A 72089-nucleotide genomic window follows, 5' to 3' on the forward strand; every position below is an offset into this window, starting at 1 on the left:
AAAGAAAAGAAAAAGCGCCTGATTTTTTAGTAGAGAAGATGAATATTGCACCATAACGGAAACTGGTGATCTTCGTCCTTCGCTGAAAGTCACTGGAATTTTCTACAGAAGAGGAAAGGGGGAAAGAAAACAAAAGGGTAGGGTAAACCACGTGCTTGGATCGACAAAACTGAATTTTAAGGCTGCAAAGCATATTGTATAATATTGGGTTGAAAATTTGGAGTAGATTTGGGCTGGGTTTTTGGACTAAATGGGCTGCAACGTTTTAGTTTGATTTTAGAGGGTTTGGGCCGATTTTGGATCTATTTTCAGATGGATTTTATGTAACAAGATGGGCTGAGATGTGGCTTGAATTATGAGCCTTTTCCTTCTTCTTTTAGATCATATTTTGGCTTCTAACTCGATAACTAATACAATATATATTATGATATGATGACAAAAAAAATTTACATAATAAAATATCGCTAATATAAAATATGTATACAAAATATTGACTTATAATTAATTTAATAAAATAGGAAATTAGAAATAAGATGACGACAATTGATTATTTAAGAAAAGAGGTGTAGTCATTTCGATAATAAAATATATAATTTTAGTAGATAAATAGTCGTAGTAGTAAAAATAGTTGCGAAAAAGGATAATTTGATGAGTTATTAAATTAGAAGCTCGAAAACAATGAATTGGAAGAAAGGAGGGTCAAAATTGGATGTCAACAATCTCCATGTTCATTATTTATTTCCTTTCCTTCTTCATTTTTATTTTTATCTTCCTCCTCTACAATTTCCATATTTTCATTCTGTTTTTGTACAACAAGTTCTTCTAATGGTGGTTGTACTTTAGCTACTTTACTTGATTTAGCAGAGACTGATTCACTTATTTTTCTTTTGGAAACCATTTTATCTACAAATAGAAAAAATGAAAAAACTTACAATCAATTGTGCATCATTAAAAAAAAGATAGCAATAAATTTAATAAATTCAACATAATACAATATTCTACAGATACTCCACTTGTTACAACAAATATCCCATTTGTTGTAACAAATAGGGCATCTATTGCAACAGGGGAGGCCCTAATGTAGTTAATTTCAAAAGATAAATATAAGATCAACTTTTTACTAGAACTAGGACATTTCATATACTTATATTGTCTAGGCATTACAAGGTTCAACAAAAAAGTGCATGTTGAATTCTTTACCTACTTCAGCCATAAAAGCAAACTAGCACCTCTTCAATTAAAGCAAGAAGACTAACTCCCAAAACTTGCCCTTTTTTTCTTTTTTTCTAATAGTGATGTTTAGATCAGCTTGCATGCATCTCAACAAAGTATCCATTACTAAGTTTAATTACTTTGCATAGTTTGTCTATACAAATGAAGCATGACATCAAGCTTGCTAATTTATCCAACAAGGAGAAGACACAAAGTAGTAGCCCTTAGTTACACAACCAGGTAAATAGTTATGGGAAGCAAAGTTATGACTTTGTATCATATTAGTACAGATTAAGTCAAAAATAACAGTTGCAATGGAAGATCAGAAATGAATAGAACAAAAAGAATCAATCTTTATCATTCTAAAAGCAAAATACAACAAAAACAAAAACAAATGTAAGATTAAGAAAAGAGGAATGAACAAGAAAGCAGGGACACCTTTTCTTTCTTTCCTTTCTTGAGTGTTCTAACCTCCACCTCCACCTTCCACCCTTCAGGAACCCAACTGGGCAAACCCTTTTTCTTCCCTATCTCACCTAAATTATCAACTAACCCCACTAATCCTCTCCAAGTACCCCAAAAAACAAAAAACCAAATAAAAATCAAATCTTGCCAAAAACTGTCTTAAAACATAGGGTAAGGTTAGTCGATTAGTTCTTTTTAGAACAATTAGTTCGTCCACTTCCTAAAGCATAAACAAGCAAAAGCTTCATTGTCTCAAAATGAATCGCACAAAACTAAAATCAAAACAACCACAAAAATTTAACCAAAACTACATCAAGACAGCAAAAAATGCACAAATTAGCAGCAAAAACTGCACTAAATCAGCTATCAAAACTGGAAAAAAAATTACAGCAATATCTACACTAAACCAACAACCAAAACTTACCAAAACTACAACAATATCTAGACTAAACCAACAACCTAAACTGACCAAAATTGCACTAAAGCATCTGCTAAAACTACAGCAAGCAGCAAATACTATACAAAAATGATAATAGAAAGGCCCAAGATAACATTTTGATAAACTAAAAAGAATGAAATCAATAAATAAAACTTAAACTAAAAAGCTCTAATTTTTTAATGGAAAACATTTACAACGATTTGTTCATTCCAGTATTTCTTTAAAAAAAATGAACTAAAAACCCATACTTTTTTTCAAAAAAATAAAGCCTTACCCGCAAATCGATGTTCCCTTGGCTGGTTAGAATAGATGAATCGGAAGCTGAAATGTTAGGCGTCAGAAGTTGAAAGTTGTCGGAGAAACTGGTTGGAAGAACGAAGCAATTTCAATTTTCTAAGAAGATCGTCGTCTCTCCAGCCGAGAGAGAGGAGAACGTGTTTAAGTGAGAGGGAGTGAAAAGTTTATTTATTTAGTGTGTGGATTGTTTTGTATTTATAAAAAGAGTATAAGTTTTTGAAAATATTAATTGAGTCCCCAATTAATTTAATCAACTATTTAAGTGTCTTTGACCTTTTTTTTGGTCAACATTGTCACCAATAGTTAATTCAAGACTTGAAGGATACCTTTCCTTCAATTTTCTCAAGAAAGAAGGAGGAGGAATAAAAGAAGAAGGAGAAGAAGGTGGGGGGTAGGATGGTGGTAAAAAGAACAACAACAACAACATACCCAGTGAAATCCCACTGAGTGGGGTTTGGGGAGGGTAGAGTGTACGCAGACCTTACCACTACCTCGTGGAGGTAGAGAGGCTGTTTCCGGAGGACTTGGTGGTAAAAAGAGGATTTTAATTTATTTGTTTTTACTCTTTTTTTTTTTACCAAACACACTTTTTTTTTACCACGTCAATTTTATGGAGGTAGAGAGGTTGTTTCCAGAGGACTTGGTGGTAAAAAGAGGATTTTAATTTATTTGTTTTTACTCTTTTTTTTTTTACCAAACACACTTTTTTTTCTTTTTAAATTTTTTTTACCACGTCAATTTTATGGAGTAAAATAATTCATTTTGAATAGTAAAGGTGTGTAATAGGTCCTCATGATAGTTTAAGTGTGTCACTGACCTTTCGAGAGAAGTTCAGGGGTAAATTTATGTTTTTTCTCTTAAAATAATTTCTCACACAACTATGACATGCTATGCCTTAACCATCATAACTTTTTTGGCTTAAGTCATCGATAGCCCCTTAAAGTTGTCCGCATAATTCACTTTGAGACCTCGACTAAGACTAGTACCTTTAAACACTTTTAACTATTTTGAATTTCTTCACACGCTCCAAGGAAGTGTAAAATACATTTTTTGTTACATCAGCGCTTTGTGTTTAATAGGTACATATTTTGAACAATTTAGATATTCAATAGGTATAAGATGTAATTAAGGTATCTAAATGAATTATACGAACAGTTTTAAGAAATTGTCTATGAGTTAGGCCAAAAAATATATTGTACAACACTTGTTATTTAGAGTAGCGTGAGAGATCTACACAGTGGCATAGTGTATGCAATTCATAGAGCCATAGGCATGTTCTTGAGTTGGAAAAAAAAGAGAAATATTTCAAAAAACTGTTGAGCAAAATGTGAATAAATATTTTTCGAATTGAAGATGAGATGTTGTCCTACATAACACCATCAACTTAAGAAACATCAAGTTGTTATCTCTTACTCCATTTTAGGGATGTTCAGACTTTAGCATGTTCACAAGGTTAAGCAATTTTTCACTAGGTTTTGCTTTTATTTTTGGATGGATTTAAATATCGAAAAAACTAAAAAATCAAACTAATTTAGTTCTTCAGTTTCAATTTTTTAAGTTCGAATTTGGATTTTTTTTTTTTCTGAAATTTTGATTCGGCGTTCAATTTAAGGGTCACCGTTCTTCGGCAAACCCAAATTTATTAATCAGATTTTTAAAAAATATTTTAAAATCTAAATTAAATTTAACTTTGACCCAAAACTTTTTGGCCCATTTTTTATATAGTATATTTATGCAAGTAATTTCCTTTTTGATGCTCTTTAGTTGCCATAAATTGATTCATAATTTTCGAAGAAAGAATTGAAATTGCATATAATATGAGAATCGCTACATCTAATTAATGTATGTTTGGTCTGTAAACCTTCTTTTTTGATAGTGAAGCATCCTATAAAGAATCGAAATTGCATCTAATTATTGTGTTTTTGGTCTATAAAAATGTATGTCTCCATGAAAAATGTTTAATTTTTGTTTGGTCTAAAGTAAAGAATAATTGGTCTTATACTTCAATAATTTGATGTTCATTTTATTTCTCATTTAAAATTTGATAAAACCTAATTGAAGAACCAAACTCATTAGACTTTGTCACTGTATAAAAATTAAATATTTAATGTTGCCTAATTTATAGTAATTACACTTGTTTTATATGTTCATTGGCAGACTGGGAAAGGATTTGAGATTCAGCTATATTTTTATCAGATAAGCAAGGCTTTTGTTCCCAAGTTTACAGAAAAAATTATTTTGATATAAGCTGATTATTTTTTCTAATTCAAGAAAAAAACTTAGTATTATTGAGATATATTTATGAATGAGTCTCTGGCATGAAATAGATACACTATTGTCAGATCGTTGTTTTGCATGTCTCTACTATTTGAGATTCCCTTTTAGTTACGATTATTTTTCGATTTTTCCTGAACACCTGTACTTATAATTAATTGATTTCCTTGTACTATTTGATTTTGTATTTGTTTTCTACTTTGTAAATAGAATATATAGTATCCTTAGTTCATTTTCTGTATAAGAATATAAGTATTTAGTATAATCTCACAATTGAGATCTGGGAAGGAAAAAGTGTATGCAAACCTTAGCCTACCCGGAAAAGTGTATGCAAACCTTAGCCCTACCTCATAGAGATAAAAATGTTGTTTCTAAAAGACCCTCAGCTTGAATAAAACATTTTCTTAATAATTTAAAAAGGGAAAACATAAATTAGGCAGTTACAACAATGAAATAATACGAAATGGAGAATAGTTTACAATAAGTTAAAGAAAGAACAATAACAACAAAAATAATTTGATAACGAAGCACAAGAAAAAGTGATAAACCGAAATCGAAGAACAAGAAACTACAAGAATAGTGTTAAACTACTGGAAGAAAGAAGGTTCAAGTGCGACCGCAAGCCTTTCTCGCATAAAAGCGAGAGAACGCTCAACTACTAACTAACCTTCTACCTCAATTCATCACATCTAAATCCTCTTATGTAATGTCATGCTCAATAACCTAAAGATGCATTATATCTTGTCTAATCACCTCCCCCTATACTTCTTCGACATGCTTCTAACTCTCCTAACACCCCCCCCCCCCCCCCCCCCCCCCCCCCCCCCCCNCCCCCCCTCCCCATTGCCAAACTCTTACATCTTTCATTGGCTTCTACACTTTTCTTTGTCACATGTCCAAACCATCTCAGTCCACTTTGTTTATCTTGTCCACTATGGAGGTCACTCATACCTTGTCCTAAATATCTCCATTCCTAATCTTATATCTTCTAGTACATCCACACATGCACCTCAACATCCTCATCTTAGCAACTTTCATTTTCTGATCATGAGAGTTCTTGACTGGCTTACACACCAGTACATAAAACATTGTCTTTCTAACCATCATTCTATAAAACTTACTTTTAAAATTTGGCGGTACCTTCTTATCACACAAAACTCTGGAGACAAGCCTTCATTTTGTCCATTCTACACCAATATAATGTGTGGTATCATTTCAATCTACCATTACCTTGAATTAGGAACTCCATATATTTGGAACATCCTCTCTTTGGGATGACCTGAGCATCAAACTTCACTTCCACGCCGACCTCATGCGTAAGGCCACTGAACTTACACAGTTCACTCTTAAGTATTCAATCTTCGATCATGCCGTAAGCATTGTCAATCAGTACTATATTATCTGTGAATTACACACACCATGAAACTTCACCTTATACGTGCTACGTCCATTCATCTATAACTAGTGTGGGAAAAAAAGGGGCTAAGAGCTCACCCCTAGTGCAATCCCATAAGTATTGGGGAAGTGCTTCGAGTATCCCCCACTGTCCTCATCCTAATCTTAACTCCATGGTACATGTCCTCCATCCCACTAGTGTAAGAAAAATATTGTCTCCAAATTGAAAAAGAAAAATAACCAAATTATTTCTTGAATTATCATTATTTGACAAGAGTATGACTTCCCTATTTTCCTAAATGAAGATAAAATTCTGAAGGAAAAAAAAAAATCATGTAAGATCCTCAACAGTTTGAGCAAAGCAATTGCTTCATATGGCTTTAGCATAAAAGAAGAACAGCCATGAAGATACCAAAGAGTTCTTTCCCCTTTGCCCGGATGAGACAACCATGAAGGCGTTGCTACGAACAAGCTGATGATTTTCCAATGCTCATTAGAACTTCTTCTGATCTCTATACATAATTAAACCACCTTATAGCATCGATCAACTGATTTTGAGAGTGCAACCCAGCAAAGTAGTTCATTTGTTGGCAATATAAGTCGCAATATTAGAGTATATGGCAACTGAACTAGTCCCAATGGCAAAGATGATCACCAGTACAGCCAATATCTTTTCCCGAGTTGTAGATATGTTGTGAGCATCCCTGAGAAAAAACATTATAGCAGCAGTGAGTGGGAAGTTTGATAAAAATAACTTGGCAACTTATATGGAGATTTCTGTCATTTCAAAGAGAACAATTCTCTCTGTTTTCTGTTGAAGAATAGGCAGATATCGTAATAAGGATAAAGTTTCTTTATATAAAATCAAGATTGAAGTAGCTCATACCTAAGAACTATTGAGCTCGGGAATATGAACATGATGCACATGACTGTTGTCGTTCCCATGAACTGAAAGAAGTACCAAATATTTGGAAAGGCTACAGCACCTCCGTAAATGAATGCAAGTAAAATACAGGTAAGGGAAAAGAATCGTAATGTTTCTGTGGCCAACAAAGGTCTTTTAGGAAAGAATAGTTCATCAACGTTTACCCTCAGAGAATAATTCATCACAGGAAACACCAGCATGAGATGAATGGCATAACTCAATCGAACAATATCGTTAAGTGCTGTACCAATTAAAGAGTCAGAGGCTTGATCAAAGTTGACCAGCATGTCAGCCATGATGGAGTCCCCAAACAATAGGTACCCAAAGAATCCAACAGCAAAGTAAATGACAACACATAATATCAAGGAAATGCGAACAGCGGATGTCATGTCAGATGGCCTTCCCAGCTCAGCTCTGATTGGATGAACTGCAAACGAATATAACCTCTGAGAGTGAATTAACTCATCAAAAGTAAATAAATAGAAGAGGATAGAACAAAAGTAACAAAGAAGCAAAGATGTCACCCAAAATAAAAAGAGAATGACATACTTGTATTCACGAAAGTACGTCTTACCATTAACATGACATCCAAAGGCAGTAGCAAAAACTGGAATGGTTGTGAACAGTTCAGAAAAGGAAACTCCATGTGAGAAATCTGGTACCAGTCGTAACTTTTGTGTTTTCCCCTCCCACATTGCATGTATTGCCATCATCGAGCATATGACAACAAACAGCACAGCTAGGAGGATTGATATTGCCGATGCATGTCTCAGTGAATCTGGATGTAAAGAATATAATCCATTATATGCAGTGCTTTACATATACTAAATGAAATATATTCTATTCCACTTTGACAAATATCCTCAATCTATTTTTAACATGCAGGTTATTTGTTTATGCATCCAGTGATTAGGGATGGCAACTGGGGCGAGGCGGGGCGGGGTAAACTCCTAACGGGGCAGGGCAGGGAAGCACTTAAATGAAGTGGGCGGGGAAGAAATTATTTTCTGAAAATTTTTAGCAGGGTAGGGAAGGGAAGGATAATTTACATGTTAAAGCACATCATGCGTGACTATTAAGTACTTTATCATATAACACCATATGTGTTAAAAGAAACTCATCTGCTAACTGTTAATTCATTTTTTAATTTACTGATGTAAAATGAATACCAAACAATATGCAAACTATTTTCAAGACAACACATTATTAAGATCTGATATTCACTCTGAACATTTCAAAAGCAAAACAATTTGGTTAGTTGACATCTCACTTTTGCAGTGAAATAACCAGAAATAATAATTTATTCCAAAGAGGTTGCTTTTGACTTTCTAAGGATAAAACAGAGCTTGAATTCATCTAAATTATTGAATTAGGATTAGAAAATATATATCAAAAGCAGTTTTAAACAGGGCGGGGCAGGGCTTAGCAGGTCAAGACTTGCCCCTCTCTAACACGCCCTATTGCCATCCCTACCAGTGATAAGAAAAATGCTCTATATATCATTCTAATGAAGTAGAATGTCGATACCTACTTTGAGTTTTGGTCCTTCTAAGGTACAAAAACAAGCTGAATAATACTTACAAGTGTACTTTATGAAGCTTATGGGAAAAAGAGAGATAGAAGTTCTGAGATTATGACTGAACCAACCTATGCGCTTTAAAGAGAGCAATGGAAGCATGACAAAAACCACAACAACGAGAACTGAAAATGCCCGGGAGGTCCACCAGTGGATGCCAAACCATTCCTGTAGAGTACCCAAGTGCACTGATCCATCAGAATTATTTCCTGAGAGGACATCCCCTGTCAAATAAACATACCGCAAATCAATTAGTGACACTCCTATGTTGTATCCAAAGCAAGATTGCCAACTAAAAAGTTATGTTTGCTTTCTTTGGAAAGACAAATTAGCAATCTATACCCAGATTTTGACTCTACTGAGTGACAGTTTAGTTTAAAAAAAAAAAAAAAAAAAAAACAAGGAACCAAATGGCAAACCAATCAAACTCAATTCAACAAATCCATCCAATATGTAGCTAAAACACTCAAGGATCTCTATTTGAGTTTACAGATGGACTAAAAGGTGGCATATTGCTTCATCAACCAAATAGGAACATTAGAAGGTTAAAACCTTGTTTAACAAAGAGGAAGGAGTTTAATAAATGTTAAACAAGTTACTTACCAATAATAATCAAGTAGATAATCAAGGCACCAAGATTAGTGATCATAACACAAATCTGTAGAGCAACAGAACCAAACTTTCCAAAAGACTCAGCCATAAGGCCACCATAAGAATCCGACTCTCCTGAATGTGTATATTTCAACAGGAAATCAACCGTCACCTCAACAAAGTATCCCACAAGTAGGATAACAAAGAAGCTAGGAATCACCCCAAGAACCTTAAAAGTAGCAGGGATAGACATAATCCCAGCACCAACCATTCCCGTTGAGATATTAAATATAGCACCAGAAATTGATCCTCCTCCCCCTGACCTTTCATCCTGTTCCACAGGTAAAAGAGGAGCAAGAGACCCACAATCTTGCTTCTCCGTTGTCATTCTAAGCAAAGGTGATGGAAAAGACAAGAATTCTAGAATATTTTGCAAGAACCCAAACGCCAACTGAACCTTTGGATCAAAAATCAAAACTTGTTATTGAGATTAGTCAGATAATTGTTGACAGACATAGACAAAACAGATGTTGGGGGACAATAATGGTGGGGTGGGGTGTAGATTCGTTATCTCTTACTCTAATAATAATAAGGGAAAACCAAACCCCTAAAATGTGAAGAACGGTTTAAACGACAAAAGTGGAAATGTGCGCATGTGACTAACATCCATCTTATTGTTGAAAGTTGACAGCGCCACCATTTTCCTTCCAGGGCCGGCCCTTGCCTATAAAATTTTAGGCATCGGCCTTAGGCCCCCAATTTTTGGGGGCCTCAAATTTTTATAAATAAAAAATTATGTATCTTAACCCCATTCAAATAGAAGAAATTAAGAAAACATTGTTTTGGATTCTTATATTTTCTTCGTTAACACTCACATTATTTATCTTTTGTAACTCTTTTTGCAGTCCATTTCTTCAAATCTTTGATAGTTAGAGTAATATACTCTCAAAAATATGAATCAATAGTCGAAAAGTGTTGAACAGAGTGCATTACAAATTCTTTTTTTTAATTTATTTGTTAATTTTCATATTAAAGTAGGTATACCAAGTTATCAACTTTTTTAATCAAATTCTATGATTCTAACTCTTATCTTTAAAGTTTATCAACTTATTACTTATAAAATTGTGTTAATAATTCATATAATAATTGTCTCAATAAAAGGATGTTTTTCAATGTTGAATTGATAAAATCTTACTTAAAACTAATAATTAAAAAAAAATGTTTGAAAAATCATTTATATAAAAGATATTAAGTAGTAATTTACATATAGAAATTTAGAAAAATAAATAGATATAGATAAAATTTATATAGATTTAAGACCTCTAATAAAAATTTCGCTTTAGGCCACAAATTATGTTGAGCCGCCCCTGTTTCCTTCCTGTCAAAATTTTGACAAAGATGTTGAAAATCAGATCTTGCTTTATCCACGTAGGAATAGTATCACTACGAAAATTTTTTATTATTTAAAATAATAGAATAATAGAGGGAGTATTAACTTTTATCCATTTTTCAACACATTACGTATGTGGTTCTACTATTACTTTCCCAGAATGGATATCTCTCAAACACTCCCTCAAGTATGGGTTCAAAGATGGGCCTTAAATACGTACTGGTCCCAAAATGACCTGTTCCATATATGAAACACCCGGAGCCCGGAGGGGTAGGTAGCGAGGAGAGAGAACATTTTTTCCTATCAAATTACTTTCAAAAATTTTAAAACAATTCAAATTAAAATTTATGGTCAAAATAATTTTAATTTTTCAATGTTATTTTTTATTTTAAAAATAAAAACTATTTTTTTTTTCATATACCCACTATTTCATGATCAAGTATTCCCTTATGCTCCTTTTGGAAAAGAGCCATCAATGTACGCGTTCGGTACAAAGAAAACTGTTTTTTTTTTTGTGTTCGTTAGCTAAGCAAAATATTGTTATAATAATAAGGAAAAAAAATTATAAATATTCTTAAATTATGCGAAATGAAAAAATGTCACTGCAGTCAATCTTTTGGTCCAAAAATGCCCTCATTGTTATTTAATAGCAAAAATGTTCATTTTCCAAATAAATATATTTTTTATTTTCTTTTTAACACATTATTTTTCTAGCAACATCTTTTTAAATTAGTAAATGTTTATCCTACTTCAATTAAAAAAAAAAATCTTATTTTATTATAATTATTATTTATCATGATATAAATAAAAATTAATGATGGATATTCTATGATTTTATATGTATGACATATATTATCCGTCGAAAGCGTGCATGAAGTTATTGTATTTTAATTGATAAAATGAGATTAAGAAGAAAAAAATTATTTCCTATATTTTTATTTGTTAAAGTGATTTTAAAAGAAAGAAAAAAAGAGGGTTCTTTAATAATATTTTATAACTTACATAAATCTCATAGTGTAAAATCTAAATTACCTTATATCCCTATTCTTTTTCTAATTACACAAATCCCATGTTATTTAGACATTTTGAATACATAATTAAGGATCCGGATATATTATTGTTTGTACATTATGTATCAATTTGTTGCACTTATTAAGGAAAGAAAAGCTAAAAAATCAAATTAAGATCTCATAGTATCCATCTGTTGCACTAATTAAGCAAAAAAAAACTGAAAATCAAATTAAGATCTCATAAATTGCTCTATTCCATTCCAAATTATTGTCAAGAATTTAATCATATAGTGTAATAAACCAAAAAATTCAAAAAATAAATTTCTTCTTCTTGTTCATCGTTCTCTCTGTTTCATCCATTAGCCGAAAATTTCATACGATATATAATGAATATTTCGATCTTCTTACGTTTCTTCTTATACTTTCAATCATACAGAGATAAATCATAACAGAATGAAGAAATTCAAATTTTCAAATTGCTTGGCCCCCTATTCAGCGAAGAAACCTTTAAGATTTGATTCAAAAACTTTTGTCGAAATTTGGGTAAGCGAGGTGAGTTATGAAGAATACAAAAGTGATGGAATTGTTGTTGGACAAACTATTTCTTTTGTGAATCTTCAAATTCATCAAAGATCCTTTCAATTTTGATTCAAGATTGTCGAAAATTTTGAGATTTAAAATTCTTCTCCCGGTTCATTGAAGATCCTTTCCGTTTTGATTCAAAATTGTTGAAAATTTTGAGTTTCAAAATTATTCTCCTAGTTCATTGAAGATCCTTTCAATATTGAATCAAAATTATCAAAATTTTTTAGAAGATACATCATGAAGATCCTTTCAATTTAAATTGATAAGTATTGTATTTCTACTAGATACATTAAATAAGAAAGTGTTGCCCATAAGATTTTAGGTTTAAGATCGCTACATTATTGTTTGGTAATTATGTATCAGATACATTTAGTATGAATTCGAATTTACATATCATGCCTAAAAAATGTGTGAATGATACATTATTATTTATGTATCTTATTTTTTATTTTTTTGGTTTCCCACCCGGTGTTCGGTACCCACATTGGAGCCCGACTAAATTCGGATTCGCGCCGGAAAATCCCATATTGGGGGTAAAGCACTCCCCAACAAAGGTGACTATATACCCAAGGGGGCTCGAACCCGAGATCTCTTGGTTAAGGATGGAGGAGTATTTATCACTCCACCACAACCCTTGTTGGTATGTATCTTATTTTGTTTGAGAAACACTATATTTTATATTATTTTTAAAAACATTATACATAAAATTGTTCCAAATAGCATATTTTTTGGTGTGTGATACATAACACAAAGTTTATGTATCAAGTACATTTATATTGAACATGATAAACACTAATCGAAGATTCAACATTAGAGTTATGTATCAATACCTTGAATATGAATATGATACATTGAATTAAAACAAACACTATTGTAACAGTGATGTATCAGATCAGTGATAACACTAAAAAAAAAAAGACTAATTTAAGAATCAAAATAAGCGAAATACATTGAAAGTTAGCCCAAAAAACTGAAAGATCGAACCAACAGAATGAAGTGTATCAAGACCGCCATGGAACCATTCCAAATGCACTCCAAGATGAACTTTGTGCATTAGCAAGGTTTTTCCACCTCTCTTCCATAAAGAGATCGGGAGTAAAATATTCAGTAATTTTTTAAGATGATTTTTTTAAAATTAAATAAAAGAAATCGAATACTGAAGTAATTGAAAGAAAATTGTCTCTTGAATAACTTGAAATCATTAATTGAAAAGAGAAAAGATTTTAAATTCAAAAATAGATTAATGAAAGTAACTATGGAGAGATTTGTGGAGTGAAAAAAAGTAAGGAAAATCATGGGTAGGAGAACTCAAATTAATGTATCAGGAAAAAGGAATGATGAGCAAAAAAAGGGATTTTTGATATATTTTGAAATGGTAGGGAAAATAAGAAAATATGATAATAAATAATGTGTAGTTAAGTAATTTTTTCATATTTTAATTAGAAAGAAGATGTGTTTAAAAAGAAAAGAAATAATATATTCATTCGGAAAAGGGTATTTTTGACCAATTTAGCAACTATAGGGGCATTTCTGGACCAAAGTATTGATTGCAAGGGTATTTTTGAACCAAAGTATTGACAAGGACATTTTTTAGCCAAACTATAAACGGATGACATTTTTATTTATTTCACATAGTTTAAGGGCATTTTTGGCCATTTTCCCTTATAACATTTTTTGTGTATAAGACAATATTGTTATTACAGGTGGGACTGGAGAGGTAGGGGTGTGGAATGATTGGAATTAGGGGTATACATGACTGAGTTGGGTCAGGTTTTCCAAATATCCAACCAAATCATTATTGTCAAATTTTAAAATCTATAAACCAAATCAAACTAATAAAACTCGAATTTTTCAACATTGAGTTTTTTCATTATTTTTTTAATTTTTTTGAATTTTTTCGATAAAGTATCAATACAAACATATAATTAACTTGTACTTTAGATATATCTGTAGTTCTATCAAAATACAATCATTTAAAGGTTTTTTTAAAAGAAAATAACACAAAATATGAGATGAGTGATGACACAAAAAAATTAACAAAAATAATAATGAAATCGTGTAAAACAAAAATATATGAAATTAATAGGTCATGAAAAATTATCGTAATTTAAAAGTACTGAATCATGCAAAAATAAGTCTAATAAGTAGTAATTACATGACTTAACATTGAAAAAAATCTAAAATTAGGTTATGTGTTTTAATTATCTAAACCAATGCAAAATTAAATAATAAATATCGAATATCATTGTCATTCTTAGTATTGAATTGATTATTTTTGTTAGCATTAATATTGATTTGATTTTGATTGAGCTTTATTAGAGTTACTAATATCTATGTATTGTAATTTTTATTGGACCATTCAAAATTCTAAGTCTCAAACATGAAATATATGTTAAAAGATAAAAATTATGAAAATCATAACGAATATTTATAAATTATATCAAAATAAATATTTTATATGTAAAATAAATTTTAAAAAGTATATATATAATGTTGGGTTGGTTTGCCCTCGGGTTGACTTTTTTTAGTTAAACCAAATCAATCCAAATATAGTAAAAAAAAAAAGTTCATTACCAAATCACTAGTCAGATTTTTTGTTCGATTTGACTAAATTTTCGGTTTGATTTTGTTCACCCCTAATGGGAAATGAAGGCTATGGGGATGGAGATGAAGGTTGAGATATGTTAGATGGTGAGGAGGACACAATCAATGTAAACTGTCATGTCACTAGTACAACTTGTTTTCTTTACCTTCTCATTTTTAAAGAGTTTGTTTTCCTAATAAAATCATTTTTAAAAAAATGTTTTATGAGAAAATTAATAAAAATATTTGATGAACGTCTCATAAAAGGAAAAACTTAGGAATTTAAGACCGTTCGCCTTTATTATGAAAATTAAAATACCAGAATTCAAATTTGATTAAATAAAAATACTGTATATAGATCAGAATACAAATTAAAGATGACAATTTGTTTTATTAAAATTTGGATTTATATTATTTTGTTCTTAAAAGCAAAATAACCAACAAATTTATATTTATATTATAATAATAGAAAAAAATTATTATGATATAATTAATTATGTTTTGATGAATCATATTTTAAAATCTGGTCAAAGAAATGGTGATAATTGACTATAATGATAATTGACTTCAAAACATTTCAATATCAACTCAAAAAAATCCAATTCACAATCTAATAAAAAAAACAATTTAAATTAAAGCTCTAAAATCAAATTAGAAATTCATTCACTAACTAAAAATCAAACATATAAACTAATAATCAAATAACATAAATTCAACAAACTAAATACAATAAACTAACTAACCAAAAAAAAATTACTCAAATTGAAAAAAAGAAGACTAAAATTGAAATCCTAACCTTAAAAAGGAGATAGAGAGAGACTGTTCGGAGGGAGACTGTTGGGAGGTGGGGCGGCAGGTCGACTGTTGTAGAGAGGCGGGCGGCGGAGGTTGGCGGCAGATAAGTAAGGGTTTAAGAGAGAAGGGAGAGAGTAGAAGAGAGAGATTGAAAAAAATATAGAAAATTCTCATCCGGCACAAACATAATTTAACTAGGTGACTGATATCGTCTTTTTATCTGTCGCTTTTAAAAAAATATTTGATCAACATTTTGACCAAAAAGCAATAGACTAAGCGACACTGTTCGTCGCTTTCTTAAAATTTTTGACCAGACATTTTGATTAAAAAAACGATGAACTAAAAGATGCCGTCTATCGATTTTTGTAAAAAAAATAATTAAAAATGACAAACAACATGATAAATGACGGCGTTTTTTGGAGCGATGTCGTCTATAGCTTTTTTGTCCGTCGTTTCTTAGCACTTTTTTAGTAATGAAGAAAAACAAATAGGTTATGGCAAAAATGACGTCTTCAAATTATTTTCGGCTAACAATGGAAAATCACGTATAACAAGACTAACTTTCAAATCCATTAATTCAAAACCGCGAACAAAACCTCGAACTCTAACTTAATTATAAAAAAAACTCATTTTTTATTGTTTCTCTCGTCTCATCCTCTCTTTAGTTCTTCTTCTGCTTCACTTTTTTTCCATCTTTCCTTTTCTATTTCTGATTCTGATTGAGTATATATAATATTGGATGTATGAATTTGTTGCGAGGGATAAGGGACGTCAGGGAGTGGAAGATCTTTTTGGTTGAGGTTTTACATGTTGAAAGCATGAGAAGAAACGTGAAGAAGTGGAAGTTTAGTTTAGGTTGACTCTTTCTTTTCTTTTCCCATTTTTCAGCTTTTTGAATATTATAATATACCAATATAATATTTAAACTAACTAATTCTAAGTCAATTAATATATAAAGTGTTAAATAATCAAATTTAAAAAATGTATAGTAATAAAATAATAATAATAAAGTTACTATCTTATTTTATTAAATTCTAAAAATAAAAATATATTGTTATTTTCTTTTCTCTTTTTTTTTGAAGAATTAATAAAATTTATCCTAAATTGTGACTCTTTTATAGTTTTTTTTAAAGATTTTAAATAGATCACGATAAATATTTAAATATATTAAAATGTGTAAAACTTAGATTCAGTCAAAATTATGTGTTCACAACAAAGACCATTATAAGTTGGTAGACAGAGTGATTGATGTTGGTAGAAGAGACTGGCCATAGTGATGGTGTAGTGATGACCCGTGAAATTATATTATATTTTTTTCGTTTAAAAAGAATGGTCTAATTTAACTTGGCATAGAATTTAAGAAAATAAAGAAGATTTTTCAATTTTGTGGTTCTAAATTAAAGTTAAATCAAATACCCCGAAAAAGTAAGGTCGTGCCATCGTGCCATTTTTTGTCCTGCCAAATATATTTTCCTAAATAATATTAACACTTGTGGAAGATTCTAGAGAAATGTGAGGATCTCATGATAGATTCCTAGATTTACATTGAAGATCTTTGAAATATTTTAGACTTGTAGAGTATTCAAGAAATAAGACTTATTTGTAAATATATAGAAATTTGTGTGCAATAATTATTATTTGCATACTAACCCTATGAGTAGTATAAATAAAGAGACATTCATATGTAAAGACATCAAACAAAAATCAATCAAGTTCTCTATAATACAATTTATTTTTTGTAAATCTCTTGTGTTCTTCTATCATTTTCTTAGAAATTTCTAGTGTCTTAAAATGATATGACATCGCAAGATCATAGAAAGTGGTGTAAGAACGTAAACGAATTGTCAAGTGTCACATGTGTGCTTAGTTAAAAATTAAGGACGTGACAACATGGTATTAGAGCCAAAATTGTAACTAAGGAAATGAAAAATGATGGAGAAATAAATGTTGTTAATTCTGATGCCCCATACTTTTACTACAAGAAAAATCTCAATTTATGAGGGTTATTTTTTCAATTTATGATAGTTTAGGGACCTCACAAATTTAATTGTGGTGATTAAAAATATGCTACAATTACCCTTGCCACAAGCATATTTGTGGCGATTTTAATAAACCTCCACGACGTCCTCCACAAAATGATTGTTTTGTTTGTGGAAGTTTTTTAGTTTCAATTTGTGATGGTCTCATACCTTCACAAATGATCTCAATCTCTTAAAAAATAATATATATCGTGATATGAAATTAATATTTTACATAATTTAATTTGTAAAGTCTTATAACATTATTATCATTTTAATAATAAATATGGATTACATCAAGCCTTCAAAGTAATATGAATAAATTATTCTACTAAATAACATATTTAAGACAAATCAAATTTCATTAAATAAATTTATATTAATTAGTTTCGTTTAAATTTATGTCAAATCAAAATAATACAAACTTGTGTAGAATAAATTCAACATTACAAATTTAAATCCTTTAAAATCCACATCAAATAAACATAAAAAAAGAATTCTATAGCATTTGTTTGATTATTTGAGTTGTTGTCATCTAATCTTTCATTCAAGGGTGAAGCAAGCTCAATCTCCGTATCAGGTTGAAACAATGAAAACCATGAAAACCTCATACATTATTAGATAAATATATATTTATATACACCTTGATTAAAATAAATTAAGACTTACCAAAAATCAATTAAAGATAAAATATGACGGACTTAATGATGTAGTGATAATACAAATAGATCTTGGACTATATAAGAATAAAAAAACCAGAAATTTAATCTATTTTGTAGGGTAGAAAGTATATAGAAAAAATAAAAGAGAAGAAGTTAGAATGATTTACTATAAACTTATACGAACAAGCTCGAAACAACAACTTGGTAAGCAAGAAGATGAAATCTTTGTGAGAGAAAACGTGAAACCTAAAAGTTTATTTAAAGCATTAGTAGAAATTTCTAGAGAGAGATATTTTGATATTTGTGCTAAATATAAGGTCACGTAAACTGTGAACAAGTACAAAAATATCTATAATAAAATATGAGAATTGATTATTATTATTATTATGTAAAAGGATAATTATACCCTCAAAGATCTTTTCAAATACTATTATTGTAGATATAAGAATTAATTATTATGTAAAATAACAAGTATACCCTCAAAGATCTTTCTAGACACTATCACTTTAAACATGTTTCTGTTATATCCTTTGTAGCTCTCTTTCTCTTAATAATTCACAAAATCCTTCATCTTCGTATACTTCTCATTCTTACCCTATATTTCTAATTATATTATAATCAGATGCACCATCTACTGATAATTGGTTACAAAATTATAAAATAATCGGAGGGAAAAACCCTATATTAGATTTGACAATTTTAAAAGATTTTTAATTATCAATACAGTTCGTATCGAGGGAAAACATGAAAAAGAAGAGTTAATTGAATATTTGCAGATATTTAGGCTACAAAACTACAAAAGAATTGAGAAAAACACTATATTCGGAAGAAATTGGTCAATTTTTATGGGTATTGATTATCAATACAATACAAAATGAAGAAAAAATGAAATTAAAGAGTGAATTGAAGATTTGTATGTCAATTTTAAAAAATCAAAGAAAAATTTTGGAATGCTGAAAACTTAAAAGGAAAAGTACTTCATACCTTCTCTATGTTTGTTGGGATGAAGCTCTAGATGGAGTGATTATTTTTAGGAGATAATAGCTGAAACTAAAAGAGAATGACCTTTTCAAGGAAAAGAAAAAGAGAAGACTCTGGAGGACCTAACCTAGACTTGAATGCGTGACCTATGGATTAATCGTTTAAGCTTTAACCATTCGCGCTGCAATAACATTCTTATAATCAGGAAATATAATTTATTTATTCTATTTAAATTACTTATTATTCTAAATTAGTAAATAAAAGTACTTATGTTGACAAGCCCAATCCAAAATATCAGGACAAATTCAAAAAATAAGGCCCAATCCCAATACACAAACAATCTTATATTAAAATAACACCACAAAATTGCCATAACAAATTAATCTTTCATTGATTTTCCAATAACAACTCCAACAAAAAACATTGCTAACATAAGTACATATTGTTCATTAGCTAACAATTACTTTTTATCCACATACACAAAATTACAACATGATTCCCTAGTAGTTTCGTAACTTAATTTAACTCCATCTGTTCAAATATTTCAATCTTCTAAAGCTTTCACAACATCATCATAATTCTTGTATTTTCGGTATAAACTACCGCTAACTCCAATGGTCAAATTTGCACATTCTTGTGAACTTGAATATATACCTTGTTTTTTACCCTTAAAAACAATATAGACGTACTTACCCGTGAAATGAAAATTATCAACGAAAATAGAGAGTTGTTGCAAAATGAAGAAAAATGGAGAAAGACCAAAAATTTGGAACAAATATAGTGCTCTTAATAGAGTATTGCAGTTGATTTAATTTTTCAAATGAAAATTATGAACGAAAATAAAGGCCTTTTAAAATGAAGAAGAATGGAGAAAGAAAAAAAATTGGTACAAATATAATGCTCTCAAATCTCAATACAGTATTGGAAAAATAAGACTTTTTCGGGCAGTGTGATTTGAAAAGAAAAGAATATAGGTTTAGACTTTTCAAAAGTGATTTTAATTTCAAAAAGTAGTGGTTTAATAGATTTCAAAGTGGTCTTACTTTAGAGGGTACTTTGGGTACAACAAAAAAAATGAATTTACCTTAATACCCTTCCCATCCCTCTGAAATTACGACCTTACCTCGAAAAAGTAAGGTCATGCCAATTGTGCCATTATTTTTATCCTGCCAAGTATATTTTCTGAAATAATATTAACACTTGTGGAAGATTATAGAGAAATGTGACGATCTCATTATAGATTCTAAAATATCATAGATTTACATGAAAGATATTTGAAATATTTTAGACTTGTAGAGTATTCAAGAAATAAGACTTATTTGTAAATATATAGAAATTTGTGTACAATAACTATTATTTGCATACTAACCCTATATGAGTAGTATAAATAAAGGTACATTCATATGTAAAGACATCAAATAAAAATCAATCAAGTTCTCTACAATATAATTTTTTTTGTAAATCTCTTGTGTTCTTCTATCATTTTCTTAGAAATTTCAGGTGTCTTAAAATGCTATAACATCGCAAGATCATGAGAAAGTGGTGTAAGAACGTTAACGAATTGTCAAGTGTCACATGTGCACTTAGTTAAAAATTAAGGGCGTGACAACAAGGTATTAGAGCCAAAATTGTAACTAAAGAAATGAAAAATGATGGAGAAATAAATGTTGTTAATTGTGATGCCCCATATTTTTACTACAAGAAAAAACTCAATTTATGAGGGTTATTTTTTTCAATTTATGGTCGTTTAGGGACTCCACAAATTTAATTGTGGTGATTTAAAAATACGCTACAATTACCCTTGTCACTAGCATATTTGTGACGGTTTTAATAAACCTCCATGACGTCCTCCACAAAATGAGTCTTTTGTTTGTGAAAGTTTTTTAGTTTTGATTTGTGATGGTCTCATACCTTCACAAATTATCTCAATCTCTTAAAAAATAATTATTTGTGGATTCAAAATATCAGGATATGAAATTAATATTTTACATAATTTAATTTGTAGAGTCTTACAATATTATTATCATTTTATTAATAAATATGGATTACATCAAGCCTTCAAAGTAATATGAATAAATAATTCTACTAAATAACATATTTAAGACAAATCAAATTTCATTAAATAAATTTATATTAATTAGCTTCGTTTAAATTAATGTTAAATTAAAGTAATAAAAACTTGTGTAGAATAAATTCAACATTACAAATTTAAATCCTTTAAAATCCACATCAAATAAACATAAAAAAAGAATTCTATAGCATTTGTTTGATTATTTGAGTTGTTGTCATCCAATCTTTCATTCCAGGGTGAAGCTAGTTCAATCTCCTTATCATGTTGAAACAATGAAAACCATGAAAACATCATAGATTATTAGATAAATAGATATTTATATACACCTTGATTAAAATAAATTAAGACTTACCAAAAATCAATTAAAGATAAAATAGATCTTGGACGATATAATAATTAAAAAAATCAAAAATTTAATCTATTTTGTAGGGTAGAAAGTATTTAGAAAAAATGAAAAAGAAGAAGTTAGAATGATTTACTAAAAACTTACACGAACAACCTCGAAACAACAACTTGGTAAGCAAGAAGATGAAATCTTTGTGAGAGAAAATATGAAATGTAAAAGTTTATTTAAAGCATTATTAGAAATATCTAGAGAGAGATATTTTGATATTTGTGTTAAATATAAGGCCACGTATACTGTGAACAAGTACAAAGTGTCTTTAATAAAATATGAGAATTAATTATTATTATTATGTAAAAGGATAATTATACCCTCAAAGATCTTTTCAAATAATATTATTGTAGATATAACAATTTATTATTACGTAAAAGGACAATTATACCCTCAAAGATCTTTTCAAATACTATTATTGTAGATATAACAATTTATTATTACGTAAAATGACAATTATACCCTCAAAGATCTTTCCAGATACTATCACCTTAAACATTATTCTGCTATCTCCTCTGTAGCTTTCTCTTTCTCTTAATACTTCACAAACTCGTTCATCTTCGTATACTTCTCATTCTCACCACATATCTCGAATTATGTTATAATCAGATGCACCCTCTACTGATAATTGGTTACACAATTATATAATAATTGGATGGAAAACCCCTATATTAGATTTGACAATTTTTAAAGATTTATAATTATCAATACAGTTCGTATCGAGGGAAAACATGAAAAAGAAGAGTTAATTAATATTTGCAGATATTAGTTAGGCTACAAAACTACAAAAGAATTGAGAAAAACACTATATTCAGAAGAAATTGATCAATTTTTATTGGTATTGATTATCAATACAATAAAAAATGAAGAAAAAATGAAATTGAAAAGTGAATTGAAGATTTGCATGTCAATTTTAAAAAATCAAAGAAAATTTTTGGGATGCTGAAAACTTAAAAGGAAAAGTACTTCATACCTTCTTTGTGTGTGTATCAATGAATACAATTGTATCAATGTTGTATCACACTCAAGTGTATTAACGAAATATGTATCAACGAATACAATTGTATCAATGCTATATTTCATAAAAAAATGCATTTGTATTCATGTGCATTTGTATGTATCTATTGTCATTTGTATTTGTATTTATATTTATTGCCTTGTGTTTATATTTTGTATCACTGAAGAAATTTGTATCCGAATATGATTTGTGTCCATCAATGCAATGAATATAATTGTATTAGTGTATACAATTTGTATTTGAATACGATATGTATCAATTAATACAACGAATACAATTGTATCAATGAATACCACTTTGATTTGTATTATATTTGCTACCATTTGTTGCTTTGACAAAGTTACATTTTGACTGTTAACATTTTATATCTGTGTTATTAACATTTGTTATTTGTTTTTGTATTGAGAGAAAGTAGGAGGTAAAAAATGAAAAGACAGAGAGAGATGAGAAAGAGAGAGAGGGGCAAAGAAATGAGAGAGTTAACATTTATATTTGTATATTGATGGTTAACATTTGTATAAGTGAATACCATTTTGATCTATATATTTATATATTGTTACTATTTGTTGCCTTGAGAAAGTTACCATTTGTATTTGAATATTGCCTATTAACATTTGTATCTGTATCATTGAAGGTTACTAATTGTATTGAAAGAGAAAAAAGAAGGTGAGTGAAAAAGGGGGCAAAGAGAGGAGCGAGTAAATTGAGGAGGATGTGACAAAAAAAAGTGTTGAAATTAAAATTGGTGACAAAAAAGTGTTGAAATTAAAATTGGTGACAACAAAGGATTGACCAAGTTAATTTTTCTTTAATTAGTGATTAAGATAATTAGGGTCTAAAATGTAATATTTAAAACTTCTAAACTTTTAAAAATATTCAAAATAAACCCAATTTCTAATTTCAAAATGTTTGAAAAGTTTTCCCTCTCTTCTTAAATTCAAAATTTAAAATCTCTTTCAAGATTTATTTCTCCCTCTTCTTCCTTCTTTCTTTCTCTTTACAAATTTCTTCTTCTTCTTCATTTCTTTTTCTCTTCTTCCATTCACTTGTTCTTCTTTGTTGTTGCTATTATTATCGTTGTCGTTCATTATTTTTATCACGTTTTTTTTTTCTCTTGTTGGTCCTATTTCACAAATTAATTTGCTTTAATTTTAAAATTTTTGAAGTTGAGTCATTGAATTGTTTTTTTTGTAGAAAATCAAGCAACAGCTGAAGTTGTCACAATAACTGCTGAAGTTATTGTAGCAATTATTGAAGTTTTTTCAGCAACTGCTAAAGTTTGCTCAGCAACTGTTGAAGTTATTGTAGTAACTGTTGAAGTTTTTTCAACAACTGCTCAAGTTTGCTCAACAATTGTTGAAGTTATTGTAATAACTGTTGAAGTTTTTTCAGCAACTGCTCAAGTTTGCTCAACAACTGCTGAAGTTGCTGCAACAACTACAATAATTGTTATAGCAAGTGAGGTAAAAGAGAGGGTGGTAGCGTGTCAAATGAGATGTTGGTGATAACAACGAAGATGGAGGTGATGGTTGTTGTGGAGGCAAAGGTAGAGAATAAGGAGGTGGCAACAATGGTGGTAAAAGAGGAAGAATAAGAGAGTGGTGGTAATGGAGGAAGAACTGATGGTTGTGGTAGAGGAGAAAGTGGTGACGGCGACGGTTATGATGACAGAAGGGGAGGGGATGGCAGAGGCAGAAGGGTGGAGAGAAGGGAGGATGTGGAATGGGGGAAAATAGGGCTTTTATGTAAATAATAAAACTTGTGGATTTTAAAATTAGTGTCATTAGCACTAATCTTAAAATTGTCACCTCTATTCAATAATTAAAACTTGTCACATTTTTTTATTTTGAAACTCTTTTGTCACCCTTAATTCATTAGCCCGAGAGGTGCGATAGAAAGGAGGCAGATAGAGGAGAGATGTGAGTAAGAGAGAGGAGAGAGGCGATGGAGAGATGAAGAGATGAAGAGAAGAGAGAGAATAACTATAATTGCAAATTATAATTTTTTTAAATTATATGGTGTATATTAAATACATATCAGATATTTGCTTAATTGTGTAATTTTCCTTAAAATGAACACTCTATAGTCTATATATGTCTAAAGTTAGAGAGCACCTCAGCCCCAACTGAAATTTGGTGGGGCTAAGTGAAAAAGTGTATTGGGAGTTTGGACGGTGAATACTTTTCTACGCTGGTCCCAAAGCCCAACAGAAAAGGTGCAGGCCGAGAAAAATTAAAGCCCATCAGGCGAAATCCCCACCCCACCCACCCACCCCACTCCACCGAATTCTCTTCTTCCTTTCTTTGTTTTTCAGATTACTTCAAACGAAAGATATCGCTCTTTGTGCTGACCAAAAATGGGGGATCACATAGCAAGAGGTGAAGATTTCGAGAACAAGGCTGAGAAGAAACTCGGCGGATGGGCCCTTTTCGGTTCCAAATACGAAGACGCAGCTGATCTGTTCGATAAAGCTGGCAATTGCTTTAAACTCGCCAAATCATGTTAGTTCTTTTTTTTTCCATTTTTCTACACGGTTGTTTATCATTTTACGAAGATCTAGCGGTATGATTTTGAATCCCTAAATTCATTTTCTGGTGATCCCACTCAGGTTCTGTTTTTAGATTTCATTTCTCATTTCACTAAACATCATTGTATGATATGCTGGTTCCAAATTATTGCGTGAGAATCTGTAAATTTTTGTATGCATTTTCTCATTAGATGATCTTCCATATAAATATTAATTTTGTTTGGTCCAAGTAATTAGCACAGTCCGCAAACTTGGGTAAAATTTTGCTGGATTTGATTAATTAAATTAATTGTTGGAGCGTTTGAGGAGATTGTTATTTCTATTATTTTTTAATCTTCTAATCAACTGCAGCGTTAATCATCTAAGAAGAGTTATTTATCGAGTAGTCCTTACTTTGGACATGCAGTGAGGATTGGATGGGTTATAACTTGCTTATTCCTCTTGCTTATAGCTTGGTATATAGGCCAATTTTGTAGACATAATTGATTCAATTTGTAGACAGAAATATACCATTTTCTCCAATTTAGACTTTAAATTGTATAAGATGAACATAATTTTTTAATGGTGTAAAAGTGAATAAATTTCTTAAATAAAGCTCAATGTTTCATAAATTCAATCACCCTAGTTGCATGCTAAGAAATTGCAGAATATTTTTTTGTTTCCTGGTTCTTTCAGGGGATAAAGCTGGAGCAGTATATGTTAAATTGGCTAATTGTCATCTTAAAGTAAGTGTTAATTCATCTGTAGTAAGTTATGGTCTCTCATTGATGCTCTTTACTTTCATTCTTACTCATAGATATTTTCAGTTCTTGAAAGTCAATTTACTTTATGTTCACAGTTGGATAGCAAACATGAGGCTGCAAATGCTTATGCAGATGCTGCTCATTGCTACAAGAAGTCAAATATTAAAGGTTTGTAAGTCAAGGAATAATTATTTGCTTCAAACCAGCATTTTTATTTTGCATGCTTCCGAAAAACATAGAAGCAACTTCTTTGGATGTAAGTCCGTTCGGATCTCCATATAAGCCTCTTTTAGGAGCTTCTTAGAGGTTTTGTATTTAGTAATATTATCTTGTCCCAGGACCAATTATTTGATTGTTTGCTGGCGTCATACTTGATTAGACCTTGTCCCAAAGTAGTTTCTCTACCATCATAAGCTGCTAAATGCACTCCTTTATGGGTGAGATTGGTTTTCTTTCTATTAGAATGACAGTTGCAATTTGTTAATTTATAATAAGGATGGTAGAAGGACTGAAGTGTTGTACTGCCAACTATTCTGGGATATAGGAATGATTTAAACTTTCTTTCAGAGATAAGTTTCAGATTAATTAAAAACAGAGAGAGTGCTGAAACATTTGGAAATTATTGAGTTAATGTTAAATATTTTAAACACGTAACTTTACTAGATTAGTATGTAAGATGCGCAATGATTTACATGGTTACAAAGAAGGCGAAGTTATTGCACTTATGCAGCAAGAAACTTCATGCATTAATACATAACATCAAAAGTATCTATAAAATACTGTACACAGAAATTTATGCATAGCCTCATTTATAATATAACTCCCATTTATTTGAGACTTTATGTTAATGTTCTAACTTTTGTTATTTCGTAAGATAAATATGATGAGTTATATACAAGTGGTTACTGAAGCATTGAAAGATAGTATTATTGCTTTGATTGTTACTACTTCAAAAAAAAATCTTTTGATAAATTCCAAGAGTGTTGCTTGTAACAAGTAATTTGAAGTACAGTTTAATTTCATTCTTCTCGTCTAAATATGTACTTTTATTTTTGTAGCTGTAATTTTATTTTTGGAACTGAACAAATTTATTGGAGGTTTGATGGTAATATTTGGAAATTTAAACAATAGATATTGCTAAGAACCAAAAATCAAAGTGCTGATAAGTGGGAGAGAGAGTAGGGGGGAAGGAGGGAGGGAGATTAAGTAGACCTCTTGGTGCCTGCTTGGCTATCATTCACACAGACACGCACTACATACACACACTTGTTTAACTGATGTAGAATCACAAGTATATTGCCTCTAGGGCTTTGGTTCAATGGTATAGGTAGTACAGTGTGGGATGTGTGATCACACACATAATGACTGGGGCACCAGGTTTGGTATTCAAGTGGAGAAGGGTAGAAGTGGAGGGCTCATTATCTGCCAAGTTTCTAAGGTGGAAATAGCAAATGTAATTGTTAAGGAAAATGTGTTATTTGGGCTCAGTTGTATGCATCCAGCCTATCCATTCTACTCTATTCATGCCCATTTTGCTCCTAAAATCATATAAAATACAATTCTAATGCGATATCATTTCTGAGAATATTTTCTGAAAATCACCACATTGTAATTATCTTTCTATTTAGTTATCTTTAGCATTGGCTTACAAACTGAATTTTGTATTGTGTGTCCTGCAGAGGCAGTATCATGTTTAGAGCAGGCAGTGAACTTTTTTCTGGACATTGGGAGGCTAAATATGTCTGCAAGATATTACAAGGTATAACTATGTTATCTGCTAGAATCTGGATGTGGTCTTTGATGTTCTCAGTGTTCAATGAGTCTCTTCATGTAAGCACATGGTCTAATTCTTGGTTCTAGTTAGCTCAATGCTTACTTTCGTTTATGTACTTAACTGATTGGACATTTTATATTACCAAGAAAGGTGATAAGTGACTGGTCTTGTGTTGTATCAGTTTGTTACCCTCGCGCCAGTGATTGTAGAATGTAGCTATTTTAGTTGAAGTATCCTAGTAAGTTTGGTTTCACTGCCTGAAAGAGATGTAATGTGTACTGTGTGCAGGAAATTGCTGAATTATATGAGCAAGAGCAAAATTTGGATCAGGCTATTAATTACTATGAGAAGGCAGCTGATCTTTTCCAGAGTGAAGATGTAACAACAACTGCAAATCAATGCAAACAGAAAGTTGCACAATTCTCTGCTCAAATCGAGAAGTAAGATTCATTGTATTTAGGTAGTGATATAGTTTCCAAAAAAAGAAAGAATGTCGATTCATGTCATGAAAAAGTTCTTGCTTAGAACTGGAAGATATTGCACATTTCTCTGTCAACATCATTGTGGTTGATCTGGTCTTCGTATACGCTGGTGTAATCAGTCTCTTGTTATGGATGAAACAAGAAAGATAAGAAAGAGGTCAATATAAGTAGTTAGGAAAAGGTTATCACTTCCAAATTAAGAGGAGAACAGTGAATAAATGCCTTTTGAACTATTAATAAAGTTGTAAGCTTTTGTTTTACCTTCTTATTGTTCTCATGTTTTTTTAAGAAATGGAATATTTTCTTACAAATTCTGACATTACTCTCAGATATCCGAGAGCGATCGAGATCTTTGAGGAGATTGCACGTCACTCAGTCAATAACAACTTGTTGAAGTATGGAGTTAGAGGGCATCTTCTTAACGCTGGTATTTGCCAACTTTGTAAAGGTGATGTTGTTGCAATCAACAATGCGTTGGAGCGATATCAGGTACCAGGGTTACGTTTTCAGCCACCAAATTCTTTCCATAAATATGATATCAGTAGTTAAATATTACATCTTTATCTGCAGGAGCTGGATCCAACATTTTCAGGGACACGCGAATGCAAACTGCTAGTGGTATGTCATAGCTTGTGTATTCCTATTTGTGAATGTTGTTTTCTCTCCTGCTTCCTGGCCCTTTTCTTTTAGACAGTTACTGAGTCTGGTCTTTGTGAAAATGGTTTCATCTTATCGAATCTACAAATTGCAATGATATTTCACACGATCCAATGCATCTATGGGTAAGTATCTCCTAGTATTCCAAATGATCATATAGAGATGCATTCACCCAAGGACCAAAGCCAATATAAGATTTCACTCAAGTGCTTATTCTTGCTGAGTCACAGTTATCATACATGTGTTTTCTGACATGACATTAAAACTAATTTGGGAGGATATTTCCTAATGACAGGATTTGGCAGCTGCAATTGATGAGGAAGATGTTGCAAAGTTCACTGATGCTGTCAAAGAGTACGATAGCATGACACAACTGGTAATGTTGAACTCGAACACTTTTTTACCAATTAAAAGAAATACATGTATTGCAGTGACATGGCCTACAATAGATTTTACACTTTGGAGTAATATCTTTCTTGTATTGGATACACACACATACCACACGCCTGTGCTGCGGGTATGTATGTTTGTATCTGTGGCGTTCCTTATTGTGTTTTAATTTAGAAAGAACTATGCTGGAACATCATACCTTTGTACCCCATACTGCCAAAAGTTACTTGCAATATTTCTCTCATCTCTAGCATTTTAGGAGGTCATAAGCTCTTCAAATTATGGACGAAGGTGATAAATTCCTGCCAATGCTTTATAGTCCTCAAACAGGCAGTGAGAATGAGCGCGGAGTTTAAAAACATAAGAGTGAGCGAAGGGCTAATGTTTGATATGACGACCACAGTTTTTTCCATGATCTGTATTTCACACAATTCTTCTGGTCTTGCCATTTCCTCTTTACTTTCTGTGTTAAAAACAATCATCATGTTCTTCCCCTTTTCAAGTGCTTTCTTCTTGCTGGAAAATTTCTTTATATCATGCAAAAGAAAATTCCTTTGATAAGCATTTTTTTTTAGTTAGAGCAATACAGGAGGAACCCAATCTGCTGAGCGTATGAGAAAAATAATCCAAATAATTCTTCAAGTATATAGTGTGCTACGTGAAAAGCTCAACAGGTCATCTATATACATGGTTATGTCCTTGTTCTGTTGCGGACCAAATCAAACAAGTCCTTGGACATTCCATGTGGTTTTTCAACTCCCTTAAAAGATATGCAGCTTCTCTCCTGAATGCTATTGTTAATGCATTAAGGTTAACTTACCATGCTTCATACTAGGCATACCCAGTGTTATTAAAAGCCATTCTTCATTGCAAGGATGCAAACCGTGAGATTATCGCTTTATGGGAAATGTGCTTTAGTGTTCAAACAAACACACAAGGTGTTCCCCAGGAGAAGCGTTGATCCCTTAAATCTCAACTTCAAGAAGTTCACTTATATCATCATTATTGTATATTGGATGCTGAAATTAGTTATTTTAATTGACAATTTGCTTATTATAGTACTAAATTCATATGGTATTTTTAATCTTCTGCAAGTTGTGTTCTCGACTTCAAATAAGTGCACCCTTCACTTCTTGCTTTTTGTTTTAAGCTCCGGGAACTTCGTAGTTCTTTGTGCTTCTAAAAACACTGGGCATACTTCATTCACTTGGACTTCATGCGGTTTAACAACAACATTCCCTTGTGATCCCATAAGTGGAGTCTGGGAAGGGTAGGATGTACTCACACCCTATCCCTATTTTTTGGGATAGAGAGGTTTCCGATATGCCTTCAACTCAAAAGAGATGTTTCGATGCAAGATTGCAAGAAAAATATGACAACAAAAAGCAAGATACAAAGCAAATGAAGCAACTTATAGTAATACGCATTGAAGAATAAGAGACTACATACCACTTAACATGGAGAAAAGAAAAGGAGGGAGCTACTCCCCTACCTCTCCCACATGAAGTGTGATAGCACTTGGCTACCTACTAACTTTCTACCCTAATCCTCGACCTCCAAACCTTCCTATCTATGGTCATATGCTCAGTAAATGTTTAATCACCTCCCCAGTTCTTTTCTGGCCTACCTCCTAGCTCTTGCTACAACCAAGAGCCAACCTCTCACACCTTATTGGCTAGTTCACACACCTTCTCTTCACATGTCCGAACCATCCCAACTTCACTACCCTCGTCGATTCCACCACAGAGGCCACTCCCACCTTATCCCCATATAACTTCATTTCTGATCATCTCTCTTCTCCCTACCTTTATCTTCTTAACATGGACATTATTGACTGGCTAGCTCTTTCCCGTATAACAATGTTGGTCTAACCACCACCACTCTGTAGAACTTACCTTTAAGCTTCGACGACATTCTCATCGCATAGTATCCCCAATGCCAGCCTCCATTTCACCCACCCCGCTCCAGTACGGTGTACGCGCGATATCATGGTCAATCCCGTCTCCTTGGATTATTGACCCACTTTGTAGACTTCCTGCGGTTCAGAAGACCTAATTAAGTATAAACACCACTGAAGTCGACAATAGCAAACCTAATTGGCTGTCATTCAATGCATAAGCTGGTAGCATCTTTTCCGATTCTTGTGAAGCACTATCTGACCTCAGGTTCTTTTTGTCTGGAACTGAAGGTTGAATATTTGGCATCAACTCTGTTTGTTCTCTAGGGTGCTTAATTTTATTTTGTGTTTTAACTGTAGCATAACAACTATCAGTGGCGGACCTACACTTGGTCAAGGGGTGTCGAGCGACACCCCTTCGTCGGAAAATTACGTTGTATATAGTGGTCAAATTTTAGTTTAATAAATATAAATACATAAATTGACACCTCTTGAAACAAGTTGAAGGTTTAGTCTATTGGTTAGGGGCTTGCAAACACTCCATGAGGTCATGTGTTCAAGCCCTACTAGCCTCATTATAATTTTTTTACTATAACCATTGACACCCCTTAAAGAAAATCATGCGTCTGCCACTGATAACCATGCATGTTTAACTCAATACTTTTGGTTTTACGGCAATTATCTAGACATTTCCTAGCTTTGGATACTAGAGGTCTGTAGCGGTTTTTTGTACCAACAAGATCTCTTTGTGTTGACCACCATTATCCTCGCTATTTGAGTACATGAAGGGGCATAATTTTCTGAAGGAGACATAGATTACCTTGCAAGCTTTATAGAGAAGTGCTTGAAATTGAGGACCACTGATGGTGCAGTTAACCTGATTTCACTTCGTATGAAGGATAGAGAGGGTATATTACGTTAAACTTGTATGAGAATCTGCAGATTTTATAAGTTATCGTGCAGTAGACAAAATTGGGTATGGAAAAGCTTTAATAACCTTGAAACTACGTCAAATGCCAAAAATGCGTTGGCATTTGAACTTGAAAGCAGATTTGACTTGGACATGGCTAATGCAAGTGTTCCAAATAGTAATAGTCCTTCCTGAGGCAGCTGACTTAACACAACAATGTAATCCATTTGTTTATCTGGTTCTTGACATTATATTCAATCTTGACAAATCTATATGGTGGATTCATTTTTGTCATCAATGCTTTGTGAATCTACACTTGGATGCTTAATTGACTGGGCACATATTGCTGTTTTAGTTTACAATCTACTTATGATGTTTGCATTGGCATAAATCTCACTCCACAGGATGCTTGGAGGACAACACTTCTTCTAAGAGTCAAGGAAACATTGAAGGCGAAGGAGCTTGAGGAAGATGATCTTACTTAATTTGTTCCTCTCATCTATTGTAAACTACTAGCTTTCATGTGATTTTATTTGTACTGGGTGATTGATTGTTATCATGGTTGTTTGAATCCATTGTGTTTGTACTAAATACGAGTTTGACTGGTTATAAAGGTCGAAGTTAAAGCCTTGAGGCTGAGGTTAAAAGTCCAATTTTTGTACAATTCTGTATTGGTGTGGGTATTTGTACTACCAATTATGTGTAAATAAATGTTCTTCTCATTTGGACTTAGAAGAACAATAAAAATTTGTTGGTTGCCAGGCGTAAGAAAGTGAAACTGGAGTTTTTAAGTTTCTGATGCATCAATAGTTTGCAAGTTGTACTACAAGGAAAACTGAGGTAGGATTACCGTCCTATTCTGATGATTCAGTTTACTTTGACACCATAAGAAAATGTTAAAAGAAATGAGCCATATATTTTGGTCATTCGATGCTACTCATGAAGGATCAATAGGGAATAACAAAAAGAAAAACATTAAACCCTTCAGGGCAGATCAAATGGTTTGGCTTGGGACTTTCGTAATGGAGATCTCGCGTTTGAAATCCCTTGTTAGTGATAGTAGGGGGTGGCCTTATGGGTTGAGTCATTGCATGGGGCTTGTCTGGTGCGGGTTATCTCTTTTTGTGTAGTTTATGTCTTTATGAGTTATTGTGTAGGATCGAGTTTAAAAGTGTGCAACTCAAAGGATAGAGGTTGTCAATTCCCATGCCATATAGGGAAAAGGGTTTGATATATGTTTTAACTTTGTCATTTAGAGTTGATATATCCTCCTTACAAAAGTGATTCATACATACTCTTACCATAACAAAAATGATTCACATATACCATTTTCATTTAAAGAAAGTGAAAAAGTTAATTTTAAATAATTGTTTTTTAATTTAAAAAAAAATTCATGTAGGGGTATATATGTTTCTTCTAGCAGAGTTTATGGGTACATTTGATCTTTTCTTACAACATATTATTTTTTAACTTCTATAATTATCATTATTTGAGTTTCTTATTGTTATTTCATTTTTTGAGTCATTTTTTCTATAGTGTAAAAAAATGAGAAATAAAAAGAAAGAAGTGTGAATGGAAGAAAAAAATAAGAAAAAAATTTAAAACAATTTTTTTTTTTGCAATCGTATTGCAATTTATTTTGTATCAGTAGATTTTTTTGGTGGCATGGTATCTATGATAAATTATACAAAAAAAATTAGTGAAGAATAAATAAATTTCCCATAGAAAATAATAGATCCAAATTAGCTGTTGAATTAAAGAAGTTAAAATATATATATATATATATATATATATATATATAACACCCCGTATTCTACGTTGCCTTGTGGTATAGTTATGGACTCGGTTTCCTATGCGACTAGTGACAATAGAATAGGTTTAAAGTGAGATAGTAAAAGGTGGTATTTAATGTAAGAGTCAAAGTGGTCAAGTGCGTATTAGTGTTACGGTCTTGTAAAGAAACTAAAATTGGGAAAATGGTGTAAAATAAGTGAGGTGTTTGCTTGACTAAACTATGCTAGTAGGTGACAAGTAGGTGATGCACCTACTTAGAATTAGCGGACTGCATTCTAAGTGAAAAGGGCAAGTAGGTGATGCACCTACTTAAAATTAGTGGACTGCATTCTAAGTGAAAAGGGCAAGTAGGTGATGCACCTACTTAGAATTAGTGGACTGCATTCTAAGTGAAAAGGGCAAGTAGGTGATACACCTACTTAGAAACTTGTGGCAGAAATTAAGGAGGTGATGCACCTGCTTGCTTAAAAGTAAAGGACCATATTATTTCTCCAATTTGTTAAGTGAAAACGTCCAAAAGGGACCTCTAAAACACTCAAGATTATCACATCTCTTTCATCACTTATTCTTCAGAAAATTGCTCCCAAGGAAAGCCATATAAGCTCCAAGAGTTCTGGTCTGTAGCTTCACCATTAAAATCTGAAGCAAACCCCTTCTTTTTAAAGTACAAGTTAGTAGAATATATCCCATCTTAAGGAATTCAAGTGAATAATCTGATTTAACATCAAGTTATGGGGGAGAGGACAACCTAAACCTTAAAGAATCCAAGTCTTAGCAAGTGAGGTTTCTGTCCAGCAAGGTAAGCTATGGAAATTTTCATCCCTCTCTTGTTCTTGCATTGTGTGTGAAAGTTTTTATGCGTTAATGAAATAATGAGTGTTGTTTCTATATGGTGTGAGTTTGGAGGAAGGATGTGTTGGTTGGGAAAGCCGAGTGGAGTCCCCTTAAATTTTGATTGTGAGCTCGTTTTGAGCATCTTAAATGCAATGTTAGTTGGAACTCACAGGATGTTGATCGAAAGGCGTATGTTCATATTGCTATTTCCACATTGTGATGCTTAGGGACTGTTTTGTGTATCGTAAAATAAGGGGGTGTGGCTGGATATGTGCAGAGAAGTCATGTGAACTGGTTATAGGATAGAACATTGAAAGTGTAGTGATACACCACTTAATTGAGTGTAGCATGAGCTTACTTTTTGCCATCCCTTTGTATATTGTTTTCCAAACGTTATGAAGCCCGAAGAGTTTCGGAGGACCATATAAGAAGACTGTATAGTATATGAAAAAATTAGAGGAAAATGGGTGGGAAGAACACCCTTGATGGGATCAATTACAAATTTACTGCCAATTACATTTGGTCTGATCAAGTAGCCCAAACTTGTTTATTAGATACTAATGCTAGTTTTATTATTTACTCCATTGTAGATAAATAATCTAAAAGGAAGACAATTAGCTCATTATAATATCCAAAGTTGTGCAGCAAGGTATGTAAGACTATTCGATTTCCTATTTCTTTGGCATGAATCCAACACTTGTATTACAAAGTAAGCTTTCTAAGTGCCCTTGGTAGTGACTGATCCATAGCTGCAGTTCCTACTCCTTAGAGCATTAAAGTGAGTACTCTAATATGAGTTTATTACTAAATGTACGTGCTTACTCTACCAAGTATTAGTATGCAAGGTTTAAACTTGTTTCATCGTCAAAGTACCCTTGGCACGTATTCCCCTTGTATAAATCAAAATGATCCTAGATTACACATGATACATATGTTTATATGTTGGATATACAATTTGCCCATATCTTGCCAACTTGCTTCAATTATCTATTCCATCACATATGTCATCTTTTCACATGTTCATATGTTATCTTTATTGATTATTACTCCCAGTGTGTTAGACTATAATGTTACCTCACAAGATCCCTACTTGCTCTATTATACATTTTATATGTACTTACTTGGAATATGTATCTGTCCTTAAGTTGAATCTGCTCACGATCTCCCTTGGTTCCACGTTCATGTATACCTTGTATTTGATATTAATTAGTGAGTATTTGGCTATCATATAGAATTCAAATCTCTTGGCTGAATGTTAAATGTCTTCACTTGATATAACTTCAATTTGAGATGTCAAAATGCTTACTGAGTCATATAAGCTCCTAAGTATTACGTTGGTGTCACATTTGCTTCCCATGTCATTGCCATTATCGTAAGTCCATATTCATATGTCTTCTACTACTGGTCCATAGTTCCAAATCTCAACAATGACTATGACCACCAAAAGAACAATCTCAAAAGAGTTATGATCATCAAAAGAACAATCTCAAAAGAGTTATGATCATCAAAAGAACAATCTCAAAAGAGTTATGAACATCAAAACAACAATTTCAAAGATTAAAGAATCTAAGTGAAGTAATCTGTATAATTATGGGTGGCATCCCAGGGGCAAATGTCTAGCATGGGTCGATCCCAATTGGTATGGAAGGGTGGCAGCTCAGGGGCGAAAGCCTAGCATGGGCCGATCCCAATTAGTATAGAAGGGTGGCAGCTCAGGGGCGAAAACCTAGCATAGGCCGATCCCAATTTGTGAAATTATGAGGACAACATCCCATGGGTTAAATGCCTAGCATGAGTCATCCTCTTCTACCACTAATCAACTAGTCATTTGTATCATATGCCTTATAAAGATTAGAACGCACAGAAAAGTAAAGAAAACAATGTAACATACACGATTCCAAAAGTATAAGCAAATGTGGTCTCTAATCCTTACCTATTTGTATTCGGTTTCACTTGAGCTCTCATTTTACATATGGTTGTATTATGCCTTACATATTCAGTACATTCTTTTATACTGACGTCCCTTATTGGGGACGCTACATTTCATGCTGCAGGTGAATGTACTCAACTAGTAGATCTCCCCCATAGAAGCACATGATACTCAACGGTTGTTGGTGAGCTCCAGGTTGATTTGGGGCTTTGCTGAGTCTTTACTATGCGTATTTTGATAGTTATACAGTCATGGATTCTAGTAGAGGCTTTGTAGACGTTTGAAAACTATCATCTATATTTATAATTTTACCATTCACATGTATTGGTTCAGCTAGTCGACATGTGTTGTATATGTAGCTTCACAGTAGCAAATCTATATGCATAGTAATTCACTTTCTCTTCATAGGTCACTTTTAAAGCATGTGTTCATATGGTACTTGTCCGCCTAACCTAGGGTGGGGTACGTGTGAGAAGGATCAAAATATACCTCTATATGAATTATTATTTTTTATAAAAAATTCAAAAATAAGATTAATTTTTTTTCACTTTCATTATAGAAAAAGAGTATATGTGAGTCATTCGTAGAACAATTGAGGGTATATGTGAGCCATATTTGTAGAGAAGGATATGTATATCAAGCCCTTCATTGGTGGTGTGCAAGTTTGAATTTCCTTGTGCAATTGTTGGTGCCACTATATGTGATTTGATACTAACAAAAACATCAATATATGCGGTGTATAGTATAATTCCGCAAGTGGGATTTGAAGATTTTTAGTTGATGTGTACGCCAAATTCTTTCTTCTATCTAGTGAGGCTAAAGAGTTGACACCATTTATGTATTTCAGGAATCACTATACACAAGAGGGGATGAATTGTGTATGGTCGATTTTTTGACTTATTCAAAAAATCAAAATTTTCAATTAGAGATTCCACAAATAACAAAGTAAATAACACAACAATTTTATATGGACAATATTCTTGCTAAATTAAGTAAAAACTATGTGTAGGATTTGTCTCAAAACTTCACTAAACAACAAAGCAATTTTATGTTATAATCAATTACAAAAAGAATTCACTCTAGTATCTCAACCTTTAGCATCAACTCAGCTTATATAGCTAACACTTTCGAGATTGACTACTCTAGTCAAAAAAGTAAAATAACTCACCACATTCTTTACCTACTCAAATGCTAGTGATTAGCAAAATAGGTTACAACTCAAAAACATTTAATTAAAAGACAAACAACCAAAAGTTAGACAACATGCTCCCCCAACCAGGTTACATTTGTTTGAATGTATTACGTGACACAAAATGTATTTATATTCCTTGCTTAGGGTAGGGCGGTAATGGAGTCAGGAATTCAATTAAGGGTGTTCAAACTTATGTAATTAAAAAACAACTCAATGAACGCCTGCACCAATTAAATCAAACTACATAATATTTAGTTTTACAATTTTTCTTCATAATTTATCCTTAGAGCATATTCAAACACTAAATTTGAAATTCATTTATAAATATATTTCTGGTAAATTTAATTCATAATTACATAAGTTTAACTATATAAATAATTGTAACGATCTGTTTGGTCATATTGTTGTTTAAGACTATAATGTCCTTGCATAAGTCCCCATGGGTTGAGTATTGACAAAATCGAAAAATGAAAGAGTGAGAAAAAATTGTCAACCTTCATTATAGTGAAGGCCTCATTCGCTTTAGCGAATGGAGACTCTCTATAGCGAAGACAACGAAATTGCAAGGCTTCACTATAGTAAAGGGGTGGTCCGTTATAGCACTCTTCACTATAGTGGATATCTTCACTATAGTGAAGGTTGAGTTTTATTATTTCGTGTTTAAGTTAGTTTTTCGCCCAAATCTTGCTCATAACTTTTCATACTCGATCAAAGAATATATAGGGTGCCTTTTTCAAGGCTTAGGACTATTTTATTCTTAAGGTAAGTAAATTTTATCCATTTTTCCTTCCAATTAATTTCTGTTTTCTTCATAGAATCGAAGAGTTAGTTCTTGGTAGAACTTTGTGAGCTAAAAACTTAGGATAATTGTTAACAATTCAGATCATAGAGAGAAAGAATGTGAATTGCATTGATCGAATAGAATTCTACACTAAGGGCCCTATTTATACATCGTGTAGGTGATAACTGCTTCTAACAAACTAATGCCAGCTCAACAACTCTATTAACATGCTTAACTAATTCTATCATTCATCATTTACATTGCATGCTTCAACACTGCCCCTCATGCTGGAGGATGTGAAGAGATCAAATACTCCCAGCTTGCCTAACAAATTAACATGTTGAGGTCGACTAAGGCCCTTGGTAAGGAGATCAACTTGATGTTCTTTTGTGCCAACATAAACAGCTTCCACTGTTCCTTCTTTGATCTTTTCACGAATGAAATGACAATCTATCTCGATGTGCTTCGTGCACTCATGAAATATAAGATTTTGAGCAATCAACATTGCAAAGTTGTTGTCATTAAAAATGCATACTGGCTGTTTAATCATAGTTCCCAACTCCTTAAACAGGCCTAGTAGCCAAGTTATTTCTGCCACTGCTGCTGCCATACTCCGGTACTCGGCTTCAGCTGAACTTCTGAAAATTGTGGCTTGTTTTTTGGACTTCCACGAAACCAATGAATCACCAAATTTGATGACAAAGCCACTCACTGATTTCCTGGTATTAGGACAAGATGCCCAATATGAATCACACCAGCATGTGATAGTTTGGGCTGAATTTCCCTTTAGGAGGATTCCTTGACCAGGAGCTAATTTTAAATATCTTACCACCCTTACAACAACATCCCAGTGTGATGTTTTTGGTTGCTGCATAAACTGACCCAAATTCTGCACAACAAAGCTAAGATTTGGTCTAGTGAATGTCACATACAACAACTTCCCAACAAGTCTTTGGTATGCAGTCACGTATGCAAATAACTCATCATTTGTAACCCCCATTGTAACATCATACTCATACGTTGTCAATTTCTGATTTACTTTAAGAGGAGTGAGAGCTGGTCGGCACCTCCTAGTCCCATCTCTGATATGAGCTCTAATAGTATTTTCTTTGGTTCAACAGTACACCTTTAGTGGATCTGAATACCTCGATTTCCAAAAAGTATTTTAAGGAGCCTAAGTCCTTAACTTTAAACTTCTGATGCATTATGGCCTTTGCTTTATCAATTAAAGTCATACTACTGCCAGTAATTAGCAAATCATCTGCATACACCAATATTAGCACTATGTCTAACCCCTTTGGACAAAGAATAATCATGGTTACTTTGGAAAAAACCAGATGATATGAGTGCCTTAGTAAGTTTAAGGTTCCATTGCCTTGAGGCTTGTTTAAGCCCATAAAGAGATTTTTTGAGTTTGCAAATTTCATTTTTGTGCTCCCCCTGCTTATCAAAACCTTGTGGTAGTTGCATGTACACTTCTTCATCAAGATCCCCTTGTAAGAAAGCATTATAGACATCCATTTGAAACATGTGCCATCCTTTTGAAGCAGCCAAAACAATTATGGATCTTACTGTAACCATTTTTGCAACCAGGGAAAAAGTATCATGATAGTCCAAGCCTTCTCTTTGGATGTAACCCTTAGCTACATGCCTGACTTTAAATATTTCAACACTTCCATCAGCCAGATACTTGATTTTGTGAACCCATTTTGACCCCACAACATGCTTACCATCAGGAAAGGGTACAACTTCCCAAGTACTAATTGCTTCCAGGGCCTGAATTTCTTTCTGCATTGCATTTATCCATTTGGGATCTTGAACAGCTTCCTTGAAGGTACCAGGTCCCACTAGTGTAGAGAATTTTGCAAAAAAAAAAAACTCTTATAAGGTTTTGAAACAACATCATAGGATAAGTAACTTGATAAAGGATGAGTTGTAGAACTCTTGGGTTTGGTTGAAACATAAACTTGCATCTAGATGGGCTGTTTTATAGTTCTTGTAGACCTTCTGGTTGGTTCCTTGGATGGCAAAGTGCTATTAGGATCAGCACTCCCAATTGAATTACTTGTATCTTCTGAATTTCCTGCATGTGCACCTTCAGTTTCATCCCCACCTGCATATGCATCATCAGGAGTAGCAAGGCCATCACCACTGATCTCAAGTGAATCAACCAAAAGAGGATCAACTACTTCTGTCAAAGGAAAACTTTCTTCCTAAACCATCTGCAATTGCAGGTCCTCAAACTGGTGTACTCATCCATGAAACAAGGATTTGTGAACATCCAAGAATGGAAAAACATCCTCTCTAATAGATACATCCCTGCTCACAAAAAATTGCTTATAATAATGTCAAATAATATGTATCCCTTTTGTGTTTTAGAAAACCCCATTAAGACTACAGCTCTGGCCCTTTCACTAAACTTGTCTCCCCTGGCAACATTAGTGGCATATCATAAACAACCTATAACTTTGAAGTGTTGGATGGACATTTTCTTACCAAAAAGCACTTCACATGGAATTTTGCCTCCTAGAACACTTGAAGGCAATCTGTTGATGATATACATATCAGCCTTAACACAAAATCCCCAATATTTTATAGGAATATGTGCCTAAAATCTTAAGGCTCTGGCTGTATCTAAAATGTGTATGTTTTCTTTCAATCACACCATTTTGTTGTGGTGTATGCACACAACTACTTTGATTAATAATACCAAGTTGTTGGAACAAGTTGTGACATTGAGAGTTAAAAAACTTTGTGCCATTCTCTGTTCTAATCACTTTACCAAATTGATTTTTAACCATAGCTAAGAAAACTTTCAAGACAACAATTACTTTAGACTTGAGTTGCAACAAATACAACCATGTATATATACTATAGTCTTCCACAATAGCTAGAAAATATTTCTTGTTATCAAAGGTTGATGTCTTATAAGGTCCCCATAAATCAATGCGTACAACAGAAAATGTAGAATCATACCTTCACATACTATGTGGAAACATTAGTCTAACCTGTTTAGCTAATGGACAAACACAACACTTAGTTTGTAAAAAACTAGTATCTACATTAGAAAGAAATCTATTTTCTTCATGGTAGTTGATGAAGTGTTCCCTAACCTCCGATGTCATAGATCAAATTCATCCTTCCTCTTTGTTGTTTTAGCAATATATATGCTTTTATCACTAGTACTCCAACTCTTAATAGCATCATTGAGAATGTATAGACCATCTTTCATTCTACCAGTTCCCTTGATCAGGAAGGAAGGTAACAACACAATGGAGCTCCTTAGTTAGTTTAGCTACTGATAATAATTTGAATTTGAAGTCTAGAACATGTAATACATCATTCACAACTTCATCACCAAACAATTTTAAGTTGCCAATATGTGCAATATTTGCCTTATGCCCTGTGGGAAGTTGTACTTTATCTCCTGCTTTACCTACAGTCTGGATGGTTTCTTTTAACCTTTTTATGTCTGTTGTGCCATAGTGTGTTGCTCCTGAATCCACAATTCATTAACCTACTGTTATTTGTGACATAAAACATGCAGTCATACCTGTCATGTTCCCCTGATGGTCATGGCATTGTTGAGCATGTTGAGTAGAACTGGTGCTGGCATCCTTGCTTAGCAGGCCAATGATTTGTTTGTACTGCTCATCATTAAACATGATTCCTCTTCCTCCATGCTCAGTAGCGGCCATTTCTTCCATGCCACCTAGCTGCTTCCTAGCTGTTTATAAGCATTCTCACCAGCCACATTGTTCATCACAATATGCTTTTTCCTTTTATCTTGTCCAACATTTGGATATCCAATTATTTTCCAGCAATGTTCCTTAGCATGTCCTTTCTTTTGGCACCAATCACACACTAGAAAAACTTTTTTTCCTTTGTAAGGTTGTCCTCTTCCAAAAGTACCTTGATAGGGCTATCCTCTACCAGTAGATCCTTGATACGCATGACTTCTTCCACCGCCAAAGTTCATCGCCAAAGGATCAAGTTGACTCACAGAGTTCACACCAATAGATTTGTCACCTTCTACCTCGATGATCATTGCATATGCTTGATTTACTAAAGGAGCAACATTTTTCAGTAAGATCTGCCTCCTAGTGTGATCATACGAATCATTCAAACCTGCTAAGAATTGCAACAACCTCTGTTCCTGATGGTCATGATCCATGAATGTACAATGGCATCACAATTGTCCCATAAATCCTTCAAATTATTCCTCTGTGCTTCTCTTTTGCAGGCTCCATTCACGAAACCTAGTTTTCCTTTTCTGAGCAGAGCAATCCTCATTGATTTGCTCCACAATCTACAATTTTCAGCTCCAGTCAAGTGAGTTGGAACTAGAATAGATCCCAAAGTATCTGACACCTGCAAATACAGAACATGATTGTGATCAATCCCTGTCATTGCCTGTGGCTGTGTATTCACAGTTTTGTCACGCCTCGAGCCTATGCCCTGGACGTGGCTGTCACTCGAGAACCATTGTTGACCCAAGCGAACCCTTGGCCTGACTTACTTAACTCAGTGGAAGACTTAACTTAACAAGATAATCTCAACACATAACTTTAAAGAGATATAAAACTTAGCCAAAACAACAACTAAAGTCTTTAAACAACATCTGAATGATAAATTAAAGACAAATGAACTACTAACTGTCTATAAAGCCTCTAAAACAAGGAGGGATGTCGAGACAGGACCCCCGATCATCCTAACAAGTGATAACTAGAAAAGCAATGTAAAAAAAAAGAGCCCTCTGAAAGCAAGGAGGCTCACCAACTGACTCTGAGTGCTGAACCTGATCAACGAGACGCTGGATGCTGATCCTGGTTACCCGCGTCTACATCATAAGACGATGCAGGTCAACTGACATCAGTACATTGAATATATGAGTATGCGAGTTGAAATGCTAAACACAACTTAAGCTTGGAAGGAATCTGAAATAAACACTTGCCTTGGCTCTGCTCAACTCATGAATACTTAACTTAAAATAAAGCAATAAAACACATGCAATATATATGAAAAGCTTTATAAAACAGTGGAAAACAACTTTGTTCGTTAAAAGAAATGCAATAACAAAATCAACTTTATTTATATAATAAAGTAATATAGTTTATGTGGGAGATTCTCTAGCCGACAACCACCACTATGAGCCTAAGTGGTGATACATCATCTTGCTCATGCTACCAGAATTGTCCTATACTTTGTCGTCATATAGAACGCTTAACTTAGTGGATCCACTAGTCTATGCAAAAAGCATCTGAAGGAGTCATCTAAAAAGTATGATCCTTTACTAGAATCAACTAGAAAACATAGGTACATTGCTAAGGAACAAGTACGAAAAGGTTGGGAAGAAATGGGGAGAACTGGCGTCCCTGGCGCTCTGAGAGGCGCGGGGAGCCAGCCCTCAAAGTTCAGAGAGCTTATTGTGGCACCCTGGCTGGCGCGGCGCGCCAGAGCCCAAAGTTCAGAGGAACTTTTGTGGCACTCTGGGAGGCGCAACGCCCCAGCTCCCTCCCCAGAAAACTCTGAACTTTCTTCTCCGTTTTTCAACTCTAAACCTTCTAATTTCACTTGGTTCTTTCCCCAAACACTTAGAATCATTACTACCCTCAATATACAATATATTCAACTCAAAATTTCTCCCAGAAACATGAATCAAATCATCAAGAAACTTTAACAACACAACCCACAAGAATACAACGAAACTTTCAACAATGTTCATCAAGAACTCAATTTCTAAACTTTCAAAGACTTTAATTCGCTGAATTGAATCATGGTTGGCGCATGGGCGAACTAACCCAATGCTATGTGATCTCACATACCTTGTAGGGATCACCCCCGATGAAATCCACATGCCAACCTCGACGAAATCAACGAATCTTGAACTTTCTTCTCCTTTCTCCTCTTTTCTCCTCTTCTCCAAGCCCTAGCGTGAAATTCACTTTTTTAAAACGACTAAAATCTGACTTTACCCCAATTAAACTCTAAATAAGAATTAGAATAATTAGGTATGGAAAAGACTAAATTACCCTTCCAAAACCCGGATTAGACTTTTCTTAATCCAACAACCCAAGTTCCAAAGGGAATAACTTACTCATACAAACTCGGAATCGCGTAAACTCAGAGGCGTTGGAAAGATCATTCCAAGAGCTTTCCAACCATATCTGGAAGTACACTAAACTCATCCTGAGCTAGGAGTTATGGCCGTTTGAAGTTGACCAAAACTCAACTTTTCCTAACTTAAACAAATCTTTTTCCAGATTTTCATTCTTTCCAAAAATGACTATTTTCAATTATTATCTTCTTCCTAGTTATTTCAAATTTCGAGATGTTACAATATCTCCCCCTTGGGAACATTCATCCTCGAATGAGATTACTCTTACTAGGCTAAGGGTGTAATATCAAGTTCAAACACCCAACAAGCAAATTCAAACAAACAACATGGTCACTCATAATTTATAGAGTACTGAGAAGAGAATTAGTACCTTGGTCTGCATTTTCTCTGGACTCAAAGAGATTTGGATATGTCTTCTTCATATCCTCTTCAGCTTCCCAAGTAGCTTCTTCAACAAATTGGTTCCTTTAAAGGACTTTGACTGATACTACCTTTTTTGTTCTCAGCTTGCGAACTTAGCGATCTAGAATCTGAACAAGAATCTCCTCATAAGATAAGCTATCTTTGTTCCCAATATTTTCAGTTGGTATGATCAATGAAGGATCACCCATGCATTTCTTCAACATGGAGATGTGAAACACCGGATGAACCGCGGCTAACTCTCGTGGTAGCTCCAACTTATAAGCTACATTGCCAATCCTCTTTGGATATTCGATAAGGTCCAATATATCGGGGACTAAGTTTCCCTTTCTTACCAAACCTTATAACACCCTTCATGGGTGAGACTTTTAGATATACCCAATCATCTACTTCAAACTCTAACTCCCTTCTCCTAACATCAGTGTAGGATTTCTGACGACTCTGTGCCGTTTTCAACATCTTTTGAATCACTTTCACCTTCTCCATAACTTGATGAACTAAATCTGGTCCTATCAACCCTGCTTCACCAACTTCAAACCATCCAATATGAGATGTGCATCTTCTCCCATAAAGAGCTTTATATGGAGCCATTTGTATGTTAGAGTGGTAACTATTGTTATAAGTTAACTCAATAAGAGGTAGGTGATCATCCTAATTACCCTTGAAATCAATCACACAAGCCCTTAACATATCCTCTAAGGTCTGAATAGTGCGCTCTGCTTGCCCATCAGTCTGAGGATGAGAAGCGGTACTCAATTCACCTTTGAACCCAAACCTTTCTGAAAAGATTTCCAGAACTGTGCAGTAAATTGTGCACCCCTATCTGAAATAATAGAGACCGAAACCCCATGAAGTCTTACCACCTCTTGAATATAAATCTTAGCATAATCTTTTGCTGAGTGGGTAGTCTTTACCGGTAAAAAATGGGCTGATTTTGTCATTCTATCGACAATCACCAAAATAGAATCATGCTGCCTGCGAGACCTTGGTAAACCTGTGATGAAGTCCATATTAATCATCTCCCGTTTCCATTCCGGAAGTTCTATATTTTGAGCCAACCCACCGGGCCTTTGGTGCTCTATTTTAACTTGTTGGCAATTTGGACACTTAACAACAAATTCTACAATGCCCTTCTTCATACTATTCCACCAATACACCTCTTTCAAATCATGACACATCTTTGTGGAACCCGAATGAATGAAATATCTGGAGCTATGAGTCTCCTCCATGATCCTCTCTTGGAGTCCATCCACCATTGGTACACACAATCTACCTTGATATCTCAGTACATCATCTCTCCCTTTTTCAAAAGCTAATACTTTTTGCTTATGAACATTTGCCTTCAATTCAAGAAAAATAGGGTCTTTTTATTGCTTGCCTTTTACTTCTGACACTAATGATGATTCAGCCCCATTCATCACCACTACTCCTCCTTCTGTTGAATCCATAAGTCTGACTCCCAGACGTGCAATTCTATGCACATCTTTTGCTAACTCTCTATTTTCTTCCTCAACAAGGGCGGTACTACCCATAGACAACTTGCTTAAGGCATCAACAACAACGTTAGCCTTACCTGGGTGGTAAAGAATACTCATGTCATAATCTTTGAGTAATTCTTACCACCTCATCTGTCTGAGATTAAGCTCTTTCTGAGTGAACACATATTGAAGACTCTTGTGATCAGTGAATACATCAACATGAACACCATACAAATAATGACGCCATATCTTCAAAGAAAATACTACGACAACCAACTCTAAGTCATGGGTTGGGTAATTCTTCTCATGAACTTTCAACTGTCTGGAGGCATAAGTTATAACCTTGCCATTCTTCATTAATACACAACCCAAACTAACTCTAGATGCATCACAATACACCATAAAGCCTTGCGTACCTTCTGGTAAGGTCAATACTGGGGTAGTAGTTAACCTCGTTTTCAATTCCTAAAAGCTTTTCTCACAAGCTTCAGACCATTGAAACTTAACTGTTTTCTAAGTCAATTTGGTCAAAGGGGATGAAATAGACGAGAACCCATCTACGAACCTTCTATAATATCCAGCCAAACCTAAGAAACTCCTAATATCAATTGAATATGTGGGTCTAGGCCAACTCTGCACTGCCTCTATCTTCTGAGTATCAACTCTAATTCCATCAACGGAAACTATGTGGCCCAAGAATGCCACAGACTCAAGCCAAAACTCACATTTCGAGAACTTAGCATACAACTCCTTATCTTTCAAAGTCTGAAGAACTATTCTGAGATGGCAGCATGATCTTCTTCATTCCTTAAATAGATTAGTATGTCATCAATGAAGACGATGACAAAATATCTAAATAAGGTTTGAAAACTCTATTCATAAGGTCCATGAACGATGTAGGTGCATTATTTTAACCAAACGACATGACCAGAAACTCATAATGACCATAACGGGTCCTGAATGCTGTCTTGGGAATATCACATTACTTTCAACTGATGGTAGCCAGATCTGAGGTCTATTTTCGAAAAACAAAAGGCACCCTGAAGTTGATGGAAAAGATCATCAATTCTCGAAAGAGGATACTTGTTCTTAATGGTAACCTTGTTCAATTAGCGGTAATCTATACACATCCTAAGGGAACCATTTTTCTTTCTCACAAATAAGACCGGAGCGCCCCAAGGTGACACACTTGGTCGAATAAACCCTTTTTCTAAAAGGTCTTTCAACTGCACTTTTAACTCTTTCAACTCTGCTGGTGCCATCCTATATGGCCGAATAGAGATAGAACGGGTATCTGGAAGAACATCTATACCAAAGTCTATCTCTCTCAGGAGGGACTCCGGGTAGATCATCTGGAAAGACTTCTGGAAACTCTTTTACTATAGAAACTGACTGGATAAGAGGTATCTCAACACTAGAATCATTAACTCGGACTAAGTGATAGACACGCCCCTTAGAAACTAACTTCCTTACCTTAAGGTACGGAATTAAATGACCCTTAGGAGTTGCTGAACTACTTTTCCACTCTAAGACTCGTTCATTTGGAAACTGGAACTTGACAACTCGAGTTCTACAATCAACTGAGGCATAACAGGCATGGAGCCAGTCCATACCAAGAATGACATTGAAATCTACCATGTCTAACTCAATTAAATCAACCATGGTACTCTTGTGATTGACAGAAACAGGACAATCACGATAGACTCTCTCTGTTAGAATAAACTCACCAACCAGTGTAGAAACACTGAATGATTCACTAAGTTGCTCAGGAATAATATCAAAATTAATAGCAACATATGGAGTTACAAAATATAAAATCGCTCCTAGGTCTAACAAAGCATAAACAGTGAAGTCAAAGACTTGAATCATACCAGTGACAACATCTGGGGAGTTCTCTTGCTCTTGGCGATTAGTGATCGCATAAAGGCGGTTTGCTCCTCCGCCGGTACCGGAAGTAGCTCCTCTAGGTGCAGCCCTGTCTAGTGGAGCAACTGATGAAGATTGGGCCCTATTGCCCTGGTTTCCACTACTTTGCCTGTTATTTGGGCACTCTTTCATGAATTGACCCTCTTGTCCACACTTGAAACAACCTGTCTAGCCATCACGACGCTTACCTGGGTAGGTTCTACCACACCTAGCACATGCAGGAGCCCATTTTCCTCCTTGTGCCACACTACTCTGAGACTGTGCAGGTCTAGCTCTGAAGTTCTGCGAATTATGGCCATTATACTCGCCTTTGTTTCTGGGTGCAGGTACACTAGTAGATGATGGAGTTGGTCCCTTTTGCTTCTACTCAAAGGACGAACAATTCACATTACCTTTCTGCTGCCCGGACTCATTCCTTGTATTAGCCTTCTTGTTTCTGAATTCTTCCTTATCCCTCAACTTCTCTTCCTCAACCTGCTGTACATAGACCATCAACCTTGATATGTCCATGTACCCAATTAACATAGCTGCCCTGCCCTCTTTTCTTGATAGACGGGACAACCCAGCAACAAATAGACTCATCATACTCCTCATATTCGCAACCATTTCCGGAGCATAATGGGACAGTTGAGTGAATTTCAACCCATATTCATGAACACTTAGAGAATCATGCTTAAGTGTGAGGAACTCACACACTTTGGCCTCTTTCAATTCTCGGGGAAAGAAATGCCCCAAGAAAGCCTCCTCAAAATAAGCCCAACTCGCAGGTGGTGCATCCTCAGCTCTACCCCCCTTTCCACTAGTCGAACCAAGTCCTAGCGACATTCTTCAGTTGATATGAAACTAGCTCAACTCTTTCAGTATCAGCAACATGCATCATATCAAACACTTTTTTCAGTTCATCAACAAAGTTCTCTGGATCCTCAGAAGTGCTTGAACCAGTGAAACTTGGAGGATTTATCCTCAAGTACTCACGAATCCTTGAAGTGTCAGCCTCTTCTTGTCGATCTCCTCTTCGTTTCCCAACCTGGTTAGTCACCGCTTGACTTAACATCCTTATGGCTTCTCTGAACTCAACATTAGTAACTTCCCTTGGGGTTGCACTTCAGGTGCATTCGGTAACTCTTGCTCCTTAACACTATGCCTAGCAGGGTAACATCTGACAGCTCTTCGTGGAGGCATGATTATCTAAAAACATGCGCAAGCATGAATTAGAAGGAAACTTTTTAAATATTAAACTCTAACGCACGAAATGAGTATGAAACAAGTGAGAATATTTCCTAAAAGCTGCAGCCTCCTACTTATAGATGTGGCGCGCTTCGCATCAATAACTAGGACTCTACAAACACGGCTTCCTAGACTCCATAGGACTCTTGAACTCTGAGCTCTGATACCAAGTTTGTCAAGCCCCGAGCCTACACCCCGGACGTGGCTGGTACTCGAAAGCCATTGATGGCCCCAAGCGAACCCTTGGCCTGACTTACTTAACTCAGCGGAAAACTTAACTTAACAAGATAATCTCAAAACATAACTTTAAAGAGATATAAAACTTAGCCAAAACGACAACTAAAGTCTTTAAACAACATCTGAATGATAAAGTAAAGACAACTGAACTACTAATTGTCTATGAAGCCTCTAAAACACGAAGGGATGTCGGGACAGGACCCCCAATCATCCTAATAACTGATATCTAGAAAAGCAATGTGAAAAAAGAGCCCTCTGGAAGCAAGAAGGCCCACCAACTAACTCTGAGTGCTGAACCTGATAAACGAGGCGTTGGATGCGGATCCTGGTTACCTGCGTCTGCATCATAAGACGATGCAGGCCAACTGGAATCAGTACATTGAATGTACGAGTATGCGAGTTGGAATGCTAAACACAACTTAAACTTGAAAGGAATTTGAAAGAAACACTTACCTTGACTCTTCTTAACTCATGAATACTTAACTCAAAATAAAGAAATCAATATATATGAAAAGCTTTATAAAACAGTGGAAAATAACTTAGTTCGTTAAAGAAATGCAATAGCAAAATCAACTTTATTTATATAATAAAGTACTATAGTTTATGTGGGAGATTCTTTAACCGACAACCACCACTATGATCTTAAGTGGTGATACATCGTCTTACCCACGCGGCCAGAACTGTCCAATACTTTGTCATCATATAGAATGCTTAAAGACTTTTGAAAACGTTACAAAATTTGCTTTGACTTGTTTCTTAACTCCTAGACTTGACTCTTAACTTCTCTTGACTTTGATCCTAACTTTCCTTGAATTGGATTATGGATTCAAGGTTCATGATCTCATATTTATGGATGATTTCATGATGTTTAGATGTACCTTAAAGTGTTGGAATCAGTTAGAAAACATAGGTACATTGCTAAGGAACAAGTACGAAAAGGTGGGGAAGAAATGGGGAGAACTAGCGTCCCTGGAGCTCTGAGAGGCACGGGGCGCCAGCCCTCAAAGTTCAAAGAGCTTGTTGTGGTGCTCTGGCTGGCGCGGCATATCAGAGCCCAAAGTTTAGAGGAGCCTTTGTGGCACTCTGGGAGGCGCAACGCCCCAGCTCCCTCCCTAGAAAACTCCGAACTTTCTTCTTCGTTTTTCAACTCTTAACCCTCTAATTTCACTTGGTTCTTTCCCCAAACAGTTAGAATCATTACTACCCTCAATATAAAATAGATTCAACTCGAAATTTCACCCGGAAACATGAATCAAATCAGCAAGAAACTTCAACAACACAACCCACAAGAATTCAATGAAACTTTCAACAATGTTCATCAAGAACTCAATTTCTAAACTTTCAAAGACTTAAATTCACTGAATTGAATCATGATTGGCCCATGGGAGAACTAACCCAATGCTATGTGATCTCATATACCTTGTAGGGATAACCCCCGACGAAATCCACAAGCTAACCTCGACGAATCGACGAATCTTGAACGTTCTTCTCCTTTCTCCTCTTCTCCAAGCCCTAGCATGAATTTCACTTTTCTAAAACTGACTAAAATCTGACTTTACCCCAATTAAACTCTAAAAACGAATTAGAATAATTAGGTAAGGAAAAGACTAAATTACCCTTCCAAAACCCGGATTAGACTTTCCTTAATCCAACAATCCAATTTCCAAAGGGCATAGCTTACTCATACGAACTCGGAATTGCGCAAACTCGGAGGCGTTGGAAAGATCATTCCAAAAATATCTGTTAAGTACACCAAACTCATTCTGAGCTAGGAGTTATGGCAGTTTGAAGTTGACCAAAACTCAACTTTTCCTAACTTAAACAAAAAGAATTCCAGATTTTCTTTCTTTCCAAAAATGACTATTTCCAATTATTATCTCTTCTTAGTTATTTCAAATTGCGAGATGTTACAAGTTTCCTCGATCATAATTCTGATCTGGATCTAGCTATTTTGCGGATGATTTTTCAAAATTCTCTGGTGCAAAGCACATGCTCTAATACCATGTTAACAATTCAAATCATAGAGAGAAAGAATGTGAACTGCATTAATTGAAGAAAAGGATAATTTGTTACATTGTTTATTCTGCACCAAGGGCCCTATTTATACATTGTGTAGTTGATAACTGCTTCTAACAAACTAAGGCCAGCTCAGCAACTCTAATTAACATGCTTAACTAATTCTATCATTTCATCATTTACATTGCATGCTTCAACATTAATATTGCCGAGACAGAATGTCTAATTATCGTAATTTTGTATGTTTTTCATTCTTCTACATTGAACTTGATCTTCTAGTATGAAATTGTGAATCTAGGCTATATTTTTAGTATTGGGGAATCTTGAAACTCCATAAAAATGGGTTCTTGAACATGCAATTTGTTCAAGAGAGGTTAATGGGATTAAAAAAAACTTCATGAGTGAGATTAAATTGATCATGAAAACCTCCGATTTGATAAAAATACCCCGTTAATTATACGTTAGACCTTCTATAAAGATGGAACTAGAAAAGTTTGAATACCCCAGACCTTAGTTTGAATAAAGTAGGTTATTAAAGTGACCTTATACTTTGTTTTTTTAGATTCTGAGAATTCTTAGGCACTGAGAAAAGGAAAGACTTCGACAATTTCGCTTGTTCGCTTCTAATTTGTTGATTGAGGTAGATTACGATTTACTTGGAGTTAAATTTTGCTTAGTTGCAAATATGTAATGATCAGTTGTATTGCATGTTGACTTGGTCTTTGAACGTAGTTATTGATTGTTTGATGAACCTGAGTGTTGCCAGTTATAGTTAACATGCAAATTGTTGAATTGGTGTAATCATTAATGTTATAGTTTATAAACTTGTAAATACTCTGTGATGTGATGATGCATTAAATGAGGACATTATGGCTATGTATGATTTATATATTATCTCGAGAGAAAATTGAAAAGGATGGAATAATGAGATGTGTAAAGGTAGTGATTATATTACTACTATTCAAATGATGAGTGACTCGAGTCCGGTGTGAGACTACAAATGAGTAGTTGTGTGGATGATGTGAGCCTGCGGACAAGCGATTGAGTAGGATCGAGTACTATATTGATACAATACATGAACACCTAGGGTACCATGCATGTCATAACTAGATGACCAAAACATAAGACCCTTTAGCATGTGTGTGTAGATGCAGGGGCGGATATAAGTGGACAGGACAGGTGGGGTGCCACGGCACCCAGTGATCTCGGAAAAAACGTTGTATATATATGTATATATATATAATAGTTAAATATATATTAACTTTGCCACCTAGTAATTGAATTGCTGAACAGTTCAATTGGTTTAGGGGGCCGTCTACCACACAGCCAACGCGGGTTCAATCCCCGCTGAAAGCATCTACTTTTTTGTTTGCTCCTTTTTTCTTTTCTTTTCTTTTTTGTTTCATTAATGTGTAAAGGATTTTTTGTTTGCTCCCTTTTTTTTTTTTTGTCTTTTTCATTAATGTGTAAAGGGCTTTAATTTTTTTTTTCTCCATTCATTCTTATTTATTTACTATTCTTTATTAATTCAAATTGACTCATTTTCACAATTAATTTTTTTTTTTCAACTTTCTCTTTCATTAATTATTAATCTATTGATATGAGTGTTACGTGTTTATTCTTTATCAATTAATGACTACTGAATTATGAACGTCAAATAAATATTATTAAGAATATATTTAAATGGTAGTTTTAAAAAAAATATAAGTTTTAAAAATGATGAATATTATTATTAGATTTTTTTTTTTTTAATTTAAAGGTTCTTTCGATCTTCACTAATGTTCTTGCTAAGTAAGATGACTAGGCTGAAACTATAATTTTTATTTTTTCCCTACTATATATCTCCAACAACACATAAAGTCAATGGAATATGAATATATTAAGTTCATACTATTAGATTATACAAACTCAAATTTTAATGTGAAAAATCTTTTTTTTTTGTCAAAGTTTTAGCGAATAAGACATCTAATTCCAAAAAGTAAATAAAAATTGATTTGTTCAGTTATCTCTAATCTCAAAATATCTAATATATATATATATATTATTAAAATGCATATTTGATCGATTTGTTTATAAAAATAAAAAAAGATTAATAACCCGAATTGTAACCCAAAATTAAAGCAACCGATCCTTTTATCTTACTTGAACGATGTTGCACCCACGACCTCCAAATCCTAGATCCACCTCTGTATAGATGAGAGTGAGACTGATGATTCGAGAGACATGTGTATTGATTCTTGATTGGTGCAGTGATTATGCAACTGCAAAATAAAGATAGATATAATTGATGTGTTAAATTGACTTGTTGTATATTTGACAAGCATATTTTGAATTACCTGATGAGTTAGATTGACAATGGAGTTAGTTATGTGTTCATGAATGTGGTTAGGAGTTTGACTATATGCAATGCCTGACTATGTGTTATATAACTATGATTATATATTTGTTTTTAGTCATAATTGGTCTTGATTTCTATCGATAAAAAATATTTGTACTGATGCTTTTTTTGTACTTTCCTTTGAGTGAAGATCGTGATTCAAAAGTATCTACCAGACCCCGCATTTAGAAGAGCAATTTCCATATCAAAGGATAAGGTACATTCGTTAGAGCTACCGCTGATCTTCTTATCTTTTGATGTCTTTCCTCCCAGGCATTGATGCTCCTTATATATTATTACTAGTATAACTTGGACTTGTTAGTTAGATGTTTTAGTACGATGGCTTTCAAATTCTGAAGTTGTAATAGTTTAAACTTCCGCATTGTTGTTTTCTATTTTCAGACTTAGGCTTATTAATGATGTACGTCCGCTTTTTGACTACATATGTTAGATGAATGCATGATTTAGGTCATTGAGTATTTATTCACCTACCCGGAGATTAGTGTGGGTGTCAATCACAACAATTTGAATCATGGTAATATTTAATTAGTTATGTATTTAATTTTGTTATTTTTTCTTTCTGACTTCAATTTGTGTAATCATAATAACTAAAATTTTGAATTTCACAAAGAAAGATATACCATATATCTCATTCAAATGTGACATTGAGCTTGCAATTTGAAATTTCAAAAATTTGAGTAAAATATTTCTAATTTACTTCTTTAATAATATATTAAAGACTAATATTTAGAGAAAAAAAATAGAAAGTAATAAAGGGTGTTGACAACGAAGGGTATTCAGTTGACCAATCATGATATAGTGTAGCTTCATTCCTAAGCTGACCAACCATGATATAGAGTAGCTTCGCCCCTCGACTGACCACTGAGTCCATACTTAGATGTTCATTTATTTTGTTCATAATATGTTTCAAGTTAACTATCCTATCTCTAGCACAAACTATTAGATATGGATTGGTAGCCCGAAATCCCAAATGATCATTTTTCCTAATCTTAACTTCTTTTGTCAAGCAAGTCAAAATATGGGCTAGCTAGTACTTAATATTTGCAACCATTAAAAGGACAATATTCCTTATGAAAAATTCTTAATGCACAAAAAACAAATCTTCATGCATAGATTATAATGTGTAGAATCCATTATCCTTATCCCTATTTTAGGTTCCATAACCCTAGTCATAACTAGTTGTGAGAGATGAAAGTAATTATAACAACTAAAGAACATTAAGATACATTTTTTTGAATTAATGCAATTCTTGCAAGAATCTCTTGTTTGTACCACAATAATCTATGAAAATAATAAACTATTCCTAAGAATTATTAGGGAGTCATTTGTAGCAATGAACAATGAAACTTATTTTCTATTGACAGTTTGTAACCCTAAAAACGTTGTCCATGTAGTATATTTATAATAATAGTGAAAAGAAATAATCCTAGTTGGACTATGTTTTGACTTTGTCAACTCCAATTCTATAGAACACTAGCGTGTAGCGCAGATTCCATTGCATAGCAAGAGGTTTGCACTTTAGTCGCAAAAATAAGTTTTTCAGTAGATGAATCACATGGGCCAACATGAGATATCACACCGAGGATCACCTTCTTCATGCAGACTTGTCTTCATTTTAGTCTGGGATACTTTACTTTGAGTTTCAATTCATTTTTTGGATATATATATATATATTAGTTCATCACAATAATCAAACACAACACACATGCATATATGTGAGTTTATACTTGAGATTTAGTTACATTAAGATAAAATATGATGTTTGAATGTGTAAATATACACCGGATCATCTATCGATGGGTTAAAATAAATGTCATTAAAACCTCGATTTTTGAATCACAACAGATTACTTGCAAATTTATTTGATTGAATGTATTTTGTGGCATATAATGTACCTATTTTTCTCGTTAAGGTGGGCTATCTCCTAAATGTGCCATAAAATCCATAATTTAAAGTATATGAAGACCTATAATATTTTCAAAATAATATTAAGCAACTTAACAAGTAAATATTAATAGGTACATTATATAAACCTTGCACAAAAATTACTAAGTTTGCCTATACAACAGACCCTCTAAATCCACCTGGTTGGTAACAATGGTGGGGGTAGGAATTTCATGAAGGGTGTCTAAAAAAGTGAATAAAATAAAAAATATTGCTAGTGGGATTCAAACATGTGAGTACCCTAAGCACTAGCTCTTTCAAGGCGTCCAAAATCACTAGGCTACAACATCTTGTTTTGTCAAAGATGTCCAGAATATGTTATTTAATCACTTCGTATATTATTTTATTTATATATATGGTATTATTTTTCGACGATGGGTTGGACACCCTGACTATAACATAGCTACGCCCCTGGTTGGTAAGATTTGTAGATTGTTTTCATTTTTTCCTTCTTTTCCTACCGTTATTATTTTTTTAAAAAAAAATTGGACCAAAGGTCCGTTACTTCTCATAAGTATTATCATACACATCTAGGCTAATAATTAGCCCAATTTAAACAAATGCCAGATAGTCCAAAAAAGGAAATAAAGGACAATTTTGACTTGGAAAGACCAATATTGCAATTTCCCTAAAAATAGGGTTTCCTAAAGAAAGCTATACTACTCTCCTTCTCCGGTACTCTGTTGCTCCCATGTTTATGGTCTCCTTCTCCCTTGCTTTGCTCGTGCTTCATCTTTGAGTCATTAAATATAACACCCCGTATCCAAAATAGACCAAAAATGTAGATTTTGAGAAGTTGCAGGTGCAACCCACGGTTGCCATCCACGGACCGTAGGTCAGACCACGGCCCGTGCTGGTGGTCCATGGTTCACCACTGCAACCTCCCCCAGAACTTAGCCAGAAATTCGGCCAAGTGTTGACCCACGACCAGATCTACGGTCCGTGGGTCGGGTCACGGACCGTGGTCTATGTCAGTGGATCGAGACTTCCTTTACCCAGCCTCTGACACAAACTACGGTCGACCAGCATGAACCGTCATTCGATCCACGGTCCCTAGGTCTGACCGTAGATGAGGGTCAACAGCCAGTTAGCTAAAAATTGTTGATGGGTAAACTTCAGATAGTCATAACTCTTACCACAAAAGGAATTCTGTGTCCCATGACCTATGATATGATAGATAAGTGAATCCTCTTTTCAACCTACAGAGTTTGCTAAAATCTGACCTCCGAGTAAAAAGTTATGCTCGTTTTAGTGAAACCCTGTCGGGCAGACTCGATCGACGACTCCAATCGACGGACCGTCGATTGACCTACGGCCCATAGGTCCAGTCCGTCGATCACTCCGACAACAATTAAGTCAGGGGTCTTTTTGCCTTTTCCTATTTCGTTGGACCCCTAAGATACGTCATTTAGACCCCTAAATCATGAGGTTTTAGTCAGTTTAAGCCTATAAACATAACTAGAACTTATCCAAGTCAAATCATTAATCAAAACTTAGAAAATTAGAAGCAAGAGAAGAGAAAAAGGTCAAGAACCCTAGTTCAAGAACACAACAAGGTTCCATCAGTTTCAGCCCTGAAATCGAAAGATTTCTCCGTGGAATTCGTCACCAAGTATGTGGGATTTCACTAGTGGGTTCCTTTCGTTCATTAGTTCCCTAAAATTCAGTGAGATTCTTGATTCCCTTATTATGAATAGACCTAGGGTTTCTAGAATTACAACAGATCATCATCAATTAGTTACTAACATGTTCCAAATCAGATTATCATATTTTTCTGAGTTCATTGCATAAATTTCAGAACCCTAGCTATGTATTTCTTTAGTTCTTGAATTACACATACTAGGTCAGATATCTCAGTTATTCAGTTATACATGCCTCAGTTATTAATGCATCATTATCAGATTAATTGTTGCATTCTCAGTTTGCATGTTCAGTTCGAGCTATCCAGTAACTTACAAAAATTCAATCATAATAGGTTAATCACTTAATCTATTGGGAGTAGCATAATACCGAGTTGGACTACGATTCAGTGTACCCATATAGTCCCAGTACTACGAGCCACGTAGGTGTAAGTTCCCTCTGTGGGCAACATCAGTTTAGTGATCACGCCAGCATGCCTCTATACCTCTGGCAGGGTATATTGGGTCCTCTCGATGTGGCGTATACATCGGACTCCATATTTAGCTCAATTGGTTTTATGTCGGTTATTAGTAGCTCCCACAGTTCAGTCAGACTCTATTACATTGACCATATTTCAGTACAGTCAATATTCAGTCTCAACATGTTATAAATTTGGTCATTACATTCAGTTAGCTCAGTATTCAGTATCTATATCATGTTCAGATTATTTCATTGTTTTATTGCTTTGTTTAGTTATATGTTATTTCAACTTTACTCTATCTTGCATGCTCAGTACCTTTCAAGTACTGATGCATACGTGCGCTACATCTTCTCGTGATGTAGGTCCAGGTTCTGAGCATCCAGATCACGCTTAGATCGGTTCCTGATCTTCAGTTCAGCAGATTAGTAGTGGTGAGTCCTCATCCCTCGAGGACCAGAGACATGATATCCTTACTGCTTTTAGTCTTTAGTTTCAGTTTTGCTAGATCTAGTTGGGGCATGTCCCAACATTTCTAGTCAGTTTAGAGGCTTATTTTCAGACATAGTTAGATTCAGCTTGGTATTGAGTTAATATTTTCTTTGTATTAAACTCATCAGTTTTAATTCATCTCAGTTATAGTATATGGGTATTCCCCATCTTTTCATCTTATTTATGATTTAGCTTTCATATCAGTTTATTATATTTAGTATGCTCATGATCATGCTAGCAGGGTTAGCTTGGGATCACTTGTGGTCCTAGGTTCCGTGTCTGCGTCTCGGAGGTAGCTCGAGGCGTGACAAACTTGGTATCAAAGCATTAGGTTTAAGTGTCCTAGGAAGTCTGAAAAGCCGCACTAAGTAGAGTTATTTTCATGGGTGTGAAGTGCACCACATCTAATGAGAGGGAGGCTACGAGGTGTTTTCACTCTGTCGCGCCCCGTTTTACTCAAAACGGGTTCTGGTGCACGACCTAACAACTCTTTTGGGCTTTGGAGGGTTGAAGAGTCGCCACCTAACGAATTAAGGCGCGTTAGGGCACCTATCTAACCTAACTAAGTCTAGCTAAGGTCAAAGAACCAGAGATCAGGGTAAGGGTTCAAATTATCTTGAGGGGAAGGTGTTAGGCATCCCTCGAGGTCTACAAATGTGGGTCCCGGCCGTATCTCATGCAATATGTGGGGGTTACAAGTAGCATTTAAGGTCACTTCATTATTTGGTTATTTAATTAGCATGATTANAGATCAGGGTAAGTGTTCAAATTATCTTGAGGGGAAGGTGTTAGGCATCCCTCGAGGTCCACAAATGTGGGTCCCGGCCGTATCTCATGCAATATGTGGGGGTTACAAGTAGCATTTAAGGTCACTTCATTATTTGGTTATTTAATTAGCATGATTACTAGGTGATGAATAAATATTAAACAATTAAAATCAATTTATTTATTAATTTAATAAATTAAGCATGCAAAACTAGGTGATAACAACATTAAGTAATTAAGAGCACTTTAATTATTTTAATTAATTAGTTAAACATGCAACTAGGTGATAACATAATATTAAACAATTAAGAAAACTTTAGTTATTTTAATTAATTAATTGAGCATGCAAGACTAAGTGATAAGTCAACGAATAAATATTGAACAATAAGGAGATAAGCGAGGAGATAGAAATTACACAAATAGATAAGCAAACATTTTTTATTTTAATTAAACTACCCCAAATAAATGTAATTATTATAAACAAATAAAGGGACAAAGGAAAGGGAGACCTATGAAGGACTTTAGGATTAGCACTCGACTTTCTTTATTTCGGTCGGTTTCTCGTAGGGACAGACAAAACCAAAGTTTGTCATTTAGACCGAGTCGATGTCATCATCTCCATAGGGCCTAGACTACCCCTACCCCACCACCGCATGTTTTACGTCTCTACGAGGTGCCTATCGTCCCTACTTAAGGTCCAAGAGGCATTGGACTACTATTAGGGTGAAGTTAGACAAAGATAAAATCCTAATAGGCCCACCTAGACACCAAGTCAAACAAATAGGACAACATTTAGCACGTAAATCTCATATTGGCCTCTAAATTTTATTAGACATGCTAGCAAACACAAATAGAGTGAAAAGGTCGCATGCTTAGGTGTGTGAACATACAGATATGTATTGACAACATAATTATAACGATTTATTTTATGAATTTCAGAGGGGCAGAAAATTGATACAAGTGCAAAAATGATTTTAATTTTAAAAAGGGGCAGAACAATGATAACAGGTGCAGAAAAATGACGCAGTAGCATATCTATTATTAATGCAAAACATTTTTTTTTATTCCCAAACAGTTTATTAGATGCAGAAACTGATTTAGTATTTGATTTTAGGTGGCAAAATAATGCAGAGATTATTAATTCTAGCAAGATTTAATCGGCCAATCGATATTAGAACAGTTTAGCATGCTGGCAGTAGTTTATTGATTTTATTTAATTGACAAAAATACGCGTAACAAAAAGTTTCAGCTGTTATCATGCTAAGAGTTGTTTAATCTGGTTAGTTAACACAGTGATCTTAGTGAGTCCTAAATGCATGATTTCTAATTGTAAACATACTGAAAATATTATCAAAAACTATAGGCATGACATCTATTTCTTTTAAGCAACTTATTACACCCTATAGGCATGATATGTATCTAATATGTAACAAAGTTTAAACCTATTTGCTTAAATTCGACACCCAAATAACCAAAAAAAGTGTAACTCCTATAGGCATGGTATCTAAGTGTGCACACACTGAGAATGTCATCTAAACCTATATACATAATTTCTATATAAGACATATAAGTTTCAGAAACCTATAGACATGATTTCTAGATGTAAATAATGGAGTAAATTATTTACTAATTCCTAAACACATCAAAATTGCAAGAGACCTATAATTAAAGCTTAATTTATTAAGATCCTAACATTCGAATTACAGTTCCAGATTTTAGTGGCATGCTAACGATTTGATTAATAACCTACAAAATGGTATTTATCTGATATGTAATAAAGTTTAAACCTATACGCATGCTTTCTAATCTAAAAAAAACATATTGAAAATTACTTAGATCCTATAGGCATGCTTTCTATCTTTATTTTACTATGCTTATACTTTATATATGTAAGAGAACAAAAGTCATTTATCAGTGAGCAAGACATATTCACAACAGATTTATTTCAATTATTGACTATGCTTAAAGTAATTCCTATGGGCGTACTTTCTAGTTTACTTAGTAGATCGATTACTAAATAACATTTAAATAAATTAGTTCTCATACATAAGGTGGTCCAGAATCGACAAGGCGGGAGACATGTAAGAGATTTATTTTATATTATTATGTTAAAATGTCAAGGCATGCATTAATACAAATAAAATAAGCAAAATAAATAAACACCGGTAGATATTTAAACAAGAATTTAAGTGATCAATTAACCTAAATGGCAAATTAACAAACAATGAGCGGATAAACGATCACAACCTATGGGCATACTTTCTACACAGTTAAGTTGCAATAAAGTAAACATGTAGCATGTAGATCCCCTCCCCCCTTAGGCGATCCCCAAATATATATATATCATATATAGAGATATAGTGTTAGAGTTATACACAATATTACAAGCCAAAATAAAGAACAAATGAATAAAATATACAATATTAAAATAAGCTTAAATAATAGCTTCATCCGAAAATCTTCTAGGAGACTCTTCAACATCTTGAACTCTAAGTTCAAAACCTGCTAAATAGAATATACCAAAGGCAAGATCATAACTATATAGATAGCAACATAAAAGTTATTCGTAGCAAAACACACGAATTTTTTAAAACAAGTAGTAGAACATATAAGATCACACAATCATGCATAATGCAAAACAAAATTACGCTAGTGAAGAGAACTAACCAATTAGGCAGAAAATAATTATCAGCAATGCAGACGAACTTAATCCGATACTAGACCCGAACACAGCAATATCGAGTAAAAAGCACTTAGAATGTTCACCGGAATCTTGATTCTTTTAGGGAGTAGCGAGAGAGCAATATTTTATATATTCAAGAGTAAGGTGTGAGCGAATTAGGAGGTTCGAGTCTCTGAATAATGAAGGGGGAAGTCCTATTTATATTAGAAGAGGGGCATATATAAGGGAATTAAATATTTTAAGGAATCAAGCAATATAACATTTCCTTTATTAAAGAATAACTAAATCCGAATTTAACTTTTACCAATTATAAGAGCAGTTAAATAAGGCAAGGATATAATTAAAAGTTACACCTAATAAGGTAAGAACCGGCTAGCATGTATAAGGAAAGCAATAAACACCTAAGTAAAATAATTATTCATTGCTATATTACCATAAATGAATAAATAAGAATCTGTTAAGACGAGTATTAAGGCAATGGGATCAATTACAGCAATCTATCAATTTATATAAAATCAGCACTAGTATTTTATGGAAAAGAAATAATACAATCCTTACATTGATTTAAAGATTTACCATAATAGAAGCAAGAGTCTAGCCGATTATATCACATTAATCATGGGTAGAATAATCTAAGAAAAATTAAACCATACCTCAATAGCAAAGTAAATCTGAATAAGTAGATAATCAACCCAGCAATCAAGGGATTAATCAATTAGACAAACAGAAGGAAAATTAAGAGATTGATATAGTTGCGTACATATTGGCGATAAATCGGCATGCAGATTCAAGAGACACATATTCCAATGATCAGTTAGTTATTTTAGGAGGAAAACAAATATAGCTCTCAATTAGATACTGCTAAATCAAAGTTACGAGGCAGAATCAGGTTAAATGGAGTACTGACTTAACTATATATAAAATGAAGAAAATCGGTGAAACCCATCGATTAAAATTTAAAACCCATGCTTACTAAACCAACAAACTCCTCAGCTTTGAACACAGGCAGATTCATAGGCAAAACACAAGATTTTCATATTATTTAGAATAAGATTCACAATGATTACTAATTTTCATATAAAGTAAGCATGCATCTGAGAAAAAAAAATAAATCAAAATCACATTACAACTAAGAAAGAAGAATAAAATATCTAAATGATAAGATGATAATTTTTAAAGAATGTACCCGGACGGATCTGAATAGATCCGTCTGACCTTTATCTTTACCGGAGATCGATGTTGCTCACTTCGCCGGAGCTGCTGCCTGCGATGGAGCTGCTCGTTGCTGTTGATGCTTTCCTCGCTGGTTACTTGCCTGAAAAAGAGAAGAGAAGAGAGGGGAGAACAGGGGAGGCGGCCACTGATTTCCGTGGTGGCTTGCCGGCACTTCGTCGGGCGTTGCCGCTCCACCGGAGAAGAGGAGAGTGGGGCGACGTAGGGTCTCTCCAGTTTTCGCTGCTGCTGCTCGCTGGTTCTCGTTGGAGAAGACGGGTGAGAAGAGTAGAGAGAGACGACTGGGAGAGATAGAGAGGCGGCTGCCACCAGCAGGTGATGGCGATTGTCGCCGGAAAAAGAAGAGGAGGGAGGAGACGGCTGCCCTTCAAGGGAGAAGAGGATGAGTGAAAATGAATAGATTTAGGGTTAGGAGTTCATTAGATGTAAAATAGGAAAATAAGAGCATCAAATCCGAACCATTGATTTAAATTTGAATAGACGCATGTGATTTAATCTTGGATGATATGATTTAGACGGACGGCTACGATTAAAGGAGGATATTTGAGATCTGAAAAATTGAGATAAGAAAGGGCTAAAATTGCAATCAACTATATGGTTATAATTGAAATGACAATTGAATTAGGATGGCTAGAATTGCAAGGAATTAGAGTAAGATAGGCTAAGTTTCAAATGATTTTGAGGGAATTTAAAGAAATGCCATCAAATTAAAGTATTACAAAATATTATAACATTTTATATAATAAAAATCACTTAAACTTTAAAGCATTTGAAATAACATAATTATTTCGAGTTTTACTAATAATTTTTAAAAATATTTTAATAATGTTTACGATAATTTTTTATAAAGCATGCGTACTAAAATGTACATTTTTAGACAAAATCAATTAAAATTTTAGAACTAAAAAATATATTTTAAAATGCGTATTTAATCGGATAGCATTCCCAAAAAGGGTTAAAGGTCGGTCAAAATTGGGTGTCAACACACTCTCTTTGTTATTCATATCTTGCGTTGGTATGATCTTCTTTGTAATCCATCGTTATGCGCTAAAGATCATCCCTCCTCGTAGAACTTATGCCAGGAATGCAAACTCAGCTCCTCCAGTTCCGGATTAGGAAGTCTCAAATGCTGAATTCAGGAATGCCATTTAGATGTTGGATCAGAGTGTCGCTAACCAGAACAATTAGCAGGTTCCAGTTCCTACTAATAGAATGGTGGATCAGTGGCAGCTAGAGTTCAAGATTTTTTAAGGATGAATCCGCCTGAGTTTTAGGGTCACAATTTGGTGAAGACCCACATAACTTCATTGATGAGGTTAAGAAAATAATTGTAGTGATGCAAGTGACTGATAATGGTAGGGTTGAGTTGACATCCTAGAAGCTTATGAATGTGGCTCACATATGCTACACTCAGTGGAAAGATTCAGGGGCTACTTTATCATTCATGACTCCCTTTATAGTAGTAATCTTATATGTCAGTCCAGAAACTCTCTCAGAACCCTTCTCAGTCTCTACTCCAGTCGGTGACCCAGTTATAGCTAGATGGGTATACAGAAATTGCCCAGTCACAGTCTTTCAAAAAGTCACCTAGCAAATCTTGTAGAGTTAGAAATGGTAGACTTTGATGTCATTCTAGGCATGAATTGGTTACATTTTTGTTATGCCTCAGTCAATTGTAGAACTAGGATTGTTCGTTTTCAGTTTCCAGACGAACCAATCCTAGAATGGAAGGGTAGTAGCTTAGCGCCTATGGGTCGATTCATTTCTTACCTTAAGGCCAAAAAGATGATCTCTAAGGGTTATCTCTATCATCTAGTTCGGGTTAAGGATTCTAGCTCCGAAACACCAACTCTTGAGTCAGTCCATGTAGTCAATGAGTTTCCAAAAGTGTTTCCAGATGATCTTCCCGAAGTTCCTCTCGAAAGGGAAATTGACTTTGGAATTGATCTCGTTCCATATACCCATCCTATCTATATTCCTCCTTACAGAATGGCTCCAGCTGAGCTTAAGGAATTGAAAGAGCAGTTGATAGACCTTCTAGATAAGGGTTTCATCAGACCTAGTATTTCGCCATGGGGTGCACCAGTGTTGTTCGTAAAGAAGAAAGATGGTTCTCTCAGAATGTGCTTTGACTATAGGCAGTTGAACAAAGTCACAATCAAGAATAAATATCCCATCCCCAGGATTTATGACTTGTTCGACCAACTTTAGGGTGATAGTCATTTCTCAAAGAATGACCTCAGATCAGGTTATCATCAGCTTAGAGTAAGAGATAGTGACATTCTGAAGACAGCCTTCAGAACTCAGTATGGTCATTACGAATTTGTAGTTATGGCATTTGGACTAACCAATGCTCCTGCAGCTTTCATGGATTTGATGAACAGAGTGTTCAAGCAGTACTTGGACTTGTTCGTTATCGTCTTTATTGATGATATCCTCATTTACTCTAGGAATGAGGAAGAACATGTGAGTCATTTGAGAGTTGTTCTGCAAACTCTCAAAGATCGACAATTATTTGCAAAATTTAACAAGTGCGAGTTTTGGTTACAATCAGTTGCTTTCCGTGGACATATTGTGTCTAGTGAAGGAATTCAAGTAGATTCCCAGAACATAGAAGCAGTGAAACAATGGCCCAGACCTACCTCTGCTACAAATATCAGAAGTTTCTTGGGTTTAGCGGGCTATTACAAACGGTTCGTGGAAGGATTTTCATCCATAGCCTCACCATTGACTAGGTTGACTCAGAAAAAGGTTAAGTTCCAACGGTCAGATGATTGTGAGAAAAGCTTCACAAAATTGAAAACTAGGTTGACTACAACTCATGTCTTGACTCTACCAGAGGGTTCAGATGGTTATGTGATCTATTGTGATGCATCCAGGGTCGGCCTAGGTTATGTGTTGATGCAGCGAGGTAAGGTTATAGCTTATTCTTCTAGACAACTTAAGGTACATAAGAAGAATTATCCGACTCATGACCTCGAGCTTGTAGCAGTGGTGTTTGCACCCAAGATTTGGAGACACTACTTGTATGGTGTTCATGTAGATGTGTTCACAGACCATAAGAGCCTCTAATATGTATTCACCTAGAAAGAGTTGAATCTTTGCCAGAGAAGGTGGCTTGAGTTCCTCAAAGATTATGATATGAACATGCATTACCATTCGGGTATTGCGAATGTAGTAGCAGATGCACTTAGCAAATTATCTATGGGTAGTGTAGCACTTGTTGAGGAAGAAAGAAAAAAGTTAGTAAAGGATGCTCACAGACTTGCTCGTCTAGGAGTTCGTCTTATGAGCATATCAGATGGTGGTGCAATGGTTCAGAATGGGGCAGAATCTTCTTTGGTAGTAGAGGTTAAGGAAAAGCAAGGCAGTGATCCAATCTTGCTTGAACTTAAGGGTGCAGTCCATAATCTGAGAGTGGAGGTTTTCTCATAAGAGGGAGATGATGTACTTCGCTATCAATGTAGGTTGTGTGTTCTTGATATGGGTGAATTGAGACATCATATTCTCGCAGAAGCCCATAATTCTAGATATTCTATTCATTTAGGTGCCACTAAGATGTACCACGATCCGCGGGAAGTCTATTGATGCAACGAGGTAAGGTTATAGCTTATATTTCTAGACAACTTAAGGTACATGAGAAGAATTATCCGACTCATGACCTCGAGTTTGCAGCAGTGGGGTTTGCACTTAAGATTTTGAGACACTACTTGTATGGTGTTCATGTAGATGTGTTCACAGACCATAAGAGCCTCTAGTATGTATTCACCCAGAGAGTTGAATCTTCCCCAGAGAAGGTGGCTTGAGTTCCTCAAAGATTATGATATGAGCGTGCATTACCATCCGGGTAAGGCGAATGTAGTAGCAGATGCTCTTAGCAGATTATGTATGGATAGTGTAGTAAATGTTGAGGAAGAAAGAAAAGAGCTAGCAAAGGATGTTCACAAACTTGCTCGCCTAGGAGTTCGTCTTATGAGCATATCAGATAGTGGTGTAACGGTTCAAAATGGGGCATAATCTTCTTTGGTGGTAGAGGCTAAGGAAATGCAAGACTGTGATCCAGTCTTGCTTGAACTTAAGGGTGCAGTCCACAATCAGAGAGTGGAGGTTTTCTCGCAAGAGAGAGATGGTGTACTTCGCTATCAGGGTAGATTGTATGTTCCTGATGTGGGACAATTAAGACAACATATTCTCGTAGAAGCCCACAATTCCAGATATTCTATTCATCCAGGTGCCACTAAGATGTACCGCGATCCGCTGGAAGTCTATTGGTGGAATGGTATGAAAAGAGATATAGCAGATTTTGTGGCTAAGTGCCCCAATTGCCAGCAAGTCAAGGTAGAACATCAGAAACCAGGAGGTATGACTCAAGAGATTGGCCTTCCTACTTGGAAGTGGGAAGTGATCAACATGGACTTCATCACAGGTTTACCTCGTATTCGCAGACAGCATGACTCCATTTGGGTGATTATTGATAGGGTTACTAAGTATTCTCGCTTTTTGGCGGTCAATACTACAGATTCGACGGAGGATTACGCCAATCTTTACATTAATGAGATTGTGAGGTTGCATGGGGTTCCTTTGTCTATCATCTCAGATAGAGGTCCTCTGTTTAGCTCTAATTTCTGAATGTCATTTCAGAAGGGTCTTGGTACTTAGGTTAACCTTAGCACAACATTTCATCCACAAATGGATGGTTAGGCAGAGCGTACCATTTAGACCTTAGAGGACATGTTGAGAGCTTTTGTGATTGACTTCATGGGTAGTTGGGATGATCACCTTCCTCTCATTGAGTTCGCTTACAACAATAGTTACCATTCCAGCATTCAGATGGCCCTTTATGAGGCATTGTATGGGCGTAGATGTAGATATCCAGTTGTTTGGTTTGAAGTAGGTGAAGCAGCCTTGATAGGACCAAATTCAGTCCTTGATGCTATAAACAAAGTGCAACTCATTACAGATAGACTTAAGACTGATCAGAGTCGCCAAAAGTCTTATGCAGATTTAGCAGTAGTGTATCCAGTCTTTCACATTTCACTTTTGAAGAAATGTGTGGGTGATCCAGCATCTATAGTGTCATTAGAGACTGTGGATGTAAAGGATAGTCTTTCTTATGAGGATGTACAAGTTGAGATTCTCGATCGTCAAGTTAGAAGGTTGAGAAACAAAGAAGTCGCTTCAGTCAAGGTGTGGTGGAGGAGTCAGTCCATAGAGGGACCTACTTGGGAAGCAGAAACAGCCATGAAGTTCAAGTATCCTCACCTCTTTCCTTCCGATTTCATTCCAGCTTGAGGTAATAGTTTCTCTTCAGTTTTTCTGTCATTTATACGCATATTCAGTCTTAGTATCATGTTCTTTTAGTTTGTACTTGCATATTCAGCGTATTTTCATATCCTTGGAACTTAGTTCAGTCAGAAATTTAGTTCTCCGTGTTTAGTGGTAGAGATTGCAGTCATTTCCTTCCATTTCAGCTAGTTTAGTCTTCATTCGAGGACAAATGGTCCCAAGGGGGAGATAATATGACACCTGTATCCGAAACAGACCAAAAATGCAGATTTTGAGAAGTAGCAGGTGCAACCCACGGTTTCCATCCATGGACCGTAGGTCAGACCACGACCCATGCTGGTGGTCCGTGGTTCACCACTACAACCTCCCCCGGAACTCAGACAAAAATTCTGCCAAGTGTTGACCCACGGCCGAACCTACGGTCCGTAGGTCAGGTCACGGACTGTGGTCTGTGTCCGTGGATTGAGACCTCTTTTACCTTGCCTCTGACACAAATTACGGTCGACCAGCACGGACATTCATTCGTTCCACGGTCCGTAGGTCTGACTGTAGATGAGGGTCAGCAACCAGTTAGTTGAAAATTATTGATAGATCAACAACAGATAGTCATAACTCTTAGCAAAAAAAGGAATTATGTGTCCTATGACCTATGATATGATAGATAATTGAATCCTCTTTTCAACCTACCGAGTTTGCTAAAATTTGACCTCCGAGTAAAAAGTTATGCTTGTTTTAGTGAAACCCTGTCGGGCAGACTCGACCGACAACTCCAATCGACGGACCGTCGGTTGACCTATGGCCCGTAGGTCCAGTCCGTTGGTCACTCCGACAGCAATTAAGTCAGGGGTTTTTTGGCCTTTTCCTGTTTCGTTGGACCCCTAAGATACGTTGTTTAGACCCTAAATCCTGAGGTTTTAGTCAGTTTAAGCCTAGAAACATAACTAGAACTTATCCAAGTCAAATCATTAATCAAAACTTCGAAAATTAGAAGCAAGAGAGGAGAAAAAGGTCAAGAACCCTAGTTCAAGAACGCAGCAAGGTTCCATCAGTTCCAGCCCCGAAATGGAAAGATTTCTCCGTGGAATTCATCACCAGGTATGTGGGATTTCACTAGTGGGTTCCTTTCGCCCATTAGGTCCCTAGAATTCAGTCAGATTCTTGATTTCCTTATTATGAATAGACCTAGGGTTTCTAGAATTACAATAGATCATCATCAATAAGTTACTAACATGTTCTAAATCAGATTATCATGTTATTTCTCAGTTTATTGCACGAATTTCAGAACCCTAGCTATGTATTTCTTTAGTTCTTGAATTACTCATGCTAGGTTAGATATCTCAGTTATTCAGTAATATATGCCTCAATTATTAATGCATCATTATCAGATTAATTGTTGCATTCTCAGTTTGCATGTTCAGTTCGAGCTATCCAGTAACTTATAGAAATTCATTCATAATATGTTAATCACTTAATCTATTGCGAGTAGCATAATACCGAGTTGGACTACGGTTCAACGTACCCATATAGTCCCAGAACTACGAGCCACGTTGGTGTAAGTCCCCTCTGTTGGCAACATCATCTTAGTGATCACGCCAGCATTCCTCTATACCTCTGGCAGGGTATATTGGGTCCTCTCGATGGGGTATATACATCGGACTCCACATTTAGCTCATGTGGTTTTATGTCGGTTATTAGTAGCTCCCACAGTTCAGTCAGACTCTATTGCATTGACCATATTTTAGTATAGTCAGTATTCAGTCTCAGCATGTTATAAATTTAGTTATTGCATTCAGTTAGATCAGTATTCAGTATCTATATCATGTTCAGATTATTTCATTGCTTTATTGCTTTGTTCAGTTATATGTTATTTCAGCTTTATTCTATTATGCATGCTCAGTACATTTCAAGTATTGACACATATGTGCGCTACATCTTCTCGTGATGTAGGTCCAGGTTCTCAGCATCCAGATCACTCTTACTTCTGTTCCCGATCGTCAGCTCACCAGATTAGTTGTGGTGAGTCCTCATCCTCCGAGGACTAGAGACATGACATCCTTACTGCTTTTAGTCTTTAGTTTCAGTTTTGCTAGATCTAGTTGGGGCATGTCCCAACATTTCTAGTCAGTTTAGAGGCTTATTTTTAGACATAGTTAGATTCAGCTTAGTATTGAGTTAATATTTTCTTTGTATTAAACTCATCAGTTTTCATTCATCTCAGTTATAGTATATGGGTATTCCCCATCTTTTCATCGTATTTATGATTTAGCTTTCGCATCAGTTTATTATATTTAGTATGCACATGAATGCCAGCATGGTTAGCTTGGGATCACTTGTGATCCTAGGTCCCGTGTCTGCGTCTCGGGGGTAGCTCGGGGCGTGACATTAACATTTTTCATCCATGAAAAAGAATGAGACATATCAGCTCGCAAAGATAAGCTGATCTTATTTTTGACCCCCTCCAAACTTCTACTAACCTTACTATTTTTCTTTTGCATATGTGAAATCTGGTGGAGGTGTTTTGAGTTCAAGATGAACATTTTGTTGGGATTAAACCATGAATCTCCTCCTAGAGGCTTGAAGTATATCAACCTTCTGGACTTGATTTAAGACCCCTCCCCTCTATTGGCTGGTCCTTTTATGTAAGCTGAAGTAGCTTAGGCAGTAAGCTTAGACACAACTAGATCACCTCTCGAAAGAAAACTTTAATTTGTAAATATCATAGTTGTGTTTTTCTGATTTGTATTGCACTGTCTTAGCATGTTGGACCAATCATTCTTGTTTTAATTCGCAATGATAGAATCTGATGTTAATCTGTGTTAATGATTCTTCTCCCTCTCCTTGGTAGATCATAAAAAATCTATGTTTAAATTCTCCCTGCTTAATTTAATATCATGTTTTCCAAATAGTCAGCTAACTGATTAGCCTCTCTAAATATATGTTTGATCTGAACTTGTTTCCATGCTATGTACCGTTGTATCTTCTCTATTTTTCATGTGACCAAGGAATTTTCCACCGCTTTTGTTAATATGTTTTTGAGATTCAATGAGTTTATTTTCAATGTAATCTTCTGGAAACTTTGTGTCTTACATTATAGCATCACCTTCCATACACCCATTATTTCAGCTTTCATATTTATAGCTTCCCCTATGGTTTGTGCTTCAACATATATAAGATCT

The 72089-nt window shown here is 34.5% G+C and overlaps 2 protein-coding genes across 2 annotated transcripts; one reads left to right on the forward strand and one right to left on the reverse strand.

Annotated features, from left to right (window-relative positions):
• Positions 1 to 5913: 5913 nt before the first annotated feature.
• On the reverse strand, positions 5914 to 9728 carry LOC125872572 (amino acid transporter AVT6C-like). The gene is made up of 5 exons (XM_049553319.1): positions 9187 to 9728; positions 8655 to 8807; positions 7582 to 7785; positions 6969 to 7434; positions 5914 to 6786 (listed from the first exon to the last, which is right to left on the reverse strand). The coding sequence occupies exons 1-5, from the start codon at positions 9560 to 9562 to the stop codon at positions 6663 to 6665; spliced, it is 1323 nt and encodes a 440-aa protein (XP_049409276.1). The 5' UTR covers positions 9563 to 9728; the 3' UTR covers positions 5914 to 6662.
• A 15136-nt stretch (positions 9729 to 24864) lies between these two features.
• LOC125872577 (alpha-soluble NSF attachment protein) lies at positions 24865 to 32791 on the forward strand. The gene is made up of 9 exons (XM_049553327.1): positions 24865 to 25182; positions 25884 to 25933; positions 26047 to 26119; positions 27631 to 27710; positions 28014 to 28165; positions 28537 to 28696; positions 28778 to 28825; positions 29160 to 29240; positions 32466 to 32791. The coding sequence occupies exons 1-9, from the start codon at positions 25038 to 25040 to the stop codon at positions 32544 to 32546; spliced, it is 870 nt and encodes a 289-aa protein (XP_049409284.1). The 5' UTR covers positions 24865 to 25037; the 3' UTR covers positions 32547 to 32791.
• Positions 32792 to 72089: the final 39298 nt, after the last annotated feature.

This window comes from Solanum stenotomum, chromosome 8 (assembly GCF_019186545.1).
Source record: "Solanum stenotomum isolate F172 chromosome 8, ASM1918654v1, whole genome shotgun sequence".
NCBI classification, from domain to species: domain Eukaryota; kingdom Viridiplantae; phylum Streptophyta; class Magnoliopsida; order Solanales; family Solanaceae; genus Solanum; species Solanum stenotomum.

Bases quoted from the DNA above. Each gene is read 5' to 3' on its own strand.
- LOC125872572 (XM_049553319.1), bottom strand. From the start codon at position 9,562: ATGACAACGGAGAAGCAAGATTGTGGGTCTCTTGCTCCTCTTTTACCT. The intron at 7,786-8,654 runs GTTGGTTCAGTC...CTTTACATCCAG, and splicing joins GCTCTCTTTAAAGCGCATAG to ATTCACTGAGACATGCATCG. The intron at 7,435-7,581 runs GTAAGACGTACT...ATTCGTTTGCAG, and splicing joins CTTTGGATGTCATGTTAATG to TTCATCCAATCAGAGCTGAG.
- LOC125872577 (XM_049553327.1), top strand. From the start codon at position 25,038: ATGGGGGATCACATAGCAAGAGGTGAAGATTTCGAGAACAAGGCTGAG. The intron at 27,711-28,013 runs GTATAACTATGT...TACTGTGTGCAG, and splicing joins TGTCTGCAAGATATTACAAG to GAAATTGCTGAATTATATGA. The intron at 28,826-29,159 runs GTATGTCATAGC...TCCTAATGACAG, and splicing joins GCGAATGCAAACTGCTAGTG to GATTTGGCAGCTGCAATTGA.